The 72,089-nt window shown below is 41.2% G+C and overlaps 2 protein-coding genes and 1 long non-coding RNA gene across 5 annotated transcripts; 1 reads left to right on the top strand and 2 right to left on the bottom strand.

The window, feature by feature from the left end:
• The first annotated feature begins 15,065 nt into the window (after positions 1 to 15,065).
• klf17 (Kruppel-like factor 17) lies at positions 15,066 to 17,344 on the top strand. The gene is made up of 3 exons (XM_042108571.1): positions 15,066 to 15,249; positions 15,434 to 16,421; positions 16,532 to 17,344. Exons 1-3 carry the CDS (start codon positions 15,166 to 15,168, stop codon positions 16,705 to 16,707), a joined length of 1,248 nt encoding a protein of 415 aa, XP_041964505.1. The 5' UTR covers positions 15,066 to 15,165; the 3' UTR covers positions 16,708 to 17,344.
• A 5,716-nt stretch (positions 17,345 to 23,060) lies between these two features.
• On the bottom strand, positions 23,061 to 34,178 carry LOC121721624. The gene is made up of 3 exons (XR_006034879.1): positions 34,169 to 34,178; positions 27,785 to 27,790; positions 23,061 to 23,133 (listed from the first exon to the last, which is right to left on the bottom strand). It is a non-coding gene; the product is annotated as an uncharacterized LOC121721624 (long non-coding RNA).
• A 21,768-nt stretch (positions 34,179 to 55,946) lies between these two features.
• On the bottom strand, positions 55,947 to 63,152 carry LOC121678003. Of its 3 annotated transcripts, XM_042057177.1 has the most exons (8): positions 62,443 to 63,017; positions 61,951 to 62,018; positions 59,107 to 59,309; positions 58,041 to 58,733; positions 57,721 to 57,932; positions 57,557 to 57,623; positions 57,134 to 57,299; positions 55,947 to 56,084 (listed from the first exon to the last, which is right to left on the bottom strand). In XM_042057177.1, the coding sequence occupies exons 3-8, from the start codon at positions 59,303 to 59,305 to the stop codon at positions 55,955 to 55,957; spliced, it is 1,467 nt and encodes a 488-aa protein (XP_041913111.1). In that variant the 5' UTR covers positions 59,306 to 59,309; positions 61,951 to 62,018; positions 62,443 to 63,017; the 3' UTR covers positions 55,947 to 55,954. The 3 variants fall into 3 exon arrangements, with proteins under 3 accessions (XP_041913111.1, XP_041913103.1, XP_041913120.1); XM_042057169.1 differs by having other exon boundaries at positions 57,721 to 58,733; positions 62,443 to 63,021; XM_042057186.1 differs by lacking the exon at positions 57,134 to 57,299 and having other exon boundaries at positions 56,001 to 56,084; positions 57,721 to 58,733; positions 62,443 to 63,152.
• Between the last annotated feature and the right edge of the window lie 8,937 nt (positions 63,153 to 72,089).

Here is a 72,089-nt window from a genome sequence, read left to right as displayed (position 1 = left end):
GAGGGGGGAGAAAGGGGGGTGGGGGTGGGGTGGCAGAGTCAGAAGAGGCTTTGATTACAGTGGACACAATATGTCAAAATGTCTGAGGTTTTTCGGAGAAAGAGACCGCCACATTTGTAAGGCTGGGTCACGTGAGAAAGTGACAGGTGAGAGGGACGGAGAGGAAGAGGGGAGGCTTGTTCTCGGAAAGCCGACACTGACTAAGCCGTGGTCAGACAAATGAGCTGCTTTTCTCTCTGGGTCAGTCTTTTTGTGCCAAAGGTTAAAGATCAAGGCTGTTTGTCACTGTTTCCTTGTAGGAAGCTATCAGACTCGGATGCGGGATCCAACTATTTGTATGCTAGATAAAAGCCATCAAATTTACTTATCTCTATCATTCTACCATTCTACCAATACACCTAATCAGTTACAATTATAATTGTCAAACTATTGTTTTCATAATGATTTAAAGTTTCTTCCCTCATATCATAAAAAAATTGGGAATGAGCTAACGGAAGCAGTCAAAATTGTGTGTGATTTGATGACCAACATAGATTCTGATGGGCTCCACAGTTCCTCCTTTGCTCATTAGTGAGTTACAGAGTTCATTTTGAGGTGAGTGAGGTCGTGTTTACAGTGGCAGCAGAACTGAATCTGAAATAATGGAACCATTGCTAGGAGTCTACAACACACGCTTTTTGTTGTGCCACTAATGCCACTTATGTCTGATAACTATGTCATTAAAGCAGGCTTTTGGAGTGAGGGAGGTGAGAGCAACAGAAGCCAAGGATATTTTTAGTCTGTGGCCTCTGGTGAGGACCTACTGCCATTCATGAAGCCTCACTAGCTATTGAAAGACAGGAATACAGAGTTAACCGTCACATTGTCTTGACCCCACCCCCACCCCACACTGCCAAAAAAAGTTACATTAATGGTAAACCAATCCACTGAGCTACGAAATCCCTCGAGCCCCGTAAAATGTCCCCGGGCCATGAGAGCAGGTGAGGAAAATGGATGGAGTGAAAATGGATGGAGATTTTCTCACAGGCAAATGAATCGGCCATACCTGGTTATGCTGGTCCAGGCCCTGGAGCACTCCTCTTCTCCTCACCCGTCTGCCGCAGATCCATTTACCTGCCCCGACAGCACTCACAAAGCACGCCAGAGAATGGGCCCAACTTGCGTTACAGTTTCCCTACTTCGGCTACACGCTGTTTAATTACTTTTGTTTTGAATGCTATATGGTTTCACACACCTGGGAGAACAATTTGCTTGGTTATGTCAGTGTTGGGATTTTGCAATGTATGTAATAAATAAGCGTAAGGCTATTTGCACCCCTGGTACAATTAGCAGTGTATGCTATACGTACCCTGGTGCAATAAGAAGTGAATTCTATTCGTACCCCGGTGCACACAGCAATGTGTCCTATTAGTACCCCGTCTGGTACAAATATCAATGTATGCTATTCGTACCCCGGTGCACACAGCAATGTGTCCTATTAGTACCTCGTCTGGTACAAATATCAATGTATGCTATTCGTACCCCGGTGCACACAGCAATGTGTTCTATTAGTACCTCGTCTGGTACAAATATCAGTGTATGCTATTTGCACCCCTGTGCATTTAATCTGGCATATTGATCACACAATGTAATAATATATATATTTTTTTAAAAACAAGCAACATGTTTTTTTGTTGTTGTTACATAACAGAGTGTGAATAGCTCAGCTGTGTAATAGACACTCTGAATAAGGTATGCTGTTTGCATCAATGTACAGTTAGAAGTGGATGCTATTCGAACCCAGGTGTTTATAGTACTGCATGCTATTTACACCCTGGTGCATGAACTAGCTAATTGTTGCAATCAAAACTTCCGTTTGAGAACCGATTTCTTGTTCAAATTGCGCGCCTTCTCTCCAGAGACGTTGGTACACATGCACACTCACTCCGCCAAAACGGGAATCGAACCCCGGCCTCCCGCGTGCCAGCCCTTGCCTAGGACCACTGCACTATCTGCTTCGACAAAAAGTTGACGTTTGCAGGTAGACTTATAGTTTATAGGCCTGAACGTCATATTCACGAAATTTCTGTTAGCTAACAAACTGACGGTTGTATGTGTTCACTGAACAAAGATTATGAAAATAAAACACAACTTTTCCATCTCAACTTTAATTTAAACAGATATTAGTGCTGAAACCGTTCAGAATTCTTCACTTTCTGCTGACGAAAAAACGAATGTCGGCCATGTTTTTTGGGCACGCGAGCAACACGTTTTTGTTGTTATGTAACAGGGTGTGAATAGCCCAGTTGTGTGGCCAAGGCTATTCGTACCAGGGGTAGGAATAGACACGAATAAATAATCCATATTATAATCTTCTTTTTTTTCATGATTCAAAAAGCCTTCTGTTGCTGCTGATTTAAAACTCTTGCAGGTTCTGATTATGCTTCAAAATGTGGTAAATGTAAAGATGCTTGCGTCGAAAAGATTCATAGTTTGCTTCGTGTTGGTTGCTAAAGTGTTTTGCAGTGCATTTTGCAAGCTCAGTTTGCTGTACGCAAGTGGAGAACCTGTTAAGCATGGGATGAGCTGGAGTCACTGAATGACTGTCTCACTCAGTTTCATAAACAATCTGTGCCAAAACACGAGAGCATAAACATATATGTAAACATTACTCATTTGTGTGCATTTCCTGTTTCACCAACACTACAGAAATATGTGTCAAACATGAGCAAATGAAATGGAGAGCGAAGAGCGGCAGGCGGATGTGGTAGGTGTGGTAGGCATGGAAATGAACTGAAATTCAGGGTAGTAGGTAGTAGGTAACTCACTAACCTTATTTCCTCTTTATGTTTTGTCAGAAAAAAGAACATTCTGAGAAAGGGAGCAAAAGCTTTAAATGGCAATCATCTCATGTGTCGCGGAAACGGGTCATGTTTAGTTGCAGTAGGCTACAGGGAAAATAGACAACAGAAAGAAAACAGAGAGCGAAGACAACAAAGAAAGAAAAACAGAAAGAAAATATTTCTTTGCCTGTGGCTGTGAACATTGCCATTTGGGTTCTTTATCAGGCCCCCCCTCTACCCCCAACAATAATTGTGTAATTGCATGTTGGTTTTTGCGTTTGATGTGGTTTGGGCTGATCACTATCACAGGCGCCGTTTCGAGTGGACCTGTGCAAAAGTGACGACTTGCTTTCCGCTGAGCGTCCAGTGGACAGCGGACAGACCTTGTGTGGTCTGCTCTGGCACCGCTGCTGCTGCCTGCGTGTTTGTTTAGGGGCTGGTTCCCTTGTTCCGGCTGGACCATGAGTTTGTCACATCTCATTTGCAGCTGGCGCTGGGACACGCAGGGGCCCTGAGACCAGCACGCCAGGACGGACCCAGGAACAGGCCTCTGGCTGGCCTTTTGGCCCCGTAGCGTAGTTGGCACTCCCCTTCCGCTGTGCATAGCTCTGACCACAAATAAATGTCTACTTTGTGTAGAATAAAGGTGTACAGTGTCCATGCCCTGCACCTTTGGAACAGTCTACCAGATGACCTCAAATCAGTGTCTTCTGTGACTGTTTTTAAATCATTGCTAAAGACTAATCTTTTCCAACTTGCGTTCAACAGCCATTGAGTCTGTGGAAACTGTGTGGATGGAGATTCTATTTGTATTATGTCTGTACTGTATGTCTGTCTCTGTCTGGAGGTACCTTTTTTTGTTTTGTTTTTTTGTTTGGAGGTATCAGCTGTATAATTGGTGTTGGAACCACCTTTTAAACTCTAACTGTCCTTTATTGTGAAGCACTTTGGATGTAAATGTGCTATATAAATTATTTTGACTTACTTATTTACATGAAGTGCACATACTTACTAAATTAGCTCTTACCCACAAAGAAATGTTTACTTTGTGTAGAAAAAGGTGCAGTGAGAGCCATATATTTTTCAATTGCATCATATAGACAAGTTATGATACTGTATTACATGGGTGAAAGCCTATTAGCTGATTTATATATTTAACCTTATATCATAGAACGGAAGCCAATGTTTATTGTCAGATCAATCTCAAACCAAATGGGCAAACAAGATGGCAAATGTTGCAGCGTTATTTCCTAGTTTGATATTATTACAGATTCCCCTTATCCATTACTTTCTTAGAGTGGTGTGTCCTGTTTAGCAGATGATGACTCACCCCTCCTGTAGACAAGGCCCAGGAACATGCCCAGAGCAGCTCATGCTGCCTGGCTCATCAGGGTGGAATCAGTTAATCCAGGATTTCAGAGCACTGGCGGGGCCCACAGCTATCTGATTGCACTCTCATTCTCCTCATTGCTATCCTTTCACCTCCAAACTTGGCTCTAGGTTAAATTGCCATCCAGTGATGACTTAGAGATGTCTGGTATTGAGAAGTTATCCTAAAAACATCAGCTCTTATGTCAAGCACCCAAGTGGATAAGACAGTCTGTCTCTGATGAAAGAGACATGTTTTCTTTTTGGTGTTGTTTGTTTCTTAAACGAACCTTCTTTAGGAATGCTGATGAGTTGGAATTAGTTGTTCTGTCTCTTTCGTGGTTGAGTTCATTTTGTACAAGTCTGAGTATAAGATTTATGTCTACCAACCCTCCATACCAAGAACTAATTCCATTCCTAATCCAATTTAGCTGCTAATCACTTATGCATTAGACCTGTTCATGATTCTTACATATCTATGGATTCTCTTATGTGATTTGCTTCTATTATGGCTGATTGCTGCCTCTCCTTAAGTCTACTCATTTCACTGTTTGAGAGAAAATTTCCCAGCCGAAGATCCCCCTGGCGTCTGACGAGCATCGTCCAAACGCTGGTCAGGAGCCCAGTGCGTCTGTCTGCGCGGCCTTCGTGGTGAGTAATTGCCAGTGTGCAGCGCACGCTGACCAGTGGTGTGCCGAGATAGCGCCGCAGCGCTAACGGAAATGCGAGACTGGGCCGCATGATAAGGAGCCTGGAGAGACCCTTACCCCTGCTGCAGCTGAGACTGATAGCGTCGCAAGCGTCGCTCTGCAGAATGACTGATGGTGCAGTGGCAAGCCCTTCAGGCCTTTGCACATCCTCAGGTTTCTGCCTTTCTCACAGAGAGGAGGGGAGCATCAAGCTGACCTATTGTGATTGGGGGGGGAGGGGCATATACAAGGGGCTTGGTAGCTACAGGGAGTTTGGTATCTTTCAAAGGTTTCCCAAACACATTGTAATATCCATCAAACAGCTCACCCAGATGCAGTGAATATAAATTGATACAACTCTTTAGCAATGTAGGTGAAAATTCCATCTGCCAATTCATTCAGCTGTGGCAATATTTTGTTTTGTCTCCAGCAAAGAGGAAAAAACAAACATGTCAGTGCAATTTATCTATCTCATAGAATACACAAGAGACCTCATCCACTAACAACCCACAGCACAAGATGCCATCTCTGAGTGTGTGTGTGTGTGTGTGTGTGTGTGTGTGTCCTTGGGATTAGGCTCTTCAGGAATGTGAATATGGCATACTGATACAGGACAGGCGGTGCCGTTGCCAGTGTCTAGCTAATGATTGACTGAGCCCCAGGTCTGTGCTTCCTCCCTCTGCCTCTGAATGAGCTCTCTTCAGCCTCTCAAACACCACAATGATGTTTGCTCACTGTTACAAATGGCCAGGCAATGGACTGAGCTCAAACACTCTTATCTGAAGTGCACCCATTACCCCTGGTTGTGAGGCTTAGAGGTGTCTTCGGGAGCCTACCACAAATACCACGTTGGAACCATCTCAACCACGTTCCAATTATAGGTTGTCTAAGCATGGTTGGGCAACGTCACTTCTGTTGATGTTTCAAACATGCTCGCCCCTCCCTCCCTCTCCCTCCCCTGCAACTGAAACTGTCATGGACGCGCATCTCGTTGGTGATTGGCTGGAACAGTTTGTTATGTTTCATGGTCCAGGCTGGACCAGGCTGTTTTTGTTGCAGTTTTTGGAGCCTGGGCTATCCACAGGGACCACATTTTTTTTACAGTGTATTCAGGGGACGGGCAACTAGTGGATTGTTAGGAGATGTTTTCTGTATGAGACAAAATAAATTTTAGATCTTAGAAACCAGTAACAAGACTTAGAGAGCCTTTAAATAGGCTTTTAAAAAACACTGATGTGCAAATATGCTGATGCAGGTGAAACTAAGCAGTTCCCTCTGATGTGTCTTGAAAACATGTTTGTGGCCACAGTGTGGTATTGGATGTCTGAGACACAGACATGAGGAAGACAAACTTCATTGGCTCCTCCCAATGTCAACATGACAACAAGCGATGGATTGAATTTCTCTTTTACAGCAGACAAAATAAAAGCTTCTGTGCATCCTTGCACTTACTAGATTATTAAGAGTTAGAAAATGTACAGGCCATACGCCTAAACATTAGAAAAATCCTTACATTTTGGAACGTCTAAATTATACTAATCTTTTACTAATGTTCTAATATACAATCAGAATAAACTCTGGATGTTATTGTCTCTGATTTGACCCTTAAAATAGTAATTGCCCACTGACATTTGCAAATGTAGATGCACATTATTGTGCCTGTGTGCTCAAGTTTCAGATAAACATGGTGTTTTAATAAGTACTTCTCTATGAATGCTTGTCACATGTTGCAGGCACATGACAAGAGCTTCACACGCTATGCTATTACCTGCACTGTGCCAATGCTATTCAATGCTTTTCTTTTCCAAGCGCCAGTGCTGGGTGAGCTGGGCGCATGCCAAAAATGAAGCCAGCAACTTATCCTCATCTCTCCCTCCCTCTCTCTATCTATTTCTCACACATACTCACACACACACTCTCTTTCTCTCTCACACACACTCACTCACTCTCTTTTGTCTCTCTCTATCTCTCTCTTTCTCTCTCTCTCTTCAATGCCTTGTCTGGTCCTTCAAACTGAAAGTGTGATGTGGTTCCTTGCACAAGCTCTGGCCAGCTGGTGTATATCCACCTCAGGAATTCCTGGGATGTGCGTGTCAGGATGACCAATGCTGGCCTGTGGAGAAAGTGTTCAGTCCATTTCCAGGGAGTTCCCTCACTGGAGCTCTGGGTTATCCAGCTGCGCTTTTTACTGCAGGAAAGGAGGTGCAGTCCTTCTCATTTTGATGACACTGGCAGTTCATTGACATGAATACTTGCTTTTGAGGAATGGACTATCCATTTTGAGCAAGTGACATGCTTTTGCAGGTTATCCACTAGGTTTTGCAGTTTGCACTAATTATTTTGAGAAATGCACTAACTGCTGTGCAAAAAAAAATCTGTAATTCTCAGCTGCCACCGTTGTACCTTTGAGCAAGGTACTTAACCTTAAGTTATATATAACTGTAAGTTATATATGTAAGATGTAAGTCGCTTTGGATAAAAATGTCGAAAAAAAGTGAAATAGATACAATAGATAGATAGATAGATAGATAGATTATAGAGTGTCCTGGGTACAGAAAAAGCTGGAGTTGTCACAGACATACTCCATTCTACTGTTTTGGTTTCGGTGGGGGTTGGGGTGAGAAGTTTTCTTATCAAAAGTGTGCTATTATCATTACAATTGTCACACTACAGCTGCTCATTCTGAGGCAGTGTAAACCTGTTTTTACACGAGCACTCACCATGGATTGGAAGGCTAAATCAGGAATGGGGAGGCATGGCTTTATTATATGCCAGACCTGCTCCACATGTTTTGGTTTAATTGTTTTGTTTCTTTACGCATATGATATGCAGGCTGGCTGATGTGAACTACCTTTCCTGTTTTCCCTCCAAGACTATAGGCCAGGGCAACAGGGAATGTATGCTAGATGAAGACAGATGGAGGGCAAGTGGGACACAAGTCAATGTTTAGCTGAACATGGCCAACAGTTGCACATGCTAATTCAACATCCACACTTTCTTTATTGGATCATTGCTGCCTGATCCTCACCTTAGATGTCAGAAATGGAGGTGTCAAATGAAAAATGCTGTCTTTCCACCTGGATTCTCATGGTCTCTTTCTACTGAAGCTTCAGTCATTGCCCCAGTCGGCCATCAAATACAAGCCCTAATTTACATGGTGTTTAGGAGGATTTCAGTGACCCAAAAATCTCTGTAAGAGATTTGGAACATGTAATCAAGCAATGTGGTTGCTCAGGTTTCTGCTCTGTAAAGTGTTGATGTTTCAAATGTTGTTCACCGATTACAATGTTGGAGACGCTGTGTATTTTCTGCCGTGGTGACCCCCACACAGTCATGAGGCAGGTGTAAGGCCAGGTGGATTACACGGACCCATCTCTGCGTGCTTGTTTGTTTGTATGTATTTGCTCATTTGTTCATTCTACAATTAAACAGCCCTCACCTCCAAAGCTGTTTGCAGAGTAAATATGTTAATTGATGAGTTCTTATCATCACCATAGAGCCGACATAATTGACTTTCAGCAAATAGCTGGTAAATAGTCACTTGTTGATACCCGTCTAATCTCATTAGATTCTGTCTCCCTGACTCACGAGATGATAATGAAGTGTCTGCAGTTAGCCTGGTTTTGACACACACTCAGTACTTCATTTCCAGTGCTAATATATATTTACTTTTGACTAAATGGAAAGTTCAACAATCAATTGCCTTTAAACAAAAGAAATACAGAAATGTTATTTGTGTTTAAAACCACTTGCATATTTATGGATAAATGAAAGTTTCCTAATTTTCACAATATAATGATACTGCATTGCCTCATTCTGTTAAAGACTGAGGACTGTGGACTGACATCTAGAAATAAATAAAAAAAAAAACATTTCTCAGCATCATACACTTATGAGAGTTGATCTTTTCAAATGCATTCTCTTACTTTATACACCCTGGAGGTCCACAACTGATAACCATCAGGACAACTGCCCCAGTTGGGTCATCTTATTGGAACCGTGACAAACTCTGTCGGTGAAACTCAAGCTTTGTGTTGCAAAATAACAAGTCCTTTCACCACGACACCCTTGTAGTCCTGAATGGATCTAACACCATGTGTGCTGCAGTTCACAACGCACGTGGGTGTTGCGTTCAGTTTTCCACTACGTGGTATAACCCAAGGATAACCCAATGATGTAATCAAGAGAGCTTCATGGGTGTTTGATTATGACATACTGTACTCTGGAACTGCTTTGCGTTTATTTATTTTATATCATGGACAATAAATGACCTCAGCTGAGTCTTCTGGACCCTCACGTTTAAATGAAACACCAACATGATTTACTGCCAGGTTCTTTCTATTGATTCTAATTTCATCACATATTGCACGTCACGCCGCATGAATAGACTGAGTAATGACAATGGCCGTGAATGGAGGATGGAGTATGTGTGCGTATGTGTGTGTGTGTGTGTGCGTATGTGTGTGTGTGTGTGTGTGCGTATGTGTGTGTGTGTGTGTGTGTGTGTGTGTGTGTGTGTGTGTGTGTGTGTGTGTGTGTGTGTGTGTGTGTGTGGAGGGGGGTGGGGGGTCAGGGTTGACTGGTTGTTTGGAGGTGAAAAGCACAATCTCGCCCCATGAGATAATGGCCTCCACTCACGCTCCTTCGGCTCCTTTGCATTCTTCAGCACCCAAGTCAGTGTTGAAGAGGCTGGGGCAAGACGTAGAGTCTGCAGGTGGACAAAGGCCGACTGTTCAGCTGCAGGTGTTATCTTTTCCCTGCCTCAAGTGCCCTCCCGTCGCACAAACGTCTCCAATGGACAATTTTCAGTGACTGAAGAAGAAGAAAAAAGACTCGGTGATCTTTTCAAAGAACTCCCACGAGTAAAGAGAGAAAGAGAGGTAAACAGTTGACACACTCAAAGAGGCCATACTGCCATGGCTTGTTATAGTCCAGAGGTTGTTTATTTTCGTGGTGAAATTTGTGATCCATGCAAACAAAGGTAGTCTGTGCTGAGAGGGTCAGGTATTACAAAGAAGCTTAATATTTTTGGCTCTTACCCACAGTCATATTTCACCTGTTGTTGAATTATCCGTTGATGAGAACATGTAGGAAAATATCTGCACTTACACAATTGCAAGTGACAAGAAGCAATCAGTGTATGGCTCATTTAATTTATTCTGCAAATGATTGCAGCAGCTATAGTATTAGTCTGTAGAAAGTCAGTGTTGAGAATGTATCTCCTCCTCTGGGGCAAATTGGATGATGTTCTATTTAGCGTGTGCAAAAAATTGCGTAAGACCTAGTATTGTGTTTATGAGTCTTATGTGGATATTCCAGGGAAGCTCCTTCAGACAAGCAAAGGGTCCCATACAGAATAGGAAAAGCTGGAAAACAGAGTGTAGAGTAAATAATTGCTTTTCTCAGGTAAGCTCCCATTGTGGCGAACATCGGCGTGGTCTGACAAGCTCAAACCGTATCCTTTTGACCCCGGGGGGCCAGACGTACAGAGAGGCGGCTTTGTGTGCTAAGACAAAGTTTTCTCCTGAGCAGCAAGGCCAATTCCACCGGGGGGGACAAAGGGATCCAGAGGAGGGATGAGTGAGAGGGAACAGTACACAAGCTCCCCAGGAGAAAGCAACCTGCACATGTGGAAAACTATGGAAAACAAATAGCCCAGTGGACAGGGCAGGAATGTAGAACGGCTACTCTGTAGCTTAGCAGTGCCACACTATTATTCTGTCAGATCAGGATACCTTCATTACACACCTTTGTACTCCAATGTATGTCTATTAGGCCCATATATATTTATGTGCACTTATACAAGTACTATTGCCACCTAAGCTAATAATTGTGATTATATGGGAATTAAAGGCTATACAAACGGTCAACTCACCATTATATTTATTGCACATTCTTTCAGTTCACCTTTAAATATGATGGTCTGTAAATGAATTGGTGATCTGCTGTTGTTTTGCTTTTCTTTTTCCATGATTACGGTGAGAAATCTGTTCTGACTTCCTGCACGTTTGACCACGGGGCCCTTTTCCTTTGATAAAATGGGAGAGGTGGTCTTGTTCGGTCATACATTCTGGGTTATTTACTTTATGTTGCTGTGGATTTCCCCTTGTGTGTGTGTGTGTGTGTGTGTGTGTGTGTGTGTGTGTGTGTGTGTGTGTGTGTGTGTGTGTGTGTGATTGAGGATAATTGTTATTCTGAACTCTTTAGATTAGATTTTAATTGATTATTTTGCTGTGGCTGAATAAGAACACTATGGTATAAGAAGCAAGCTTGGGGACAAGATAAGGAAATAATGACAAGCAACCAAGTCCCAGTCCTTAGTCATTTCCAAATCCTCTGTAAGATTGGTAATAAAGCTAGGAATACAATTAAAAGACAATACACTATAAAAAAAAGTCATATACATGTTGGGAGTATGCTGTTTTTTGTGAAATGCTTCTGATCTAACACCATATTTGCTATGTTAAGAAATGAGTTGGAAACAGAACTCCACAGAGTTCTGGCCAAAGGATTGGAGTGTGCATATATATATATATATTGGAGTGTGCATATATATATATATATATTGGAGTGTGCATATATATATATATATATTGGAGTGTGCATATATATATATATATTGGAGTGTGCATATATATATATATATTGGAGTGTGCATATATATATATATATTGGAGTGTGCATATATATATATATATTGCACACTGTACTCCGTCTCTCACCCCTGGGGCTCCATGGTCCACCTCCACTAAAAAGAGAACCCGCAGTCTGCACACAGTGCAGTGCTGGCTCAGCTATGGCGTGATTTGCATAGATCTGTCTGGGAAACATGGGCAAACTATATGGATGAATTCACATTGACATGACATGATGATGGGTGTTGGTGGCGCAGTGGTTAAGGAGCTGGGTTAGTAGAAAGTAGCCACAAAGTTGTGGGTCCAATTCCAGGCTTCCACCGTTGTGCCCTTGAGCAAGGCATTAAACCCTGACTTGCTCTGAGGACAATGGCCCTTGTAATGTAGTTGACACACATATGTTGCTTTGGATAGAAGGGTCTGCTAAAATGAATCATTTTAAATTTAATGATTACCAGAGCCTGTTCTAACTTGCCATTAATTCCCTTTTGAGTCATCACCAAACTCCTTGGATGAGCTAACATGAGAGTCTGCCAGTTTCGCTGTGAGTCATAGTGGCATATTATCAAATAAATGCAGACCTCCAAACATATGCTCTCTTGCATGTATCTGTGCAAAAGGTGGACAAATATAATACTTCAAGCACTTAAGTGTAAAATCAACACCATTATTGCATTGCATGTAGAGTATATCTAGTGAATGTTGACTGTTCAAACACTGCATGCTTTTCAAACTGCACTGCTGCACAGTAAGGATCGCTGCTACCAAAGTGTGTTTTATAAGGCGAGAGAACAAAAAAATGATAAGTTGCCACATGTGGCGACATCTACATTAGTGCAGTAGACTGCTGTAGAGGCTTGGCTGATAACAGGTGTAAACATTATGAGTAACTCACTATTAGTCATAATGAGCAACATGTGTCTGTAGTCTTAGTGAAAGCCACCCAACCAAACATGACTGTTGTTCGACTGAGTTGACCTGGATGGACAAGAAAGGGTTGCCCTTTTGAGTGGTCCTGGACTGTCTGATGTAACTACAAGAACAACAGGATATGTGGACAATGAACAAATACACATGTCTTTGGATAAAAACATGGCTGTGAAAACATCATCACACATACACAATACATGCACAATACATGCACACTTCAGTAAGTGCCTTTCAGCAGCAAGAAATGGGTGGAGACCTGAACTTGTGCTGGAATTCAGCACACACACACACACACACACACCTTTTTTCCATTGACCTTCATGGTAATTGTCATGCAATCACCCAATCCAAACAATATTCTATTTGAGATAAATTACACATGCCGCAGAAATACATTTATTTGTATATTGCATGCTTTTTACCGAATTTTAGAAATTCTGGATTATTTGTACTTCTGTTTTTGTTATCACTGATCAGCAACAGCAATAGTGATACACCAAATAACTCAAAAGATGACAATCCAATCCTATGTGATGTTTTAAACACATAGTTAATTACAAAAAAAACATTTATTATTACGTTTAAGAGACCAGTGAATTACCACTTTAGATTATCACTTATCTCTTAAATAAAAGGCTGCATTAGAGGTGCGTGTGGAATTCATCAAAACAATTAGACTGAATCTTATAAATAAAAGCAGCAGGTCTCCAGGAAGACGTTTGAGCGCCTGCCAATATGTAATCGTCTTAATTATGTTTATAAAACAAGAAAGACCTCCCATTTTTTGAACACTGCAAAATATGCAAACGTGACCAGTGATTGCCCTGTAACGGATCATTGCCCTGACACGTTTACCCCTTCTATTCATACTTGAAGATATACGCCAATTCATTTTTCTTCAATGAAAAGTAGGATAATTATGATATAACTAAGTGTAATTGTGTCTTATAATTAGATACTGTATCATCTACATTAATTAGGTATATTCACATTTCGTTAATTATTTCGTTAGGCTACTATATTCTGGGGAGTGGGCATAATGTGTGTGCGTAAAAGTGCGGTGCGGTGTATGGCCTTTGTTGGTTTTCGGAACGTATGTGGAACGATCGTATTTTTTGTCACTGGTTAATTCATTCATGGGTTGCTAGAAAAATGGTGAAAGTAGTCTTAAGTAGGCTGGCCTATCCATTTGTTCTGCATGTCACATTCCATTCTGTGCAGTCTCGTTTCTGTTTACCTTTGGAAAAAAATAAAGAATGTTTAGGCTTTAATCTCAATTTACTGGGAAAGAGAAAGAGTCTATTCAGACTTTGAACCTATAAAGAATTAACCTAACATTTTGCGTTCTCTCTTCACGGGAATTTACTTGCCCAAACATATATTGTTGCACGAAATGACAATTTATGACCTGATTTCTTGACAAAATGAAACTGTCATTTTTGGTGCTGTACACAAACTCACCAAAAACTCAAACTCACCAAGCATCATTTATTTGCACAACAATCAACGCGTCAATTGCTCTCTTGATACTTTAAAATAATTAGCAAATATGCAAAATCATTGTTTAACTTTCCGATTATGGCGTCGTTTCGATTGCCCCGGGACTTCTCTTATGAACTAATTACCATTGTAAACAGCCTGATATATTAACTTTCCTCCAAACTAATATGATGCCGTGTATGCAAATCATTCAGAGTTTAGTTCGGAATCCTTCTGTAGGATGGGGGTGAAACTTGCGATGCACTTGTTGAACAACCAGTTTAATGGCATGTTTAGGCCTATCCATTCCGCCATTTACAGTTAAAATGTTACCGCCGTGCATGTAGGCTACTGCTGTTCTTATAGAACTTGTATCTAATCGATAATAACTAACTACTCAAAACTTGTCTGCTTATTCATTGCATGGTGAAAGGCAAGGCTCAAGTGAACAGGGAGTTTGGAGACCCCTGTCGTACGATAGCCTATTAGGTATGATAATAAACCCACGTCTAAACATAGATGAATGATGCGCACACTCAACGGTAGATTCATTGAATAGAACATGGACTATAAGCATATTTTAATAGGCAGAAAATGGTCAATGGCTAGGCCTGGTAAAGTAGACTAATCGTAGTTTCTAAAGCCACTTGTGTTTAAGGCTATTTGTTTACAAATACATTTTCTCTTCTTTAGCTCTGAATAAATATTGATGTTTAATCTTGGTTCTTGTTGCATTTTACAAATCCTAAATCAAATATAATGAAATAATTAAATAAAGCCCATTTTTAAATCACACAGAATGTCACACACTGCCACTTGAAAATAGGAACTGCATGATGTTGAAAGCAAGTGTCCCATTCAAATTAAAAAAAAAAAAATCATAGCCTGCCAAATAGCCTAATTTTATTTGATAATTGGCCTAATGTCGCATAGCCTATCAGAACTCCCAAACTAGTTTTAACTTTGTTTGAAAGTAATTCAGCTTAATAGTAAGCCTACTATTATTACATTACAGATAATTCCATACCCGGCTATTTTTGACTCCCCAGGTAGCCGGATTGTAACCCCTCCTACCACCTCGTATCAGTCCGCCTCCAACTCCCCAAATCGTTTATAATGAAGAGACAAGCCTCCAGCCCGCCAGTGACAGGTCTAGTGTCAAGAGAGTGCTTATATGTTGGGTACTTTCTATTAGATAAGTAAAGAGTATCGTTTTGTTTAAAAATAATTTCTTCACGATATATGGCAATGGCCCTCGCTAACGCGATGCTGCCGTCAATATCTGCTTTTGCAAATCAGACACAAGAGGTGAAACAGCCTGCTCAGGTAAGTTTCTTTTTGTTTCTCCACTCATTTTACCAACTGGGAAATATTATAAATAGCCTCCGCATTTAAAGTAACCTCCAAGGGGTTATAGTTAAGGTGCAATGTGAGGTGGCTTCCTGACAAAACCAGTGATACAATACAAGTTTGCCTGTTGCACCGGTTTTAACTGAATGTTTATTTGCAGCACTGGATAGTGGAGACGAGCATCGGTGACGACATGAAACCGCTCATCGAGGTGGAGTTCAGCATCGTGGAGGCTCCTGCGCTGAGAAAGGAGGAGGATGACCTGTCGAAGTTTTTGGATTTAGAGTTTATCTTGTCCAACACAATCGGGAATAATTCCGGCGGTCAGTCTACGTATCCACTGCCAGAATCGCCGGACAGCTGTAGTACAGTGTATGACAGCGACAGCTCCCACCAAACGTCCAACACTTACGGCAACGGCAGTTATGGCTCAAGTCCGGGTCAGAGTTTAGTGGCGGAGTTGCTGACCCCTGACATGGGTTATCAGGGCGACGCGCAGCAAGATTACAGACTCACTGAGCAGAGAGAGTATACTGAGCTTGGAGTCCCAAGCTCAGAGAACCATGTGCACTTAGCTGCAAGCACCGTAAATCATAGGGGATACAAAATCAAAACGGAGAGTCAGGAACAGTCGTGCATGATGCCAACAGACTTCATGGGACTTGGCTACGAACAAAAATCCCCGCGGCTCATGCACAACGGACTTATGCAACAGCAGGGGTGTGCGCAGGGGTTTGCACCTCAGATCCTTCACAGTTTGTCCCGGGACGGAATGCCGCGGAAAGACTGTCACCTGGCGGAGATGAGCGCGCACCACCACTCCCATTTGGTACACTCCCAACAGTACTTGCCAGGTGCGCCTTACCCGCCACAGTACCCCCAGCACCCTGGAGCGCAGCAATACCATGGACAATACGGCATGTTCAGGGAGCCTATGCATGCCCATCATCCGGGCATGCCTGGCGCGGTGTTGACCCCACCATCATCGCCATTGCTGGAATTCTTCGCCGCCGAAGATACTAAGCCAAAGCGAGGCCGTCGATCTTGGGCAAGGAAGCGAACAGCAACGCATAGCTGTGAATTCCCTGGCTGCGGGAAAACGTACACCAAGAGCTCACACCTGAAAGCGCATTTAAGGACACACACAGGTATGTTTCTTTTGTCCCCTCTGAAATGTCGGTTATGATTTCTACACTAATTTCCTAAACCCGAAGATGATCAGATCAGATGCTAATGTCTTGTTTGTTCTCTCCCACAGGTGAAAAGCCTTACCACTGCACCTGGGAGGGCTGTGGCTGGAAATTCGCCCGGTCAGACGAGCTGACCCGTCATTACAGGAAACACACTGGACACCGGCCATTTCAGTGTCACCTTTGCGAGAGGGCCTTTTCGAGATCCGACCATTTGGCTCTGCACATGAAGAGGCATATGTAATTTTTTATTCTGTAATCATTTTTCATCTCGCTGTTTAGCGGGTGTTAGTGTTTTACTTGTAAATATGCGACTTGGATAAATTAGGTTAAATTATAGTTGTATTTAAGAAAGATGAGATGCTGGATGTGCATCCCTTGTAAATTATTTTCTGTTGACATGAATAAATGGATATGGGACAAATCGGGGCAGGACCCACTTCATATTTTTCTATAGGCCTATGCATTGGGTTAGTTTTGCTTCATGCTTTTTATTGTAATTGTACATTTTGTATCCACCGCATCTGTCAGCGGTGTGTGTTTGTATTATAGCAGTTAAGACTGACTGACAGTTTCATTTATCATTTTCCCCCCAAAAGATGTTTTGTTTGCATGTAAATGACAATCACTTGGTCTTGATGGTTATGGGAAAAAGGTACAATCGAAACTGTCTTGCAGTGAAGTGTTTAGAAATTGCCATCAAATTAATGACATGATGAAGTTATGGAATTTAAGCGCTAACAAGATTATCTGTATACTTGAATTTTCTTTTAAATCCCTGTTTGAAAATGGCAGTTCTCTTTCACAGACTATTGTTGGTTTTAAAGAATGTCCTTAAAAGCAGTCAAAACAAATAAAAACATTCTAAAGAGTATTCACAATGAATGTGTAAATGTGCTTTATTGTACAAAACCTCCTCTCAAATCAATCTAACAGTTATTTTGAGCCTGCTTGGCTATGTAAATTTACTTACAATATTTTTAAGCAAAACAAGTTTTGTACTGGGTCTTATTTTATACTTTTGGTCATCTGATAATGCTCCAGCTCTCCTCTATAATCACTCTATAGGGGCAGCCATGGCCTACTGGTTAGCGCTTCGGACTTGTAACCGGAGGGTTACCGGTTCAAGCCCCGACCAGTAGGAACGGCGCTTGAGCAAGTCACCCAACCTCTCACTGCTCCCTGAGCGCCGCTGTTATAGCAGGCAGCTCACTGCTCCGGGATTAGTGTGTGCTTCATCTCACTATGTGATCACTGTGTGCTGAGTGTGTTTCACTAATTCAGGGATTGGGATAAATGCAGAGACCATATTTCCCACACGGGATCAAAAGAGTATATATACTTATAAATACTTATACTATACTCTAATCGCCCACTGCAGTCTTGTGCTGATCAGCATCCCTGCAATAGTTTTGGGTCTTTCAAGAAGGGTCATCCAAAGACTTATCTTTTCAGCTTACACTTCACTGATTAATTCTCTTAGATTTATGGTTTGGATGTTTTTGTTTATTGTCATTATTGATATTTTATATTGTTATTGATATTATTATTTTATTAGTATTTTGCTTAGGTTTACCAACTTAAAACAAAACAAAAACTGTTCATTTAACTGTTGTCAAAGTCATATTCTGTAAATCGCTTTGGACAAAAGAGTCGGCTAAATACGATGACCAGAACCAGTTTGCAACCATCAATAGTAAGTGTAGTGGGAAAGGCAGGGGGGCTCATCATTATCTCTTTCATGCTCATAGTTCAAACACCTAGTCACCTCTTGTTCACTAGGCTAAATCAGACAACAATGTTTATTAGTCATAACTACAATAAAATGACCTGTGTATCAACAAGAACCAGGAGGTGGTGGACTATATCTGCCCACTGGCAATAGTCATTTTTCATCACGTATAAAGACCCTTAGTGGAGGTCAACTGAGCACTCACTGCCTCTCTGAGCTCTACCATTTTGGGTAAAGTCAAAAGTTTGTTTTTTACCAAGGGGATCATACACCAGGGTAATATGCCACAGTCATATTGCATATTGAGAGAGAGATTTGGCAAGTGGTACAGTAATAGGGCCAAACAGGCTGACAGACTCAAAGCCAGGACATGTACTGCAATAATTGCCAGCAGGGATGCAGTAGTGTGCTGCCATCTAGTGGCACAGCAGTGAACATGGCATGTGTGTAAAATACTTTGTGTATAGGCCTACTGTATGTTTTTATAATTTATTTCCCTGGAGATCGATCTGAGTTGAATGGCAATAATGCACAAGTCAAGAATCTCCATATAGAGTGCTGCTGTTCACTGGGTGTTTGGATCACTATCACTAATTTAAATTGTTGGCTTATTAGGACACCATAAATCATGCAGGTGAATTTGTTTCAGATTAGATTAGATTAGATTCAACTTTATTTTCATAGTGCTGAGTACAGGTACAGAGACAACAACACGGGAGGGAGTAGCGAGCTATAGCTCTCTGTTTGAACGTCAACAGAAGTGACGTTACCCCGCCATCGCTGATACAACCTTTACATATAAATATAAATGTGCAATGTATTAGCAGTAGCAGAATAGATATGGATATGCAGTACAAACAGTGTACGAACAACATGTACAGATGTGTAGTGTAGTAGCAGTAATATTATAAGAGTAAAAATAATGTAGATATGCCGTTGTAACGACTTCAATTACATCATCGCCCCACTCGTCAAGCCCAATGACATTTCGACGTTCAGCATCGCCCACCTACTGATCACTTATGGACTCCACCTGTGTTCACTTGTTTGCCTGCACCTGTATAGTTTACCTGCACCTGTATTCACTAGATTGTCAGCACCTGCACCTGTATCCACTTATTTTCTGTTGTATTTGAACCCTTAGTTTGGCTTGCCCCTTGCAAAGTCTACTGGTTGCTATACTGAGTTAGACTGCTCTGGTGGTGTTTGTGGTTCTTTTCAACTGTCTTTGTGAAGCCAGTTACAAGATTAAAACTTCTAAAATGCCTCGCACTTCCATCTTGCCATCCTTGAATCGTGACAGAAGACTTTGCCTTACCATGGACGCAGCGAGTGTACCTCTACCTATGGATGCGTTTGAATTCAACTCTCCAAATCCAGCGACGCAGACCATTACCCACGCTGTGATGGAACAGCAACGTGAGCTCTCCTGTGTCAGTTCTGCTCTCAATAAACTCATCATCCAGTTCCAGCAGCTTCAGCAAATCAATCAGTTCACCACCTCATCGAGCCCATGGCAACCGTCCCAGGCAACCGTCCCAAGATCATCTGACTCCCCGGTAAAGCTGCCTGAGCGATTTGAGGGTGCTCCTGTGGAATGTAAGGGCTTCTATATACCTGACGCACCCGACCGATAGTGCGACAACGTGACGTAAGGGTTTCCTCCTTCAGTGTCACTTGTACTTTGTCCCATCATCCTTCCGATGAGTAGGGTTGGGTATCGTTTCAATTTGAACATTCCGATTCCAATTCAGATTTCTTATTTCGATTCCTAACGATTCTCGATTCCGATTTTTTTTTTTTTTTTTTTTTTTTTTTTTTTTTTTTTTTTTTTCAAAAAAAGTTTAGGATATTTTAAATGAGCTAGCTAGCTAACCAACTGTCTTTCTCGGGGTATTTTTTAAGTGCAAATTTAAAGACTTTTTAAGACATCTAAATGGAAATTAAGACTATAGCACGACAAAAAGATATATATGACTGTTTATGCCATTTTAACCCCCACCCCATTTTGGATGTCTACAGAAGTTACCAAATATATTTTGGCGAAAGAAATAATTCTGTGTGAATTACCTTCACCGTTATAAATGCCCAATTTTAGGGTCTAGGCTGCTTGCTTTTGAAACTGGCTGTACATATTTGGTTTTGCTTACTGCTGAGGCTGACTGTTCTTCACCTGTGTCTGTAGTAGCCTAGGGCTACTTGCCAAAGACATGTGCACTGGACTGGATTCCCTTCAATATTTTTTTTCAAAGTTAGACTAAGCTATTTACATATTTTAATAAGCCTACTTTATATAATTTACTATGTGCATCTATTGTCCAATATGCAGCACAGCAAATTAAATTTAATCCACTACTTTACATTTTGCATACAGTTGTATCTAAACCAACCAAAGCTTGACTGAAACATTGTAAAACCATTGACTTGTTTTAAATTAATTAAGAGACGGGTCCTCCTCGCATGATCCTGCTGAAAACAGCTGGTTTCATCTCAAGCACGCGCGTTTTTTTTTTTTTTTTTTTTTAAATATAGCAGTCGCCGACATTCAAAAAATATGCGGTTATATTTCACAACTTTTGCGAAGTAGGCCTAGCCTACTGGGAAACGCTGGCAAGCAAGCTGCTGGCAGATATTACAGGTAGGCTATTATAACTTAGATATTTTCTTCCCTAGGCTAGGCCAGCAATACACGCTGGAAAGATGCAAACAGATCAACTTAACATATACAGTATTTCCTCCTGATTGCGAAGCACTGCACATAATTTGACCAGCAGTCTTCGCGTCCATAGTTTGTGAAACGATGCTGCGTCCGAGCAAAGACTTTAGATGCCAAGCTCAACTCCAAAAAGGAGAACAAATGAGCGTCTGGCTTGAGGCTGCGCCGGACAGGGCTTTTAAAATCCATATGTCCGGCCTAAATTCGAACATATGGCCAACCTATCGCTAACTGGCTTACCAACTCTTTCTCCCGCTCATTCTACCATAGGCTCCCTCATTCCATGTAGGCTACCTGTCTATCTCAGGCAGTCCCAGCGGCATGGGGGGGCTTTGGGGGGCCAGGCCCGTCCTGGAAGTCATCTGTGCCCGCCCTGGACGAGCTTGGCTGCTCCAACCAACCCCAATCCCATAGATTGATTTTGAACACTTATTAAATGTAGGCCTATATTATACGTTTGTCAATCTAGCAAGTAGCAAATAAAACTTGTAAAATCTGTTATTCCGTAGCTAATCAATCAGGAACATTAGGTAAGCCCATCACCTAAATGGAGAGGAGGTTACGTGGCGCAGTCTACTTCACTTCTGCACTAACCCCTGTCATCCGATGACAAATAGCTTATCGGCTCGCAGGTAGGCTATATCTCATATCGTCGTTAGTTAGTAGGCCTAGTAGTTTCTGGGTTTGTTTGATGGCGTTAACCTTTACTGTTTCTTTCTTCTGACCTAGTTGGAGAACAGGGCCGAAGTTATCCGTAACTTCAGGGCTAACTTCCTAACACTCTATCTGAAAGTGGTTAGCAAATGAACGAGGATTTTGGTTTTATCTGCGGATTTATTTTTGCATTATTTTGAATATGACTAGCCCCAGTCTCAACAGCACGTCTACTTTTTCCACACGCATCTCAGTTCTAACACACATATCCCCTCTCGCTTTCTCTCTCTCCATCCCTGCACACGGGGCTCTCTTAAAGGAGCTGCACCATTTTACAACAATTGCATCTACATTTTCATATTAGAATGTTTTGTCAAGTGTAAGCTTAAACTACCGTGATCAATTTAAGTTCTGTGCCCCCCCCTGGAAAGGTGTAATGCCCGTCCGTGATTTTGTGTCTGCCGCCGGGTCTGCTCTCAGGCCTCAGCTAGACCACAAAAACGTCAGGCATGTTATTTTGTACATAGGCCTACTGTATTATTACCGTTTTCACACCTTTAACCAAACCCGTGAAAAACATCTTCACTTTGCAACCACTACACTTCCTCCCGTAGCCTAATGGCCTAGTCACTTATACAATTGCGTTTTACACGAAACTGGATGGAGACATCACTCGCTCTCTTGCACTCGCTGGCGGTCCCATACGCACATTTAATACCTCTCTTTCGAAAATTCAGTTGTATTCAATACTTTTTAAGGATCCGCGGGAACCCTGCTTTCTGAATTAAATAGTCTGACATTCTCCATGAGCTTCTTCGTTGATGTTCAGCCGTTTCTTCTTCCGGTCGGCGGACTGGGAATCGAAACTAGGAATCGAAATTTAAACTTTTGAACGATTCCGGGAAAATCGCAAAGATAGTATTGGTTGGAACCGGGACTCGATATTCGATACCCAAGTCTACCGATGAGAGCAAAGTCACCACCGTGATCTCTCGCCTAGCAGGGAGAGCATTAGAATGGGCGACTGCAGTATGGGAAAAAGACTTAGATGATGACCTGTCAAGTTTAGCATCTTGGACTAGATTCAAGTCTCCACCAATAACAATGTGGTGGTTACAGTGGCGTAACTATAGTAGGTGCAGCAAGTGCAGTCGCACCAGGGCCAGTGACCTCCCGGGGCCCGTCGCTACCCCCGCCCTGCCTCTTTTTTTTTTTTTTTTTTAGAACTTCACCATTAAGAATCAAACTATCAAATAAAAACGGCTAAATCAAATTACCATCTTGTCGTCATACTGTTTCGCCAGAGTATCTTTCTTTCTACGGAGATGCAGCAAGGAGTTCTGGGTAGGCTAAGTGATTTGTTGTGATTTTTTGAATGGATGGTGGCTGCACATTTCAGTCATCGTTCCGACCACAATGCCCTTCAAACACAAGAGCGGCTGCAAGAAGCGGCAGGGGCGTAAAGAGCAAGGGGAAAGGGTGGCAAAACTCGGGAAGTGTGTACTGCTCTCATGTTGTTTCTAACATTGCCTTTGACTGTTGCAACAGCTGAGCGATGTTTTCCCAAACTCAAACTTATTAAGACCTACCTAAGGAGCAGCATGGGGCAGGAGAGGCTCAGTGGGTTAGCTATCCTGTCCATTGAAAATACTAGAGCCAGAGCATTAAATATTGGGAACATCGTTGACTATTTTGCACAACGATAGGCTCGTAAGATGGCCTTCTTCTAATGGCCTAATTCACGCATATTGGGGATTGTATGCATATGAATGATTTTATTTGGTTTCTGCACGGTTAAATAAGTTAGGCTACATTAAGTTTTGTTTCTGCGCAGTGCAAGTTTATAAGCAAGCAATCTACGCTTGCAGTTTCAGCAGAGGGTTGAAGAGGCGCATTGAGTGTTCCCATAATTCCATGCGAGTTGATGTTAATGCAGTAATATTAGATTACCCTGGCCTGCAGGCTGTTAATAAAAAATTATTTTTTAATGTTTTCACATGTAATGGATCCTATGTAGTCGTGTGTTTTTTATTTATTTATTTTTTTTATTTGAAATTGTAATCTGTAACTACTAAACTACTTCGGTGCCTCAGGCCCTTTGCATAAACAATTGAAGTCACCCTTAATGTGTATTGCATGTATCAGAGCTAATTCATCCTGGGCCAAAGAATGTCAGTATGGGGCCCGCGGAGCGCTCTTGCACCTGGGCCCACCATTGGTTTGTTACGTCACTGGGTGGTTATCAACTTGGGTGAGCGTGGAGAAGAAATTGGAAATAAGTGTATCGTCATCCCAAGTTGGAGCATAAATACAAGCCAAGATTAGAGGAATGCCTTGTAACCTGCCTGAGACAATTACATAGCGACCGTTGGGATCTGAGTATGTTAGCTGGCTCAAATGGGATATCTTTATGAATTAGAATAGCAGCCCCTCTCGCCCTCTCAGAATACCTTGAGTGGAATAGATGACCCACCCATGTCCTCTTTATACGACGGATTTCAGACGCACGAAGATGTGTTTCTTGTAGAAATATGATATCTCCTTTAAGGTGTTGAAGGTGTGAAAGTACCTTATGAGATTTGGCCATGTTGTTCACTCCCTTGACATTCCAGGAAACCAGTCGTAGATTCCTAGCATTTAATGTTGTCATTCTGCTCGCCTATTAGACAATGTTGGTTGACACAGAATGTTGCTGTAGCCAAGCAGAGCATGCCCATAGAATAGGAAGGGATAAGGGAGAGGGGGAAAGAGAGGAAAAGGGAGAAAGGAGAAAACAGAAAAAAAAAAAAAAAACACAAACACACACACATACAAAAAAACCCTGTCCCAACCCCAACCCACATATACATATGTGTATGCACATACATACACAGACATATATATATATATATATATATATACACACACACACACACACACACAGCTTCAAAGCATCATTCCTATATCTCTCCATCTTCCTTTTCACAGTTCATTTCATTACCTAAAAACCCCTTATTGCTATTTCAAACCCCATCAATAAAAAGATATTCCAGTGTGGTCAATCACTAACTACAAATCCATCCAACAAGTAATAAACAATGAAGAAGTTCCCAGAATGAGTACAGCTTGCAGAAAAATTCTACCCCCATCCACAAGGGGCGTAGTAAGCGTAACAGAACTGGGAAGCATGCCGGCCCAGGGTGAATGCTATAAAAGTGTAGAGCTGAGCGGCAGATCAGTTAATGTGGCGGCGTGCTTGGAGCAGATCGAAATGAACAGTTGTCCGTATGCTACCCGTCAGTGGGAGACTATCCTCATAACATTGAATTGGATAATAGTAAACATTTAAAGTACAGAAAAACAGAACGAACTGACATGCCATTTAACACTGAGTGATACTAAGCACACGACGGAAAAGAAAAAAAAAGAAAACGTCAAATCCGTCGATCAAAATTTCCAGCTTCAACAAAGTTAGCGTTAGCGGCTAAGTTCACTAGCGTACTAGCTTTAGCTTAGCAAGCTACTCAAGGTCAGAACCATGGCCAGGGCCGGAAGAGTGGATCTGGTGATTGACTGCCCTGTTTGCCTCCGTCGCAGCTAGATACGCCATGGCCTCATTCACGCTCGGCGAATGAAGTTTACTGCCATCCCTTGCTGTGATCCTCAGTCTGGCTGGGTATAAAAGGCTAGGCTTGAGCCCTTGTTTATATAGCTCAGCCATCACCACCTTGTAAAGACTGCGCTGTTCCAGGACCTCAGGACTGTAGTCTTCGTAGATCCCAATGGGTCTACCATTGTACCGCAGCTCCCCCCTCCTCCTACGGGCTTCAAGGACCACCTTCTTCACCTTGTAGTTGTGAAAGCGGATGATGACAGGTCTGGGTTTCTCACTCGACTTTGGTTTGGGTGCAAGAGACCTATGGGCATGGTCCAGCTCAGGTGGAGTAGGCAGGATGTCATTGCCTATGACTGTACGCAGGAGCTCAGAGAAAAACGTTGTAGGACGTCCACCCTCAATAGATTCAGGTAGGCCGATTATTCTAACGTTATTCCTGCGGCTACGTGATTCAAGGTCAGCCATTTTAGCAGTCAACTTGGCGTTGCTGTCTGTAAGCGCAGCACAGGTTGATTCGAGCCCCCGTATGCGTTCATCAAAGTCATCCATGGCAGAGTCAATACATGTCACCGACACACGACACAAATCGTTGGTCATGATCAGTAACCTTAGCCTGTACCCGATCTAGTTTTACCTCTAATGTTGAGATGGCAGACTTGAACTCCATTGACAGGGCAGCCCGGTGTTGCTCAAGCAGGCTAGTTAGAGCTGTCATGTTGAGGTCACTGGATGTCGCCACTGTCCCGTCCTTTTTGTTTTGTTTAGCGGATCTAGCAGCCATATCTATGCAACAGGTTCTCGTAGGATGAGGAAATCGTACAATGTCACACTGGGTTGTTTTAAAACAATAAAAGGGTTTTTTTAACAAAGTTTTAGATGAAAAGTAGCGGGATCGTTCAGTTTTTGCGTCTACTCCATACACGGCCGGAACCGCTCTGGTGATTTTTCTTCTCTTCTGGCCCTGCTAGTTTCAGAGGCAGGAGGAAAAAGTATATATACTCTTTTGATCCCGTGAGGGAAATTTGGTCTCTGCATTTATCCCAATCCTTGAATTGGTGAAACACACTCAGCACACAGTGAACACAGTGAGGTGAAGCACACACTAATCCCAGCGCAGTGAGCTGCCTGCAACAACAGCGGCGCTCGGGGAGCAGAGAGGGGTTGGGTGCCTTGCTCAAGAGCACTTCAGCCGTGCCAATTGGTCGGGGTTTGAACCGGCAACCCTCCGGTTACAAGTCCGAAGCGCAAACTGTGCAACTCACCGGGGTTAGTGGTGTTTGTTGATGTTCCAAAACAGGTAGCATAGCGAAATACAGTTTCTGTTTTATTTGGCATTTTGTAAAATCTCATTCATTTCTGTTGGAAGACTTATTGCACGTTGATATTACTGCGCCACCGTCTATGCTTCAGGCTCATATTGAGCGGAAGTTTATATGCGGTTGTGAGGTCTGAAAAAATAGTTCCACAATAGCAAATAAGACGGCTGGAAATCATACATTGCGCCGATATATTTAATTTTTATAATCAACGAACACCACTAACCACTCGGTGAGCTGGACAGTTTTGAAAACTAACGTTAAGGGTTGTTTTAAGGACATGTTTGTGCATGCCTGTAGGCAGCTACTCTGAAGCAGTAAAGGCGATTCAAAACGAGTTAAAAGTCGAGACGGGACCAATCGTCAAAATTTCGATGTCCACCACTCTAGTTCATCCAAAACAAACCAGAAAAGGGACTCAAAGTGCTAAATACCAGAATTTTCCTTCAACTCACCTTCTGTCTTCCAGGCTATGGTCAATTATGTGTTGAGGGACATGCTTCAATTTGTCATGGTCTCATTTGGCCGTGGACTTAATCACAGATCTCCCTCTGTCAGATGGATACACCACTATTCTAGTGGTAGTAGACCGTTTCTCCAAGTCCTGCCGTCTCATTCCATTTGCCTCTCTCCCTTCTGCATTCCAGGTTGCAGAAGCACTGTTCCACCAGGTGTTTTGTTATGGCCTACCAGAAGATGTCCTCTCCTATCGAGGTCCCCAATTTACCTCATGAATTTGGAAAGCCTTCATGGAGAGGTTGGGTGTCGGTGAGTTTAACTTCTGGTTACCACCCAGAGGCCAATGGACAAGCAGAGGGGACCATCCAGGATCTGGGAAGGTTCCTGCGCAGCTACTGCCATAACTGTCAGCACGACTGGTCCCATTTCCTGCCATGGGCTGAGTATGCTCGTAATTCTGTCATTCCTCCACAGGGCTTACCCCTTTCCAGTGTGTGCTTGGTTTCCAACCATCCCTGTGTCCGTGGAACTATAGCCAGAATGAGGCCCCAGCAATGGATAATTGGTTTCGGCGGGCAGAGAGCGTCTGGCAGAGGGCCCATGTCCACCTCCACAGAGCTATCCGCAGACAAAGGATCCATGCTGATCGCCACCACAGGATCCCGCAGAATTCCAACCTGGGGACCGGGTTTGGCTCTCGACTCGAGACATCAAGACTTGTCAGACTTACCTTGCAGGAAGCTCAGTCCCCGTTTTGTGTGTGTGTAGCCCCACTCGTCAAGCCCAATGACATTTCGATGTTCAGCATCGCCCACCTACTGATCACTTATGGACTGCACCTGTGTTCACTATTCACTAGATTGTCAGCACCTGTATTGTTTACCTGCACCTGTATCCACTTATTTTCAGTTGTACTGTAGTTGAAATTGAACCCCTTAGTTTGGCTTGCACCTTGCAAAGTCTACTGGTTGCTATACTGAGTTAGACTGCTCTGGTGTTTGTGACTCTTTTCAAGTGTCTTTGTGAAGCCAGTTATAAAGATTAAAACTTCTAAGTTGCCACGCACTTGCGTCTTGCCATCCTTGAATCGTGACAGCAGTTTAAATTTTAAAACTTTGATCAATGCATTAAATCTGTTCAGTTATTTTAGAGAAATAGCATAAAGGTGGCCACACAGCCTTGGTAACATTTTAAGACTAAGCCATAAACATGTCAAAAACACATAGGCTAAATAAGAATCAATAACAACTTAAATGTGAAAATTTTGATTAATACGGCAAGATAAGACACAATAACACACTTGTAACTCAATAAGCAATCAACTATTTCAGTAAAATACTTGGCCGGCTGGTGAGACTACAGCATGAAAAGGATGACTGATACATGTTAGGTTTTCAATAGAATTTTTATTAAGTTTTCAATGTGTGTTTAAAACAAGAACAGGAACAAATGCAGACTGGGAGGATGGTATAGTGACACTGCAACATAAAAAGGAGGTCTGACACTCATTTAGGTTTCCAAAAAATAAAAAGATTTCAGTTTCCAAAGTTTGAACAACAATTGTGTGTGAACTACACAAGACACAATGTGGAAGGGATGGCTAGCCCTCTGTGTACTCTGTACATGTATAAGAGGGACATGGTAAGGAGGATGCAACACTTTTGGCTGGAGTCGGGAGTGTTATGGAAGGTGTGGAAGATGCTGGATCAACACAACTCCATTTGTGTAAGGGCCCCATCGTGTGGACCTCAAACATAAAAAATTATCTTATCTGACCATTCCAGTCATATATCGCACACCCTTCTTGTCCTCTGCATCCTTGGTCCTGGATAAGCAGAACAGGCACAGTGGAGAATGGAGGGAGAGAACAGAGCAGGTAACACAGAAACCTAAGCAAGAGGCCATCTCCAGCAAGTTTTACATACCCATACACAGCTGACCATTTGCAAGGCTGGTTGGGGGTGCCACAAGTCCACACAAAAACTATAACAATAACAACATGAAGAATTTTGTTGGGGATTACTTTAAGAGTGATCTATGCCCTATTGACCTGACTACACTTTTCAGTTATCCAAAAAAAGAAATTTGTCCTACTTACAAAGATCACTTACCTAATGAAAGCCAATGCCCTCTTGTCACGTCAGTCTCTTCCATGCAAACTTCGCTATGTATTTGACAAATTACTTGGCAGACAAAGCAATCAAAATTATTACACCAAGAACACCAACACGAAATTTAAAATTACTGAAAACTAAATGAACTGAAACAGATCATCAGTTGGAGCAAAAACTCCTACTGTAGGCTACTATGCAGACGCTATACTGTCCCACGACCACGCTCGTGCCACACTCGCCTACTGCTTGTGCCACTGTCCTGTTTGGAACAGTGATAGTGGCACAGGACTGGGCTGGCAAGGGACACAACAGCTACGCACCAGTAACAACAACAATAACATAATAGTCTAGGTTTTGCTCCTACTGCTTCCCCTGAAATACATAACTGAAATCCCCTCTTTCATAAGTCATGGACACTAGCCTACTTCATATCATGTTCAGCCCACGGTTCAGTTCATAACGCCATAAAACTCGCCATCTAGCAAGCTAATCTATATCAGGTTTAAAGACAATAATCACATTAATTTCCTCGATTTTTCACCTGAAGAGCGTTAATCACAAACCCATTGATAACCAGCACATCTGAATATAGAGTTACCATGCTGTATGAAATGTATTTTATCAAGATAAAGTTTGTGTTCCCCCTCATAGCATGTCTAACGTTAACACTATGTGAATGAGCTGACTAGCTAACATAAGCTAGTAAGCTAACGCAATCAGGTTTGAAAAATATAGCATTATAAACATAATAAAAACCTGTTGACAACCAACCTATCATCTAAAGTTCCCCTACTACAATAGGCTAACCAAATGTGTTTTGTCTGAAATTCATTATTGACGTAGGAACATTATCTTTAAGCTAGCCTCTCTCCACATCAAGGTTTGCAGGCTAACTTTTTGCTTTAAAATTTCGGTCAACATTTAAGCAATAAATATCAGTTAAACAAGCAGCACAAAAACCTCAAAGAACAATACCAGTATCTACTAGTGCAGTTGGTATAGGAAATGCATATGTCAATTGAAAAAACGTTGTACCTTCGTCTACTTACCACTGACAATATCAGGCAGAAAGCAATGGAAGTGAATGGGGCTAAAGCCGTGAATGTCAAAGTTAGGAACTTTTGAGCTCTGCATAACGCCAGAGAATGTCTAATAAGGGGAGAACTGCCACTCTCGGAAAACTTCCGGTTTCTGAACTGGTTGCAGTTCCTTCTGTGGTTCCACATGAGGGCGCTCGTATGGAGCTGTACCCCTCAAAATCCACTTTTCTTGGGATATAATTTTTTTTCAAGTAATTTGAATATTGTATTCGAAAGGGGAGGCAAAGAAAATACACTTGGTGGAGTATTATATTTTTTAAAGTCACTTAATTGTTCTAAAAAGCCTTTCAAACGTGTCAATGATGTCACTCATTAGCACAATGCTAGCGTGTTATGGGCAACAACGACCCAAACTGTAAGAAATCAAAAGGACATAAGTACTCGTTCATTCAACTTTTGACCTATAACTAGGGGCAGGGCTTGAAAACGAAATTATTTTTCAAACGTTCCGTTCCGAACGGTTCAGGTAGGCCTATGTTTAACGTTTTCGTTCTTGCATGCGTTCCGCCACCAACATATCGGTCCTGAACCGGTTCGGAACGCAAAATATCGTTCGTTCTTAAAGTTCCGGCAGTGTTTGGCGGGCCTATCAAGTCTATTTTTGTGAACTTTACCTTAGAATAGACGTACTCATTATTTCCCCTTGATTTAGCCTATACCGTAGCTATGCCCAAAAATAATAAGTCACAGGCGGCATCCAAAAACATTCAGATGGGCTATCCATCCCATAGCCTACAGACTTACTGTAAGCCTAACCTATGCCTATAAATAATTTCTTATCAAAAATATTTCTGGATACGTGCTAAACTCCTTACCTGGTTTTATCCATATGGATTTCTTCAAAGTCTTGCGCTATAATTTCCAACCTGTCTGTTGCTGACAAGGCCTATCTCAAATTTTCCGTTTAACTCTTCTACATAGAATAGGCTATAATTGCGCAAACATTTCAAATCCCGACTTTAAAACGACAAGGCGTGGACAGGCAAAATAGGCTATTATGCATAGGCTACAAACAATTTCCAAATAAGTTTCAGTAGCCTACGCTACGAGCTGGCCTAAGATCCGAAGTGGCAGACGGATAGGTAGGCCTAGTTGGCTACATAGCGGCTTAGCTCACATTAACAGTGTAGATGCGGGCTTGTTTTTCGCACAACCGGAAATAGTCTCCCTGACATAGGATATGCTTTTGTGAAATTTTATAAAATATATAGAGAACGAAAAAAAAACGTTATTAACCGGTTTTGTGGATTTCAGAATAACGTTTCTGTTCCGGAACAGTTGAAGACCATTTTGTTTTCGTTTCCGTTTCTGCTCCTCGTAAAATTCCGAAAAATTCCGTTCGTTTTCGGTTTTCGTTTTCGTTCCTTGAACCGGTTCGGAGCCCTGACTAGGGGTGGGCGATATGGACAAAAAATAATATCTCGATATTTTTTGTGATTTTGACGATAAAGATAATTAGTCGATATCCTTTAAAAAAAATGTTTTGTTAAAGTCTGAGTTACTTTACCGCTAATTATTTATGAATAGCATCATTACAATAATAACCAATAATCTAACCTGTGACTTTCTAACCAAATCAACCAATGCATTGTCACTCTATGACACATTTCCAATTCTGCCCCCACTTGGGTGTGTGGCAATGACATGGTCTAGCCAACTACAGTACATTAGAGAAGATGAATAGACAGTTTCCCAAGAGAAAGTCTGAGGCTGAAGTTCCTTTCAAACCTTTACATAGGATTCACTGTAAAACTAAGCAGACCAACAGAGTACATATCAGTTATTTCCTTCTATGTTTTGTTTAAGAGCACTAGCATTCCAAGTTACAGAATAGAAACTAATGAGTTAGCTTATGGCTAATGTATATGAGAAATCCCATAGAGATGCTAACGGTTAGCATAATCGGGTAAACATAGATATTTACAGCGAACCAGTCCATTTACAAGAGAGTTACTTGAGAATAGTTATTTGTTTACAACTGACTATTAAAATACTCAAAGGCTAATGTTTTCTCTCCATATACAGTAATACCGTGTAGGAAAAAACATGACTGTCTCATCAATGCTACTTGAACAGATACTTGACAAAAGTAGCCGCATAAAATCCCAAGTAGGCTACTCTCGCTGCACAAAATAAACATTAGGCGTGCGTAGGACAAAGTTGTGACCCACTAGTGATCACGTGACACTTGCTCTGCTGCAGCCAGGGGCTTCTCCCGCATACACCTCCTGGGAATATATGAGTCTTCAATGCGTGATTTCGAGTGTTTTTTCCCCATAAGTAATTTAAATACTCGATAATGTCAAATTGCAACAATCACGATATTATCGCAGACGATATATATCGCCCACCCCTACCTATAACCCATGTTGAAGTTATACAAACTATAATCAAATCTGAGATTTGTCAACGACAATCAGGTGAAAGAGACAAATTTAGCCGTCTAGCTCCATTGACTCCCATTCATTCTGCACTCATGGCGATTGCCCCCAGTGGAAATCTGGTGGAACTGCAACCAAAATTCGGTACAATGGGACTTAATACAGAGTGGCCAGGCTCTCCGTAGACGGGCTCTGATAACGCCGAAGTAGCCTGGAAAAAGCTCCGCCATTGTTTCCTATGGAAGTCTATGGGAGTGTCGCCACTCTGTTTTTATATTTCAATTAAATTCAATTTATTGTGCTTATATAGCGCCAAAACATTACACATGTATCATGGCGCTTTACAGAATGTAGGCAATCAGAGAAAAAGAAAAGAGGGAGAAAAGAAAAGAAGAAAGAAAGAAGGAAGGAAGGAAGGCCCATGGGTAACAGGGGCAAGGAAAAACTCCCTAGAATTGGAGATACATATAGGAAGAAACCTCGAGCAGATCCACGACTCAAGGGCCTGACCCATCTGCCTAGGGTCAATACGGATAGTAAGGTCTATAACAATGACAAATGCATATGACAGTCAGATGTGGAGAGAAGGACATGGTGTTTAAAGCACCTGAGGTGAAGGTGAAGGTTCTACCGCTCTGATCTGGGCTAAAGAGGAGAGAAGTATCCAACCTTTCCAACTTGTTTTAGTGCTCAGTTTGAAACCCAATAACTACAGTGTGGAGGAACATTCATGCCTACAGCATGGGCATCTTGCAAAGCACAATCAATTCTGAATGATGTATACAGGTATTGAGCAACATATACTGCCATCTAGGCAATGTCTTTTCCAAAGACCTTGAATATTTCAGGAAAACAATTCCAAAATGAATTCTGTCCATTTAAACAGTATTCCTCCATAGAGTTAAAATGGCCTGTCTGTAGTCCATTTTTTGTCAAATTAGGTGCATGATGGCCCCAGCTGTGGCGCAACTGGCTGGGCACCTGCACCATACGCCGGCGACCCGATTCGATTCCCGCCCCGTGGTCCTTTCCGGATCCCACCCCAACTCTCTCTCCCATTCGCTTTCTGTCACTCTCCACTGTCCTATTACTAAAGGCATAAAAAGCCCCCAAAAAATATACCGGACTTTTTCGGATTATTTTCCGGACTATAAGTCGCACTTTTTTTCATAGTTTGGCTGGTCCTGCGACTTATAGTCAGGTGCGACTTATATATGAAAAAATATATAATTGAACATGTTTTTAAATGTTAATTTATATTAACTGACATGAACCCTACGTGAAACATTAGGTCTACAGCCGCGAGAGAGCGCTCTTAAATGCATAAGTCCTGTGCACTTTCAGTCAGAGATTAGTGCTTGCACTAACACACGTGCATACCTAAATCGTCAAATTATGGCAGGGATTCTATTTATAGCCGGGCCTCAGATTTGGACAAATAAAAGCCAGTATAATTTTGTTTCAATTTAACTCATAAAAGAGCTCTTCTTCATATTTTATATTGTTGGTTGGTATTGTTGCCAATGAAAAGTCATTGTCCTACACCATGAGTCTCCAACACGTTGCTCTCATTGCTCTTAAGCTAGTCGCATGCAGCCCCTCTGAGCTAGAGGCTGAAGCAGTAACCTACATTTAAACACAATTGTTGCTGCCAGGCATCAGCCTATGAATTTTATAAAAAAGTAAATCATGCATAATTTAAAAAATAACTACATTTAGGCTATCTTAGACCTCTTTGGCTAGGTTTCCCTTGCAGCACAGCACACGAATGAATGAAAGCGTGGATACCTTATCTCGCAATAAGTGGATGGCAATCGAAATCCCGACACTATGAAACTTAATAGTAAGCCATTAAATACCCCACAGATTTCAGTGGTCATCAGTCCCGATATTTAGCAATATAATCAACAGTACAAACGTAGCCTAAATGAAATCTCAAATTGAACATCTGCTTTTGACAGCCATGCTCCAAACGAAAAGTAGGCCTATGTCTCACAATAAAACGCAAGAAATAAAGGACTATATAGCTGACTCAATACAAGCCATGGCCAAATAAAGGTGCTGTGCTTTGTGCAGCCTAAATTTGAGTATTTACGAGTCTCCTAAACATTCTTCACCCGTTATCTAGACATGCATGAAAACATTTGAAAACAAAACGCACTGCCATGTAATATTTGATCGCTGTTTTGCTACTAATTATCTTTCACGTAATGAATACGCACAGAAAGTGAAGTAGGCCTAATGTGCGCTCCTTGTGTGTAGCTGTCTGTTCACGTCCGCAATCGAATGTCAAATAGAGAAGTCATCCATGTTCTCTCGCGTTATAGCCTAGGCGGTCATGCTTCTGTGTTTGCAAAATTCCTGACGGTTTCTGATCGCTAAATGTTTGTTTTCCTTCCCTGTCGATAGCGGTTGATGTTGAAGCACCTATAATTTGACTTCAGCAGTGACAAATCCTGCTGAGAGAGAGAGAGCAACTACAGAGAGGCACCCCCAAAGTGGTCATGCACGCGCATGTGTGTGTGTGTCTCTGCATGGGGTTCAATTGAAGTCAGAGTTGGTCCGTCAATAGTCCCGCATTCAGGCCGCTCCATTATTATATTAATGTCACAGGGTACAGGGTAAAATGTGTGGGAATCTCTCGCATTATGATGGCTAGATTTGCGGGACTTTTATTATTATGGTCAATACTAAGTAATAATTTATTCGCAATACCCGCAATTCCGCGCTGGAATTTAGACCCTTTTAAATGTGCATCTTTTTTTCTCTCACTCTCTCGGAGGTGGCCAGCCAAGCAATTGTTCTGCTGCATGCCAGCCTGTGCCAATATATCGTAGGGGAGAGCGGGGTTAGATGTCACATGGGTAAGTTGTCACACATGTCATATCTCAGCCACTAGATGGCGCTGGTCAAAACCATTAGTACAGAAATGTTCGGAATTAGTGTGAGAATAAATCTAAGTTGGAATTTCAGATCAGAGCAGCATAACTTTGAGGTGAGATAACTTTAACTGTTTTTCATTTGTAAAAGTAAATTTTAAGACATGCATGGTTTTTCTTCTGACTCATTACACAATGGGGTATCAAGAACATAATTAGTACCATTTAAAAGTATAAAGACAGGGCTACAATTTAGTAAGCTTTGCTCTTAGCTAGGCTAAAATATTTGGTTGCTAGCAGTGAAAAGAACTAGCAATGTCATTTGGGGTTAGTTGTCACATTCCTGTACCCCATTCTTGGCACATGCATGCATGCGATGATATAGCTGGTCCTTTTGTTCTTTTTAGATAAGAAAATGGGAAGAACTTATGTCAGGAAGACAACTAGTGGACAAACAGCACCAGATGTTATGCTCAGGGCAGTCAGGGAGGTCAGGAACAACAACAAATCCATCAGGAGCACAGGAGAGAAGTTTGGCATTAATTACCGCACACTGGCAAGATATTGCCAAAAGATAAGTCCAGTGGAGATAGAGGGAGAATGTGTTTGCCCGTCCCTGCCAGTAGGGTACCTCAAACCCAGAAATGTTTTCAGTGAAGAGCAGGAGAGGCAGCTGGAAAAATATATTCTGACGGCAGCAGATATTTATTTTGGCCTCTCTCCGGTTGAAGTGAGGAAATTGGCATTCACATATGCAGTGGCCAACAATGTGCCTTTTCGGCAGAGTTGGGTTGAGAAGGAGATGGCTGGCGCCGACTGGTTCTCTGGATTTCTAAAGCGGCATCCGTCTCTCTCAATCAGAACGCCAGAGCCCACCAGCTTGGCCCGTGGCAGTGCGTTTAATAGGCACAATGTTGGCACGTTTTTTGATAATCTGGAGGAAGTGATGAGAAGGCACAAATTTCAGCCACAGTCCATATGGAATATGGATGAGACGGGCATCACAACGGTACATAGGCCAAATAGGGTGGTAGCCAGGAGAGGATATAAACAAGTGGGGTCATTGACCTCTGCCGAGAGGGGAACCCTTGTGCCCCTTACCTGTGCGGTCTCCGCAACAGGCACCACTATACCTCCCTATTTCATATTCCCCCGAGTCCATTTCCATGACCATTTCCTGATAGGTGCCCCCACAGGAAGCATAGGAGGGGCAAATCCATCTGGCTGGATGAAAGAAGACCACTTTGTCCACTTTCTGAGCCATTTCATCAATCATACCAGGTGCAGCAAGGAAAGGCCATGCCTCCTGCTCCTGGACAACCACAGTTCGCATATATCAGTGGATGGGCTGAATGTAGCCAAGGACAATGGAATCGTGATGTTGTCTTTCCCCCCCCCCATTGCTCCCACCGCCTGCATCCGCTTGATGTCTCTGTTTATGGCCCCATGAAGACGTATGTCAACAAAGCCTCATCTGCCTGGATGATGAATAACCCGGGAAAGACTATGACTATTTATGATGTCCCGAAAATAGTGTCTGTGGCCTTCCCTCAAGCTGCTGACATAATGAATATCCAGTCAGGTTTCAGTGCAAGTGGGATCTATCCTTTCAACAGGGATAAATTCCCACCCACCGCATTTGCTCCTGCCTCTGTGACTGACAGACCTCTTGACCCCCTTCCTGCCTCTGTGACTGACAGACCTCTTGACCCCCTTCCTGCCTCTGTGACTGTCAGACCTCTTGACCCCCTTCCTGCCTCTGTGACTGACAGACCTCTTGACCCCCTTCCTGCCTCTGTGACTGACCCAAGTCTAAATGCCCCACCGGCTGCTTATGAGGTAGAGATAACGATGGAGAACATGGAAGTCAGCACAATCCTGTCAGACCCTGTGGTACCAAGCACAAGTAGCACTCGTGTGTCTCCAGAACAGCTGAGGCCTTTCCCAAAGGCCCCACCCAGAAAGACCATCAGAAAAAGCAGGGCCTTGGAAAGTTGCATACTGACCGACACTCCAGTTAAGGAGAGAATAGAGGCAGAAAAGAGAGCAACAAAGCAGAAAATGAAAAAGTCCTTGTTTTCTGTGGTCAAAAAGAAGAAATCATCTAAAAAGAGAAGAAATGATTCCTCCTCGGACGAAGAGGATTGTTTTTGTCTGGTTTGTGTAGAGCCGTTTTCAAATAGTCGGCCAAAAGAAACATGGCTACAATGCGTGATATGTAAGGGGTGGGCCCACAAGGACTGTACACCTGATTTGGCAGTTTACGTGTGTCAGAACTGTGATTCTGATCTGGACAGTGATGGAATTTAATCGTCTTTAAGCTGTCTATAGTTGATAAAAACTGTTAACTTCTGTTATGGCCATATATAGGTCATATAGGTTCAAGTTCATTGCAAACAGACAGACACATACCACTTTATTCTTCGTGTTCTGCTTCAGTATTTTAACTATTAGACTATGTACGTTCATGCACACACACGCACACACACACACAAACAGTCAGACACACACACAGACTTTTGTTCATTCATATTATTGATTTTGGAAGTTTTTTCATCCTATCACCCTGGTGTTTTTATCAAAATTGTAAAATTAATGTAAATTAATGAATTTTTTGTATATATTTATATAAATGAATGACAATGAATGAAGATAACATGTTTCCTTTTCATATCAAGTTCAAATTAAACTTTTTACATAATTTTTAAGAATATCTCAATTTGTGATTTTATTCCATTGGAATAACATAGGGACAACTAACCCCATAGCGTGTGACAACTTACCCCGTGATGGGGATAGTTGTCACATTTGCGCAAGGTGCATTTGACAGCCCACATTCTTCTAACTGACTGGATTCAAGCAGATCAAGGCCTCTATTTGTACCTGACACATGAGGCTTCCTTTGTGTCCTGAAAGGGAATTTGTGCAGGACACGGTTTTTGTGGAAACTAATTTTAAGTAAAAAGTGTGACATCTAACCCCGCTCTCCCCTACAAAATCATTGATTGCATTGCATTCTCCACATTTTTAGCTAAATTTTCATGTACCACATCAGCATTTGAGTTCAGTGTTTTTTCTGTAAATCGCTTTACAATTAGCGTCGGGCCTTGTCAGCAGCCTTCGGCTTGCCTCTTGCCACTATTCACTCCTTCGTCTTCATTAACATTCCCTGTAGAATTCTCAATATTTTTGGCCTCAATGTGTACAGTTATAGTCTGTCTATTCTTAGTCTTGGATTTTGTGAAATACATTTCTAAATATCACCTGCTTGCTGCAGCTTCGGTCTGCACGTCCATTTAAACCCGCATCTTTTTCTCTCTCGAGCATTTAATCTGCTGCCAGCTTGTATCTCCACATTGTCCAAAATGCTTGATTGCATTGTATTCTCCACATTTTTAGCTACATTTTCATGTACCACATCAGCATTTTTGTTCTGTGAATCTTTTGTAAAATGCTTTACAAATACCGTCGGGCCTATTTATTGGCCTATTGCCATGGCTTGCCTCAGCTTCGGTCACGTCCTTTTAAAACCGTCTTTTTCTCTAATCTGCTGCCAGCTTGTGACTCCACATCGCCCAAAATGCTTGATTGCATTGTATTCTCCACATTTTTAGCTAAATTTTCATGTATCATATCAGCATTTCTGTTCAGTGAATCTTTTGTAAATTGCTTTACAATTACTGTCGGGCCTATAGGCCTATCGTTTCGGTCACATCTTTTTCTCGCTCATGAGCATTTAATCTGCTGCCAGCTTGTGACTCCACATCGCCCAAAATGCTTGATTGCATTGTATTCTCCACATTTTAGATTTTGGTGCACCTCATGGCATTTTCTTTCAGTGAATCTTTTGCTTTGCAATTACCTTCCTGCCCTCCTCTTGGCTGCCTTCACTCCTTCATCTTCATTAATCTTTTTGGCCTCAATAATCCAGTTACATAGTCTCTGCTTTTGGTTTTGGATTTTGTGAAATACATTTCTAAATAAATGCGACTTATATATGTTTTTTTCCTGCTCATGACGCATTTTTTGACTGATGCGACTTATACTCAGGAGCGACTTATAGTCCGGAAAATACGGTACTTTAAAAAAATTAGGTGCATGATGGAATGAAAACCATGACTAAGAATACCCCATACGGTTGAGAAACTGAAGTCCTTTCGGAGTAATGGGACAACATGTCATTCTCAAAACTCTAGCAACTGGTCTCCTCAGTTACTAACCATTTACAGAATTTTGTTAAATGAAAGGGTGAAGCAGCACAGTGGTAAACATTCCCTGTCCCAACTTTTTTTGAAACATGTTGCTGGCATCAAATTCAAAATGAACATATATTTTCCATGACATTTTTCATTTTCATTTGGTATGTTGTCTATGTCCTTTTTGCTGCTAAATACGGGTTTATGAGACTTGAAAGTATATTATCACATTCTGTTTTTATTTGCATTTTACACAATGCACTAGTTTTTTTTATTATTATTTAAATTACACACAAAGTACACAGTGACAACAATTAACATACACATAGACATAGACATGACAAAGTTCACCTGTTCACAGAGCTACCTAAGCTTAACTAGCTGTATTGAGCAGCAACACGCTCACAATCATTACAAGGAGCAGACATAGTTTTAACAACATTCATCGGCTGAGGAATCAGCGTTGCAAATACTGCAAAAAGGGGGACCATGAGTCTTCATAAGATGTCATGTTGTTTTTCAAAGATGCAGTAAGTTTTTCTAGATTTTAATGATTAGTTAAGATTGAGCCATTGATTTATAGAGATTTTTATTCTATTTTTCCAATTTAATAAAATATTTTTTTTTTTGCCATAGTAAAAGCAATCAAGATAAAAGGCTTAACTGTCTTATTGACATCTAAGTTAGACAAGTCACCAAGGAGTACAATAATGGGGCATAAGGGGATGTCATAGTTCAGTATTTCAGATAGTATCTTGATCACTTCTGTCCAAAAGGAGTTGATGCATATACAGTCCCAGAGAGCATGGAAATAATCATCAATCGAATCTGGACAGTGTAGACATTTATTATTTTGACTAAAGCCCATCTGGTAGAGTTGCTTCGTAGTTATATGGGCTCTATGTAGGACTTTATATTGGATCAGCTGAACTTTAGAATTACAAGACATAGAGAATGTGTTGGTACATATTTTTTGCCAGTTCAGGTCTCTAGGTAGATTCTTTATGTCCTTGGACCATTTATGTATGGGGATTGACACAGCTTCTTCGTTAGATGTTAACAAGTTGTAAATTTGTGAAAGTTTTTTCTTTGGCTTTATCTAGCACAGTTTGTCGTATAAAAGAGAATTGAGGTTGTTGAAGCTCTTGATGTTTACATATTTCTTAACCACTTCCCGTAACTGTATGTATTCGAAAAAGCACTGATTTGGGATATTGAATTTCTCTTGAATCTGCTTAAAGGACATAAAGAACCCATTATTATTCACAAGAGTTTATTGTTCACAAGAAACATGTGGTTGTTCCACAGTGGGGTGTGTGTGGAAACTGAGAAGTTAGACTTGAGGATTTCATTTGTCTGCATAGTCTGTCTGCCTCTTCACCCCCTCCATGTTTGGACACTGTCTGTCCACTAGCCACTTTTACCACTGTCTTTATGCCTCACTGTTTGCGTGCTATATTAGCACATTAGCACATATGCATAACCCCCCCCCCCCCCCCCCCCCCCCACCTCCATGCCACAGCCGAACTGTGCCCACACTTATACATTTTCTTTTAATAGTTAAATATATAGATATATAGACTTTACTTTACTTTATTTCTGCACTGTTGCACTGTTGGACTTACTCATTTGCACTATCACCATTGCACTACCACCATGACACTCATTCACACAGAGCACCTTAGAGCACCTTACCATACCTTACTATGCACAGAGAATCACAGGCTCAGTCCCTGCCTCAGTCATTGCAAGCGCCTTTGATTGATCAATCACCACTATGTGGATACTGTTTTTAGAATTGATTTAGATTAAGTGTTAGTTAGTATAATTTGTATTTTAGTATATTTAGCATATTCTTTATCTTCTACTGTCCTTATTGCTTAGTTGTGTTTTTATATTATATACTTTAATTACTCTTTCTGCTGTTAAAGAATGTGTTTGTGTTGTCTGTATGCTGCTGAGACCTTGAATTTCCCCTGGGGATCAATAAAGTATCTATCTATCTATCTATCTATCTATCTATTTATCTTGTCTTCCACCATGCTTGTAATGATGTATTGATTGTACAACTACCGTAACCTATATATTTTTTAATGGTTTTATCCATAAATAGAAGGTTCTGCAGTCTTGGCCCTTGAGTTAACATATTTTCTATATCTAACTAGGGAGGATTGTCAAACTTAATCCAATGGCAAACATGTAGGATCTGATGTGATAAAAAATAATAATGAAAGTTTGGGGCTGTGTTTTGGCCTCTGAAGCGAGCTTGGACTGATTCGTGCTTTACCCCCTTTCCAGTAAAATCTGGTGATGGCACTATTAAGAGAGGAGAACCATACAGAGGGAGGAGTAACAGGGATCATGGAAAAAAGATAGTTTACTCTCGGAAGGATATTCATTTTGACGATAATGGCAACTTATTCCACCTTTCAAGGCTATCTTTGATGTCCTGCAGGAGGGGGTTATAATTAATCTTGAATAGATCATTCAGGTTAGAAGGTACTTGGATGCCGAGGTACTTAATTACTTTGGAAGGTTCTTTAAAAGGGAGATTCCACTCCTCAGCCTTCCAAACCATGTCTGCTGCGTCCGGTACCGACAATAGTTCAGATTTTGATCAATTGATAGAATATCCTGACACATTGCCATAGTCTTTTATCAGCTTGTGGATCAGTGGGAGTGATAACGAGAGGTTGGTAATATATAGTAATATATCGTCTGCATAAAGACTTATTTTGTGGTGATAGGACTCAGATCTTATTCCTGATATCTTTCCACATGGTCTAATGCCAGCTGCTAGGGGTTCCATAAATAAAGCAAAAAGCATTGGGGATAGGGGGCATCCTTGCCGGCTGCCCCTTTGTAACTGGAATGGTTTGGAGATTACTCCATTGGTTATTACTGAGGCCTGTGGCGAGTTATAGAGTGTTTCTATCCAATTGATAAAATAAAGGGGGAAACCAAATTCTTTTAATGTTGCAAAAAGGAAGGACCATTCTACTCTGTCGAACGCCTTTTCAGCGTCGAGGGTGGCTATGATGAATGACGAGTTGGATTTAGTGAGGCTACTCCTGTGGGCATTCATTAGAGTAAACATTCTTCGGGTGTTATCTGAAGATCGCCTTCCTTTAATGAAGCCTGTTTGGTCTAAATGTATTAAAGATGTGATACTGACTCCGTTCTAGTTGCTATCACTTTGCTTATGATTTTAATATCTACATTAATCAATGATATAGGGCGATAATTGGAGCATTGGCTATGGTCTATGCGGCTTTGGAATCGTTGTGATATATGCCGTGTTCATATGATGGGGTATAGTACCCTTTTGTTGTATTTCAGCTACCATTTTAATAAAGAGTGGGGAAATCAAAGGCCTACTCCTACAAATTAGGCCTACTCATTAAAATCAAAGAGCCCACTACCTTTATATTGTAACCCAAAACTTAAAGACAAGTCAAGATAGGCTACACAGTGCCGCTGCTGGCCATTTTGGTGCCCTAACTGGTGAAATACAGTATTAACCTAAGTATTTCATCATATGGCCAACAATAAAGATGCAATCTGCCTGTTCCCAGGGATGGGTAGTATTTCTGAAACATGTAATATGTATTTCAAATACAAAATAGTATTTTGTTGTTTGTATATTAATGGGTTGAAGGAATTGGCTCTGTATTTTGTATCAAAATACTTTGTTGGTGTGTATTTTTGTATTTTAAAAATACAGCAAAATACGATATGTGAAAAACACTAAAAAAAGTAGATACTACACACAGGTGTAATGAATAATTGGTAATTAGGCAACAATGGTTTATGTTTATCGCAATCAGCTAATGTGAGAACAGCTGTGTTCCACAACACTCACAGCTTTTCAGTGACGGTTATTGCTGAAGCATCAGCTCTGGTCTGAAGTATAAGTAAGTATAAGTATAAGTATACTCTTTTGTCCCATGAGGGAAATTTGATCTCTGCATTTATCCCAATCCGTGAATTAGTGAAACACACTCAGCACACAGTGAACACAAAGTGAGGTGAATCACACACTAATCCCGGCGCAGTGAGCTGCCTGTAACAGCAGCGCTCGGGGAGCAGTGAGGGGTTAGGTGCCTTGCTCAAGGACACTTCAGCCGTGCCTACTGGTCGGGGTTCGAACCGGCAACCCTCCGGTTACAAGTCTGAAGTGCTAACCAGTAGGCCACGGCTGCCCTGAAGCACTGGTGTGAAGTCGTATGCAAGTAAAGATGAGCAAGTTTACCTGTGCAAGTTCACATAAGGACACCGACAAAGGCAACAATGTCCTATTTTCAGAAAAGAAAAAATGTCAGATATCTCAATGAACCACAATGACATCAATTGATGTTAAGGTGTTGAGTGTGTTTGAATTCCCTTCCTTGTAGCATCCTTATCTGCATTCCACAGTGGGGAGAAGTTCACCTTGTTTAATTAAATAACAATTCTATTTCCTTATTAGCTACATACTTGAGGTTGGAGATATTAAGGCATGTCAAGTTTCTCACATAGCCTACTGGAACTTCAAGATACATACCTTATGATTTTCTTATTATGACCGCCGCGCAGCGAAGCGGCGGTCATATAGGTTTAGTCAGATTTTTTTTTTTTATTTCTTTTTCGCATGCCCAAATTTCCGTCAATGATTCCCGGGTCACTGAAAGACCGGGGTACACGAAACTTGGTGGGCATGTAACTCCCCATGGATAGCATGGAACCATCGTTTTTCGTTTTGATCTGTAGCCCCCCCGCTGGACTGGACCCCCCGAAAGGAGGGTAGGGCAGACACAGTTTTCTGTGAATATCTCGAAAACCGTAGGGTTTAGGAGGACCATTTTTTTTTTGTATGTTGATCTCAAGGGGCCATGTCAACCCATTCCATAACCACTCATTTCATGTATAGCGCCACCTAGTTAAACACAAAAAAATAAAAATGAGGTGTTGTAATTGAAGGTATCTGTGACCTAACATAGTCAAAACTGCACGAAATTGGAAGTGTAGGATCATTATGACACCCTCTGTATGCACGCCAAGTTTTGTGGAATTCCGTTCATGGGAGGCCACACAATAAATTAATTTATTGTGTATTCCCCCCCCCCCCCCTGGAGGGTAGGGCAGACACAGTTGGAGGGTAGGGCAGACACAGTTCTCTGTGAATATCTTGAGAACTGTAGGGCCTAGGATGACCAATTTTTTCCGTATGTTTGCCTCCAGGGGTCATGTTAACCCATTCCATGTGCACACATGTGCATAAACAGATACACACGCACACACATACATTTACAGTAATCATACGTATGACACATACTCACACAGTAGACATATGTACGCATGCATGCACATGCACAAACACACATACGCAGGCAAACACACAAGCACGCACATACACACACACACACACACCCACACACATAAACATAAATTTGTACACGCACACATGCACACAATTCAAGATTTTTTCCCGTCATCTACTCCCTGAATTTTTGGTCATTGATACCCGGGACACCGAACCACCGGGGTACATGAAATTTGGTGGGTATGTAGCCCCACTAGACTTTTACGGAAAAATTTCATTTCGTCCCCCACCACCAATTTTAAAAAAAATTAGGTTATGTGTACATTTAGTGACTGTACACTCATTGGCCTGTAAATGGCGGTGCACACATATACACATGCACACACACAGGCACCCACATACTATCGGTATTAGAACGGCCGATACATAATTACAAATTCAGTAGGATTAAAAGAAAGCCAAAATAAATATTCATCATCATCATGGCTGCATTTTCAGTATTGGCTAGAAGTAGTCGTTTGTCCACTAGATGGCGCATCGTTGCAGTGAGACGTAATTTTGTTGGAAGTTAAAAGTGGGTTGGAAAAAACAATGGACGCTTCATACAAGGACTGTAATTTACCGCAGAGAACATCTAATAAGGATAGGACGATGTTCACATGAAGTGTAATTCCCATTTCTTCTTGAAGCCGAAATAAATCTGAGGATGTTTATCGGACATGCTTGGTTTTTACTGCAGGTACGTTAATCTTGTAATATCAATAAGGACCTAGGTAATGTTACCGTTAGCGTTGGTTGAGTGATGGAGGCATTTGATTTATTGCATTTGTAGAAAACTATAAATGCGGTTATACCAAGCAAATGTATAGCAGCACTGTTTGTATCTTTCGACTGTCATTTATTGCACGTGCTACAAAATCATTCTGTGCAATGGAAGATTTACCAACGTTACACCGGTCTGATACAGTTTTGCCTATACATGCGTGAGACTGAGACGCCTGTTTATTTTGTTTTAAGTGCGTGCAGGGTGTGAGAGGGGAATCGATGTGCTTTGATTACAGCTTGGTAGTTGTAGTCTGTGAAATTAAAAAGCACGTGTGTGTGAAGTATCCAAACAATGACACCTTCATTTCATTATGGCTGCTTTAGCAAAACACCTTAAGCTACTGTGTAGTGGGTCCCATTTAGAAGTGGCTACTTCATTCGCGCTTTCCTTGATTCATGGAGCTGCGTGAATGTTATTACAACTTTTCGCCACGATATGACAGTTTAAGTCCGCTTGATACTGTAAGGCGTAAGCCATTGGTTTCCAAAGGAGATTTTATTTGTGTCGCCAGCATAGCCTATTGACAATTTATGTTGTAAATAGGCCTACCTTATAATCCTACCTGTAGCTTAGGGAAGCTAACAGCTTTCTATTAGGATCTAGTTTGTTAGTTACCGTTTTGTCATAACTCCCTGATGCATTTTTGCATTTAGAATAGCCAGAGCGTGTATATCTCAATCGGAAAATTAAACAATATCGGGTGCCTATGGACTAGGCTGGGTGAACCCAGCCTGATCTGCCCGCTATTTATTTTTTGATTTCTTAAAAGATTGAGCTTGGTCTGATGAAAGCCAGACTAGCCATGGACCTCAGTTAAACAATGCAAGGGAACATGAATCAGCCTATATTTGCACTAACAATAACGGACAAAAGCTCTTCAACTTTGGCCCGTTAAAATGTGTATGAACAGTCTAGCGACGCATTTCATCAAGGCCCATTTGGACATGTCAGTTATTTGCACCACTGGTTAGATGTAAAACAGCATTTCGTTTCAGACTAGGCTACTGTTACTTAATTTGTGCATTAACAATAACGTTTCAGACTACTGTTACTTAATTTGTGCATTGACAATAAAGTATTACATGAACTAAAGATGACTAAAATCTTATGTAGAAGAAGAAACATTCACAAAAAATCCATCCATCCAAAAATGACCTTTGTTTTTGATAGCTGTTGAAAACGGCATGGAACTGACAGAGATGTTTTTGTTTAAAAATACATAAAAAATAAATAAATAACATTATGCTGATACCTTTTGCTTTTCCCAAATACAATGTAGCCTACAGGTGTGACAAGTGACCTTTCATCAATCCAGTTGCAATGGATGAACTGTGATGAACTGCCCTACTTGTGATTGTTTAGAGATTTTAAAGGTTTTATAACAATGCTACATCTTCTTTGGCTATTCTACAATCTATTCACCTTTTCAGCACCAGAACTGGTCGGGGTTCGAACCGGCAATCCTCCGGTTACAAGTCCGAAGCGCTAACCAGTAGGACACGGCTGCCCAATTAAAAGCTCTGTCAGTCGTTTTGGATAAGCATCAGCTAGCTGACTAAATCTAAATTCTTGAATTATTTTTAATTCTAATCACACTACATGAACTTGCATACGGTATACTATTTGGTATGACAGGGGCCAAATTGTATTGGTTTTTACCATATAGTTTTAATAGGCTAAATGTTTGGGATAAAAAAAGTTTTTTTTTTTGCAATGCTTCCATACTTCCTTAAAAAAAGTATTTTGAATATTTTCTAAATACACAAATACAGTATTTTATTTTGATACATTAAAAATGAGGGTAGGCCTATTAGGTATTTTATTTTGAAATACATTCTGATGTATTTTTGTCCATCCCTGCCTGTTCCCAGCATTAGCACACAACACTTTGCGATGGTTAGCTTGTCACCTGTGACGATATAAGCTAGGCCTAAGTGACTGACCTATCTGGGTGCGTTTAGAGATGCCTGATGAAATCAGACGTTGTTGAATAGGCATAATTTATCCTGGTGCCACACACCTTGCATGTAGCTGTTCGCTTATTTCCTCTGTGCACGAAGTTATTGTAACCGAAAGTAATGATAAAAGGCACAACTCCGGGAGGACGATCTTGTCGCCATGGTCTTTTATATATATATCTGTGAGTGTGCACATTATGGCAAAGGGGCCATGCCGCTCGTTAAACGTTTTCCAAAGTATACTGTATGTAGCAATAAAATAAAATAGAAATACATGAATACATTTAGATTAAAAAAAAGCAATAATTGCATGAAATACAGCTTGTTCAGGAGTCTCGAAGCTCGAGTCCGAGTCAAGTGAGTCTTTTGAGTGGAGTCGCAAGTCAAATCTGAAGTCATTGTTTTTGCGACCTCATTGTTTTAGGCTAGTGAAAAATAGTTTTCGCAAGTGCAAGGATATGTGGATTCAATTCATCATGTTTGCTATGTCATTAGATAAAATAAATGTTCAAAAAACTAACAAGTCAAAGAAAAGCTTTATGGGATGAGATCATGGTAGAAATATCTGGTGTCTCGCAATGTTCATTTCTATGGAAATGCACCTAGTTTATCTTTTATTTCTTTGCATCGTGCAGACTACATTCACAAATACACTGCAAGATTGGCAGCCCAGTGACTTCTATTCTGTGCTTTAGCCTATGCGACTGTCCGTGCGGCACACCCATATTCAATATGACTCCTAACTTTGGTTGAAAGATTACAGAAGCTAGGTTTAGCTGTGACAATATCCTGGGTAATCCTAACAGCTAATGTTATTTTACACAGTAAAAACCGAATTTTGCCAGTTATTATGGCTAGTTTGCCTACTTAGACTCTGCATAATGAAAAAGCTTTTAAATGTCCCCTTTCTTCTTCTTGTGTGGCATAGCTGATCTACAAACCACAAAAAGGGGCAAACATGTACATGCTGAAGGGCAAAAGGAATATCAAAATGTTTTACTTTGGCCTTTTATGGGGTATGTATTGGCAGACAGCCCTGGTAACTTACCGTTGTCTTTGACGTGCTCGCTTGACTGCCAGTGCAAAGTAGCCTGTGCATAGACACTCTCCATGCGTGTAGCGTGCGTGTCAGATAACCGTCCCCCTCCCCCTCGGTTTTTCAGCCAATCAAATGACGTTTCTTGTACTGTCGTGCTGGCTGTCGGAATAGACCTCTCCAGAATAAGACACACTTCTGCCATCTAGTTTCCACTGGATTTTTTGATTGTCGGTGCCGTTTAAGTAGTATACTATAGACTATACTACTTAAACGGCACCGAAAATAAAAAAAATCCAGTGGAAACTAGATGGCAGAAGTGTGTAGGCCAATCTGCCCAGCAGCTTTTTCTACTTTGTCAACTACAGAGTTTGACAGGTACGATCTTTCAAAACGCCATGTTATTTCCCATAGACATTTGACGACCGAAGGTTGGATGGATACGGAAGTTAGGAGGCGGGACTTATTCTGGAGAGGTCTATGATCAGCAGCACAAATAAGGGTGGGGACAATTTTGTCATCTTAAAATTTTGATTAGGACTAGTCCTTAGCGTCCCACCCTAAATCTACGCCCATGCTCACAGGACCATGATCTGAGATGATAATACTATGAATAGTTGAGTCTATAATATTGCATGCGCAAGAGTTATTAACCAAAAAATAATCTAGTCGGGAGAAACTATTATGAACAGTTGAATAGTAAGTGTATTCTTTAGAGGCATGGTTTTTCAGTCTCCACACATCAATCAATCCATTATCTAGCATGTATTGCTTAAGTGTTGAAGAATAGTGATTCGTTTTCTGTCTGGGAGTTGATGAAGAGCGATCCATTTGTGGATCCAGTATGGTATTAAAGTCCCCCCCTAAAATAATAAAAGAATCTGAAAAGTTGGAGAGTGCAGCAAATAAGAAATGATAAAAGGCAGGGTCATCTGTGTTGGGACCATATATATTAGCTAATGTTATGTTGTTATTCCCAATGGTCCGTTCACAATTATATAACGCCCCTCTGAGTCAATCAATTAAGAACTAAATGAAAAAGAGATTTTTTTTGGCAATTAAGATAGAAACCCCTCGCTCTTTAGAGTTAAAGGTAGAATGGTATGTCCAGGCGCGTAGCAAGCGTGGGGGATGTGGGTGTTATAACGTACACACTTTTGCTGGAACACGATTCTATCCCCCACACTTTCTGTCAGATTAAAATGAAAGTAAAATATGGAAATAAACGCTCCCTTAAAGAGTTGGAACCGTATCTACCATAACGCACACACAGACTGACACAAATAGGTCTGTTGATTTGATTGAACGGTCATCCAGCCAATCACATCAAGTTAGCCAGTGAAAAACCAGCGCCGCTCTGATCAAATTCAAAGTGTGCGTCTTTCAAGGCTGTGCTGCTGCTTGGGTCTGCATTATAACGTCTGCACTCTGCATTGAGCAGATTTCAGGTAGAATTGAAATGATAATTGTTACCGCATTATGCTAATTTAGTAATCCAAAATTCACTGTCTGACTGACAGTTTTTGTCACAATGTAGAAATGCAGGGAGTTAAAGTGAAAGCGGTACTGTTCTCAGAGCATTATGCTTTCTCTGTCTATGATCTGCAGCTTTTCTTAAACTATGGGCCTCCTCAACAATTAACCTACTGGTCCACGTAGCCGCGAAATTAAGTTATGCCCGGTGCTTCACACGTCTGATCATTTGCAGCAAGATTGAATGGTATGGAACCGGACTGAAAAAAAAAACTAGGCTGAAAGTTTCCCCAATCAGAAATACTTATTAATTTGGTGTCATCAACTATATAGACATAGCCCAGTCAGCACATACACGTCTCCAAGACGCTTGGAAAAGATCTGAACACATCTAATCTAATTACATCGCGTTCCATTTAGAACATCTTATTTGATCTGATTAAACGTCTGCGGCATTTCACTGTCAATGTGTGTCGTAGTGCTACATCTACTCGAGATCTTACTGTAATGATCGCGTTCCATTTAGAACATCTTATTTTGATCTTACAAAAGGCGGCGTCAAGACACATTTGAGTTCTACATCTGAGAACTGAGGGGCCGTTTATACGAGAACGATTGCGAAGGAAGACGACAAAATATTTTTTATCATAAGTGCCTTTCGTTTACACGGCGACCCCGCCATCGGGGCTTGAAGACGCAAAAATCTGAAGACTCCTTCCAGAGTGTAGAGTTTTGAAGACGACCCGGGTTGCGTCTCCGTCTAAACGGCTAAACCAAAGATTGTTAAGGCGGAGCAAGATATTTCATCAGGAGCCACTTCCGGGAACCCGGATCGCACGAGGGGGGGTCAAAATCCCCCTTCATGCAGAGCAGAGGCAGCGACTGCTCCATTGAAGTCTATGGGCATAGCTCAGAATTTCACCACATATGCTAAGGTCTTGGTTCTATAGAGTTAGGAATGTGAATTTCGTGCACGTTTTCATGATCCTCAAACTCTTCTGAACATTTCAGGTACATTTTTAGCATTTTTGAACATTCCAGTCCGGAGAAAATCGACCTTATATCAGGTGTGCGCCGGTTATTTATGCCTTTGCTGTTGGCCGGTTGCAACGTACGCTCATCAATACGTCATCGACACGCCTCTTTATGCAGACAGGATTCGATCCCCATTTCGCGCCCATAGACATGAACTACGACGAAGTATCTTGCTCTGACTTACCAATCTTTGGCTAAACCAGAGAATGTCTAATAAGGGGAGAACCTTCACTCTCGGAACTCTTCCGGTGTGGTACTGCATCTAGGGGCGCTCGCGGGCGAGTCCAGAATGAATGGAGGTCTATGGAGCTGTACCCCTCGGAATCCACTGTTCTCGGGATATATTTTTTTTTCAAGTAATTTGAATATTGTATTCGAAAGGGGAGACAAAGACAATACACTTGGTTGAGTATTATATTTTTTAAAGTCACTTAATTGTTCTAAAAAGCCTTTCAAACGTGTCAATGACGTCATTCATTAGCATGATCATAGCATAGCATAGCATCAATGCTAGTGTGTTATGGGCAACAACGACCCAACCTGTAAGAAAACGAAAGGACATGACTCCCGGATTATTTCACTTTTGATTGATAATCCATATCCATTTTGCGAAAAATGAAATAAAATCTGAGGGTTTCAGTTGTTAAATAGGTGAAAACAATAAATGTAGCCATGTAGCTCCATAGGACCCCATGTATTTTGGACTCGCCCGTGATCGCCATCTAGGTGAACTCTGGTGAACTGCAGCCAAATTCGGTTTGTATGGGATTAATAGAGAGTGGGGAGGCTCTCCGTAGACGGGCTCTGGCTAAACCAAAGATCCTTGATTACCTCTCTGGCTAAACTGTCAAATTAGAATGTCTGCGCGTGACATACCGGGGTTCTATCACACCACCACCCAGCGGTCTGGAATGCATATCCAATCGAATATCACATACTCTTGCGTCTTCATATAAACAAAGATTTCCCCCTGAGAATGCTTGTCTAACCGCGAATAAAAAAATGAAGACGAGACGCCACTTCTGCGTCTTCTCTTTTCATCGTCACCGTATAAACGTAGCCTAAGATTTCCAGCATGTATAACTCAAATACGCTTATGAGCGCTCATGCAATGTGTGCGTCCCTGCAGCAAGTGAAACTGGAGGTGACGTGGACTAGAAACAACAATAGTTTAACAACGTAGCTTCCTGTAACTATCAATGGAAAAAGCATATATCTGCTAATCATAATCTTTAAATTGACATTAATTAAGCTGGCTATATGCAACACAATTTATTTATATTCCCTTTGCATATGTTTGGGTAGACTTCAAACGTTTTTGAATTTGAGCTTACAGTTCTGTCACTATTTTGTGTCCTTTACATTTAGTAGGTATTAGTGATACCTCGAAATTAGGCTGCTGTCTGTAAGACAATTTATTGTAGCCTGCTAACCCATATGCATAAAACATAATTTCTGAAATGATTTCTTGATTTATAACATGAGATATGTCTCCATGTAGGGTAGTGTCAAATAGTGAAGTGATAGCAGGTAGATCATGTAGGCCTACATGTCACATGAGCCACACATACAGTATGAGGGGCGCTGTTTCTTCTGTCCCTCTCAAACTGCATTAAAATGGTGTGGAGCAATCAGAATTTCAAAACTTTTTAGGGGGAGAAACTCCCGGACACCAATATAGCACCCCTCTCAGAAAATACGTCCCTGTAGGGAGTTATTTATAATTTGAACAAATTGTTTCATTTTCCTATCCCACAACCCCCACACTTTTAAAAAGCTTGATACGCCTCTGGGTATGTCTGTCCTATCCATGGTACTTTAGATGATTGAATTTTTTTGTTCTTTTTGCTGGGGAGCTGAATCCTCTTACGTTCCAAGGCGTCATCTTTACTGGGACTACCATTAGTCAGTTATGGGACCTGTAGGACCCTACATTGTATCTTCCCACAAGAGCGTACTGTGCTGCTACTTTAAAGCTTAAGTCTTCATGAGAAAGCAAGCAAACACTTTGACATACAGACAAATATACATTCTTACAGAACATACAACCTATACCCACAAAAAACAAAAAACACACCCTGAACAAAATGACATGTATAACAACATGCAGAGCACATGCTGCAGTGGCGATTCTAGACATTTTTAACTAAGGTGGCACTAGTGAGGCACTAGGCCTTTTCACACAGAGATCCCGCTAAATTTGCGGGAAGGAGACGTCTTTTTGTGTCTGAAAGCGAGGTGAAAATTTGCCGGCCTGCTGATCTGTTCACATGATGCGGCATTTTGGGGAGCCAGAAGGCAGGATCAGCTATAGTAAACTAGAAATGCAATTCCAAAGAATTACCAGTGCATGAAAATGCAAAAGTTGTGATGTAAAATATCATGTATTGTTAAAACAGATAATACAGAGATGGTTACTACGGTGATGCTAGGATAGACATGGTGGTCGCATAGCTTAATAAAAGTTACTAACTTAGCTAGCTAACTTAGCTAATGTTTTCTAGCAGTTTTGCTAAATATGCTAGCAATGCTAACATGCTAACTATCATGCTAACTATGCTAACCATGTGACTTAGCTAACCTAGCTAATCATTTTTAGTAGTTATGCCAAAGTCCTTTTAGGCAAGTCCCTCCACTCGGCGGCCATATAGCAACGCTTTTTGGGCACTCATCGGGCATCCTCTTCAGCAGAAATGCGCGTGCGCAAGGCTTCACGACACCAATCTTGTTCCAGCGGCGAGTTCACAACACATGATTGGCAAGATGTCTTCACAACACACCATATGATTGGCTCAATTTATTCACATCACACCACATGATTGGCTCAATGTATTTACATGTCAACGTTTTGCCGAGGAAGGGGTGGGATATGTGTAACGGGTTACAAACTAACCCCATGCATTTCTATGGAGGATTTTTTGAGTGCTGTGTCTCCTCATTAGAAAATCTCTGGTTATCCTAACTATGCTAACTATGCTAACCTAGCTAATCATTTTTAGTTGTTATGCTAACTATGCTAACCATGTGACTTAGCTAACCTATCTAATCATTTTTAGCAGTTTTGCTTAAAATGCTAAAAATGTTAGCAATGCTAACATGTTAACTATGCTAACCATGCTAACTAGCTACAGTGGGTAGGATAATAATAACTAGAAATGCAATTCCAAGGAATTACCAGTGCATGAAAATGCTTAAGTTGTGATGTAAAATATCATGTATAGTTAAAACAGATAATACAGAGATGGTTACTACGGTGATGCTAGGATAGACATGGCGGTTGCATAGCTTAATAAAAGTTGATAGTTTAAAAGTAGACTGTTTAAAAGCTGAATGTAGATAGTTTAAAAGTTGTTGATAGACAGTAGATAGTTTAAAAGTTGTTGATAGACAGCTAGTTTAATAGATAGTTTAATGATAGTTTTAAAGTAGACCGTTTAAAAGTTGAAGGTAAATAGTTTAAAAGTTGTTGACTGACTGGAAGTTTAATGAATGTTGATATTCAAATAGTTTAATGGCTGTGTATACTGTAGGTAGATATTTGACGATAACTGAAAGTTGGAATGGCTCTAATGTTTGCTAGCAGTTATGCTAAGATTTTTAACTATGCTAACCATGCTACTTAGCTAATGATTTATAGTAGTGCTAGCAATGCTAACCATGCTACTTAGCTAACTTAGATAAAGTTTTCTAGCAGTTTAATGAATGTTGATATTCAAAAAAGTTTCAAGAGTGGGGGATGGAGTAAAATATGGAGACAAATTGAAGTGTGATTTATTTTCGCGGAACGGATGTACAGGACTGAGCGGCGGTCATATTTTGTACCGCTATGCGGTACATCTAGTTATAATATCTATTAACCTGAGAAGTTTCAGAACATTCATTCAAAGCATAGAGCATTTCTGGCATATTTCCTGTTTGGCCAGATGGTGGCGCTATGCTAGGCATGTGAATTATATGTGTGAATATCATCACAATAATGATATCCAATATTTTATAAAGTTTCAGATCAATCACTTAAGGCATTGTCCATTTCTGGCACATTCCCTACTTGGCCAGGTGGTGGCGCTATGCCAGGCAGGCCCATTGGATGTCTAGATATCATCATAATCATAATATCTATTAACCTGAGAAGTTTCAGACCATTCATTCAATGCACTGTGACTATATGACACATTTCTTGTTTATATTGGGCTGGACATAGCCCAATTATTCGATCCATAGCCCTGCTGTTTAACGTCACTTAGTATAGTGCTATCTGTAGAAAAAACAATAACAACATTTGGGACAACATAGACCGAAATAATGGCCCGGTAGCTCAGGCTAACCTGATGGGGCACTTTGAGTGAAACTTAAGGAAAGTGTCCTAACTTTAGCTGGCGGGCCACTAATTCGGTCTATGTTGCACCAAATTTTCTCATTGTTTTTCCTGCCGCCAATAGGGCTTTTAACGCAGCCAATACACCACAAACCGGACAAACATTCTGGGGTTGGTAGCACGCACTTACAATGACAAAACATTATGTGGATTTTTAAAACAAGAATGCTGAATGTTAGCAAAAGCAATAAACATCTGAAAATTTAACATGAAAAACATTGTGAGTGCCTAAAAACCAAGCCAGTCAAAGTCCATGAGTGGATTTTTAAAAGAAGATTAATGTTACCAAAAGCAATAAACGCCTGGAAAAAACATTTAGAAAATGAGAGTGGCTTTGCGAGTGCCTAAAAACCAAGCCAGTCAAAGTCCATGAGCTTGCGTAAAAGAGTGCAGACATTTACATTGATTGTGTGACGTTTTTTCTTTCCACTTGAAGCCTTGGAGCCGGTGTCTGGGTTGATTCCCACAAAGCACCTTCAAAAAAAAGGGGGAGGGGGAGAGAGGGGGGAAGAGTGGTGTTGAGAGGATTGGACAAGTAGATAAGATATACTAAAAGATGAATGATGGAGTGGTGAGCAGTCTCCAGATCCAGATGGTATTTACTCACATACACAGCACATGTAGGCCGCAAGCTACGGGGCCTTACTATGCTGAACATGAATTTGAATGTTAAAGGAGAATTCTGGTGTGATACTGACCTAAAGTGTGTTGAAACATGATACCGACTGTGAACGTATGTCTCATAGCTCATCTCGGCTTGTCCCCTGCACTTGTCCCCTGATTTCGGAGTGCAGGGGACAAGCCGAGATGAGCTATGAGACATACGTTCACACTTGGTATCATGTTTCAACACACTTTAGGTCAATATCACACCGAAATTCTCCTTTATCATTGAACATTTTCGGTTGCAGTACCTGTTTCAGCCCCATGAATAGATTTACATTGGAAATGCATTATAGGAACATGACAGTCCATGACATTGACATAGGGGAAGGTGTGACATCTGTCTTTGCATGTTTCATCACATGTAGAGGGCATAAGCTTTCAGAAAATGTATAGTTCGAGTGGTTTAATTGGCTTTTCCCAAAACAATAGAGACCAAAATAGTCTTTCTACTTGATTTGCCTGGTGACTCTGGTGAGAAGCTTATACATTTTGGTCTCTATTATTTACATATCTTGTGACTAAACATGCAAAGACAGATGTCACTCCTTCCTCTATGCCATGGACAGTGATGTTCTTCTAATGTATTAACAATGTATTAAAATAGATTGATTTTCAATGTAAATCTATTCATGGGGCTGAAACAGGTAGTTCAATCCAAAATGTTCAATGTTAACATTCAAATTCATGTTCAGCATGGTCAGACCTTCAAAAAAAAAGTTGGTTCCCTTGGGAGGTGAGGGGGTGATTGTAAGGCCCCGTAGCTCATGGCCTAATTAAAATTCTAAGAAAAGACTTTAAAACAAACACTAGGCTATCACTCAAGAAGCTGTGTCATCATATTTTTCATATTATAATACCTTTGGATGAATTCAAGGACACATGAAGCCTCCTCTTGGTACTCCAAATTGAAGGTATAGAAGGTTGCAAACAAAGTGGCCAGGCCTGCAGTGAAGCTTGAATGTGGAGTCATCAACACTTGTTTTTCGATGGTTAGCATCCATTTGTTGGAAACAAATTTGTTCCCTGAAATGAAACCAAGAACATAAGAAATGTTCACACACACACACACACACACTACCAGTCAAAGGTTTGGGCACACCGATTCATTTATGGGTCTTTTTCGGACTGCAGACTACAAACAAAATTGACATCTGCCACATTAAACACCCAGCAAAGGACAAATATCATACATAATACATTTCCTCTTAAGTTTTATTATGGTCTTATGTTGCCCTTTTCAATTTTTTACCACTACCAAAAAGCTAAATTGGAACACTTACCTTGAATAACTAATCTTGGAGCATCTGGTAAAGGCAATCTCTCCACGTCTGCAGGAGTGGCTGTTTCCTGAAACAGAAGAATAGCAAAACAAAACATTACACAACTGATTATAGACAAACTAGACACATACATAGACAGATATAGTGAAATATTGTATACTTACATCAACTTGTAACAGTAGTCCATCTGGGTTCTCTTTGAAGTGTGCCATTAAGCACAGGATAACACAAGGTCCAACTACGGTAGACCCACTGGCCTCAAACATGGACAGCACCTGCTTCACCTCCGAGTTTGTTGGCTTTTGGCGATAAAACTGGAGGATCATCTTTCCCTTTTCTGCAATTGCTCCCTCCATTTTTTCCAGGATGGGTATGTCTGTAAGATGCTGAAAGTGACTGTAGAGGCCTTTCTGAGTGAAGAGATATGGCCAATCTTTTCTAAGCTCAGCAATTGTGTGAGGTGGACTTGCGTTGATAGACTTACGTTGCAGGTAGTATGTAACATGCATTAGCTGGTCGACACATCCTCTCTCTCCCCCCACTGGAACTTCTCTTGAAAACATCTCTTGCATTTGTTCTTTTTTTCCCTTAAGGCTGTCTTCAGTTTCCCCAGTAGGACACTCAGGCTGCCAACTGATACACCCATATTGATCTGATGGTCCTTTGGTGCTCTTGGTGGTGGATGAGCTTGGCAGTGTTTTTCCTCTCCGGCGTCTTGCTGTAACATTGTCCCTATTCAGGTGTTCAACCCTGGATTTAATCTGATTGACAAGGGAAGCATATCCACTTCCAATTTTAGTGCCATCTTTCAAGACATCGGCAAAGCTCTTGGGATACTGTCTAACTATTTTCTTAGCAACAGAAAAGCAATCAGATCTAGAAGGATTGGCTTCAATCACCCTCATTTCATCTACTATGATCCGGACCATTTCTCTTCGGTCTCTTGGAGCTGGGCGCTTTTGTGAATGCACAGCCATTGATATGGCATGAGGCATTTTGCCCCAAGGAACTTTAAAACAGTCTGGCCAAGAGTCTATGTCGACTGTGCTGGTGCTGCTATTTGTGCTGGTTGGGCTGGATGAGAAGGATGAGGAGGATGAATCCAGTCTGCATGGACTACGTGTGGAGTCTGATTGTGAATTGTCACTTTGTAAATTTTCAGCACACCTCAGCTGCCCTGGAAAGTCAGATATGCATTTTAAAAACAGACATAAATCAACTTTCACATTCATATGTACAATATGGAACCCATACAACCTCAACAAACAACTAAAAACTTCTGAGACTGCCCCTATGTCATCACTTTTCTCCCTATGCAGTGCTGTGGCAATTCCACAGAGCTCTGGGCAAAGCTGGAGTACAGTGCATTGTAACACAACAAGAGACCGTGGTGTCAAAATTAAATGAACAATTTTTTTTTTTTTGTTTTTTCTTGTCACACTCAGGGGATGTAACTATACATCTTATGGCCTAGCTGAAAATAAACTTTTTACAATATTAAACAAGATATGAGTGATTTCCTAATATAAGAACAAAGCAAAGTACAATACCATCAGTGCTCCATTTGTTTAGCAGTTTTCGCGATTCTATAGGTCGAAGATGTTCTGACAGATCCTCCTCCTTCACATATTGCAAATCCGACTTGCGGTCCACGCCAATGCTGTTAAGTCTGGTCAGCAGCAAAGACAGGGTATCCTCTGCTAATGTAGGTAATACCTGCAGGATTGCCTCCTTTATTTCTTGAGTCATGGCTCTATAAAGAAGGGAAAGAGTGGTGAAGGATGAGCACTGACATATCATTCACTTTATAGACTGGCAAGGGATAATAATCAAGCAGTTCTTCATATCTAAGACAAACAAAGTGGGAGCCCTGTTCTAAGTCATGCGCTGAATATACACCCAAATTAACTTCCAGATTTGCCTGATATTTCTTTACAACAAAGTAAACTTCAGACTGAGTGTGAATCAGAATTAGTTTGATTTCCCCAGCAAGCAATACATCCTCTTCCTTTCCAATGATCACATGGAGTCCCTTTCTGTACTTAGTGCCTTTGAAGGTGACATCATTCGTAGCACAAGTGTTATTGGGAGAAAAATTGAATTGAGATACTGCAGTTACAATTTCTGAGTTGTAATCATTCGAATGAAATTCATCTCCTTTGTCATTGCGAATCAAAGGAGGAAAGATGTTGCCTGCACTCAAGTAGGCTTGCAGAAGCTGATGCCTTTCTGCTAAGGTGGAACACAAATTCTTGAAATTATGCAATTTTCGAGCACACTGTTTAAAATAAGTGTGTTTACTCTCAAACCTCAAGGTCCAAAGACGTATTAGTGGCCCACACTTCAAGATCAGCTCTGGATAATGGCACAGGTAGTGGTGTTTTGGTCTCAAGGGCTTCTGAGGAAAGGATTCAGCTCTGTCAGAAATGTACTCTTCGATTAGAATTTGCAAATATGCCACCTGATCTGCAGTTATAGCAGGAGCACATATGTATGCAACAATTTTTCGAAGGAGCAGAACTAGATGCCATATCTTACTCTCGGCCAGGCTCTGTAATTTGTTCCCCACTAGCAAAGGTAGCACTCTTAAAAGGCACCAGTTCTGGACAGCATGTCCGGATAATTTTTCATTGCCTGAATTAATTTCTGGTGGCTTATCATTAGCGTCATTACCAAGAAACTGCAAGTGATCAATTGCCCTGTTTAACTCTAAATGGGTAAAATGTTTTTCCTGAACCACTAACTGATTAATCAACAATGCCATATCAAAGGAAACAACACCCTCAGAGAGATCATGACCCAAGCAAGGCGGCAATCCAGGCAGACACACATGAAAGTACTGAAGCTGATTAAAAATGGAATCATATTTGATACCCTTTTCATTGTTCTTGTCAGTTCTTTCTCTGTTTTGAAAGTTTTGCAGAGTTTCTTGATAATTCTCAACAGTTCTGGAGGTAGCAGTTGACAAAGGGTTTGATTCAAATTCATTTCTGCTAATATCACAGAACCGACAAAAATATTCACTTCAACTGAAATTTTCTACAAAGCCTCCAATGTTATGAGAGCCCAGATTGTCTCCAGCTATGGCACACAGACCACCTCTAAGAACACTGCCATCTTTCACAATGCCAAGTTGTTCAGATCCTTTATCAAAGGACTGAAGACTAACTCCTGTCCAAATGTCTTGAAGTCCTGTTCTCTACACAAAAGAACAAGCTGCATATGATCAATATTTGATCTGTACCATGGCGAAATATTACCCAGGGTTAGGTACACAGCTAGCACCTTGTGCTTTTTTTCCCCTGATCCCAGTGGATTCACCACCTCAAATGAATCTTGATAGAGTATCAAAGCTAAAGATGACCTGTCAGACTGGAATAAAAAGTGTTTGGACACAACCTCTCCATCCCAAATGTTCTGCATAACACCACCATTAGTCACACGACTACGCACTTCATCATACTGTTGCTTCGTAGACTCATTTTTAAAGAGAGCAAGAAGTGTTTCTTGTATTGGAACATATTGGGCATAGGCTACTCGTAATGGTTCAACATATTGGAAACTGTTTTTAAAGATGGTCTTACGCCGTTGATCTGTTTTGAAAAGGCAGTTAAAGCGTGTTAGCAGACTTTCTGTTTTAAGTTCTTCAATTACTGGTTTGATCGTGCTTTCTGACATGCCTAGCGAGGTCAACTTCTCAGTTAATATTCCAAACATATGGCATTGTTCAACATCATGAACATCCTGGAATTCTTCAAAAATTGTTTGAATTACAGAAGCTGGTAATAACAGCTTAGCCTGAAGCTTCAAATAAAACAGTGCCAGATTTTTAAGGTAGAGTGTTTCATCAACATCAAATATATCCTGCTGCCCACCTGACTCACTTTCTTCACCATCATTGTGAATGTCAAACGACTGACTACTAGTCTCACCTGTGTGGTCACTACCTAAGGCTGGCCCTAGTGTAACAAGTTGATAGGCTGAAGTGTTCTTATGTGTTCTAGATATATGAGAAGCAAATGTGGATTTCACATGGAATGTTTTGCTACATTCTCTAAAAGGACAACCAATTGTTCTACCCTCTTGTATATGCCCCTTCAGATGTGAAATGAGACCTTTTAGGTCTTGGAACTCTGACTGACAACCTTCAATGTGGCAAGTGATAGAGTCTGATAAATTAAATTGTAAACCTCTAACATTAGTAATCCTATGATAGTCCCTGTGGTCTCTGTATATATGAGACTTGCAAGCGCTAAATTTCCTGAAAGACCGTGTACAATCAGGAACTCCACAAGTAAATGATTGGTTTGGGGTATTTTTATGTTGCTTTGTATGTCTACAAAACCCCAATATGCTGTTAAACTCATGCTGACAAAACTTACAAAGAAACATACCTTGTTTCAGGACGAACGGAAGGTTGTCACGGCTTGTTTCAGGATGAACCGAACCATTTAACGTTAATCTGCAAAATAACAAACGGTTGTGTTAGAAAGGCACTAACGTTAACGTTAGATCATATGTAATGCTAGCCTAATATGTTAGAGGTGCTAGCTAGCCTATCATTTCACAAATCTTGGCTAACAACCGAATGCTTCAGTTCGAATCCCGCAATTAAAGATTTAAAACACTGAAATGCTGACAGTTTTACTAATATGTTAATATTTTTTTTTTTCAAATATACCATGAGTGCGTGGCTTTCCCATGCTAGCTAGCAGCAAAGACAACTAGAATTTAGCGCCATCGCTAGCCACCCTAGCCTAACGTTACTTATTGCCCTACAAGCTGGCACTTTATTTTAACAGATTTTGTGTTTCCGAGGATATAGCCCACTACTGCAAACGTTTGAAAAGTTTTTTTTATGGCTGTGGTCATGAAAATGTACTTACTAATACATCTCTTTGTGAACCGCTGTAGTGTCTTCCTCTTCTACCCACAACGTGTTCGTAGTGTCTTCTGTTTCTGTCTTACCGTGGGAAAGTGGTTGTGGTGCCTGCTCAATTTGCAACAATGTATGAGGTTGTCAAGACGACCTCGGCGCAGTGCATTTGATTGCAGAAAGCCCTAAGCACTCTTTCACTCATTATCAGCAGAAGTTTAAAATGCAAAAATGCATTACAAATCATTTGTATTACAATTCAAAACTAAAAAAGACAACATCACTATATCTTTTGGAGCTTCCTGTATGCAGTTTGCGTTAGGCTGATCTACCCATTTCTTCATCCAGCCTCCTCCTGATATGTCACAAGCTACACCTACACCAAACACCACTACAAAGAAAAAAACTGAAGCTAAATATGCATGGGGTAAATTAACAGGCAAAATAGTGGTTTTAATATGATTAAAATAAAGCAATACATAAATAGGCTACACATTCTGGTTAGGCCTACAATTCGTTTTCATATAGCCAACAAAGCCTGACAAATCAGGAAATTACGGGAAAATGTTGTGGAATCTCGTTGGTCTTATTGTAAATTTGCAATGCTGGACTGTAAACTGTATGATAACCCACAATGCACTGCACATTACATCATTTTACTGTAAAGTTAAATATACAGTAATTTCCAGTAAGATTTTACTGTAAAATTACAGCAATTTTTTACAGTGTAGGATTTGGGGGTGGCACCTGGGGTGGCCAATCGAATCTCAAGGGTGGCCTGTGCCACCCGGAGCTACCCCTCTGGCTCCGCCCCTGACATGCTGTAAGCTTACTTGACCACTTATTATGAAAAACAATGATAAGTTGATACATGAGTTGAAGTAAGAACATGGTATAACTCAAATATGAGGTTTTGGATTGGCCTTTTGATGTCATGGCAATTAAGTGATGTATACAGACAGAGCCATTAGATTTGTGAATTTACTGTATGTGACTAATATTAGTCTCTCACGGCCTCATGCATCCGCATAATGTCTCAACAACCTTATACCGGTAGTCTTGATACTGAAGTCTTCAATTCACTGGAGCCTGTTCTCAAATTTAAAGTGAAAATAGCCGCAGGGAAGTTCGCACTAATCGAGCTGGAATGACCATTACTCTAGTTTTGTCTTTGTTCTAGCCATGGAGTAATATCTGGATCCTTAAATAGTTGATTGTCAATATAAAGTTTGTCTGCAATCAAACTCACCCAGCGCCCGTCCTTTCGATTTTTGCGATAGGCCTATATAGGGAGAAGCACTCGGCGGCGCTCCAGTATGGTAGCCTAGTCGGGAACTGCTCGTTCATGCCGAACGGCTTGCCCTGGAGTCTTCTCCCAAGGCCTTTGATGTAGTCGCGTTGTTTGGGTTGGTCAAATCGTGCAACGATAGGCCTGGGTCCGGGCGTTATGGATAAGCTGGTGTCTGGAGGAGGTTGTGGAAGTTGACCCTCACTGTTGGCCGACGGATCCATTTCCCTCCTTGAAGTGCATTTGCGTAGGATCTTTTCTTCCCAATGTACTCTGGCAAACTGCTTTCGGTATGTTTAGCTCGCTCACTCTCCATGAATGATTTCAGGCAGGACTGGCCATCTGGCATACCGGGCATTTTCCCGGTGGGCCGACGCACCTTTGCGGCCGATAGAATAGGCCTAGGCTATATAATTTAATCATTTTGGCTAACGATCGGCCCAAAGGAAGGACAATCAGCGGCCCACTGGTCACATTTTCATATGTCGACTGATCCAATAACAGCTCACGTCAGACCCACCCCTCGCATTTTGGACCAGAGCCAGGATTTTGTGAGCCATCAGAAGTTAATCGCAGTTGCCTACACGAAATTGCGGCGGATGCCGGTCGTGACAATAGTGCAAAAGTAACACCAATGTAGAAGCTTCAAAAATACAATATTGCAAGTAGGCTAGCATATGTCAGCAACATGTTGAAGTTCGTTGAGTTTGAACGAGAATGTAAGCAAGCAATAGGCCTACGAGGGACAGTGAGCAGGTGGTGGAGCCTTGCGGCTACATGATAAGAACTCAGTGATGGAGCAGGTAGGCTATGTGTGACATGCCATGCTGACGATGATGATTATAATGACTTATCAATTGCGATAATGTAATGATGTGGTTATGATAACGTAAGGCCGTGCTGTGATTATAATAACAAACAACTTAAACAACTTAAACTTAACTTAAATGTTCTAAATGAATGATTTGCAACCCCGGACAGCAAAAGTGTCAAATCGATGTTAATTGTTGGTCAGATTGATCAGTTTCCGTCAGACGCCCAAAATTCAACATCGATGGCATGAGTGGTGGTTGGTCTCTCAGAGCGTCGAAAGGGTTCTATCTTGGAGGGGTAAAGATGGACTAAAAGACTGTAGACTGACGGAAATGTAGGCTACAAAACATCGTCATATTCATGCACAAGCCATATACAGTAACCTATACGATAGGCTACTGGAAGACATTAAAGATAATTAGTTAATGTAGCTATAATGTTCCAAAATGTACCAGCAATGTAGTATAGCCTACGGGAATAAAATATTTCCAGCAACAGCCCTATTTATTTTGTGTTGTTTCAGTTGTCCTACCGTGATTAATGTCTACTACAATCTAGGTAATTTAGCTCTTTACACATAGGCAAATTCAGTAACTGTTTGGTGCTGCTGTCAGTTGAAATGATAGGCCTACTTTGAATTCAAGCAGAAACTCTTCTTTAATAATTGCTTGTATACTTGAATATGGAGATCATGTACTCCATGGCTACCTCTGATCAGACAGAGTGATAGCCAATGAGGCCTATCATTTTCAGTGCTCCATGACAGTTGAAAATATATGCATATTTAAGGGTAATGCAAAGATTTTGTATTTAATTAGGTGTGCCCGACCGATTTGAAGGCCGCTTGGGCCAAGTATGCCAGGGCCGATTTTTGGTCCCAGTCCGCCCCTGATTTCAGGGTTTCTTCTACGTTCTCGTTGTTTACTTCTTGGATCCCACTGAATATCAGCTTTTCTCTCATTGATCTGGTTTGGAGATCTAGTATCATTTCTTTCAGCAGAAAGTTTTCCCTTTGAACGTCGATTATTTCGGATTTCATGTCTGATACGGCGCTTTGTAATTCGGCCGTTTTAGCTTGAAAAGTTGTCACCATATTTTTTAAAGCCGCTACCTCAACTAAGAGAGTGTCGATGATATCGAGCTTGTTAAGTTTCTCCATGTTCTTGAATTTTTCTTCTATCAGTAGAATAATACTGTGCTCGGTATCCGTGAGGTCTGCAGTTCTTGACTTGAGAGTCGCTTTTTCTTTCTAGAGGGTTGTGAAGCACTTTCTGTTCCTTTATTAACTTTGCTTTAGAGTATCCAATTTAGGCGTGCTGGTTGGCCTGCTCACCAGGCTTGTTCCACTGGGAGAACTCATGCTTGGGAGTTCGATGTAAGAGCCGATGAAGGATTCGAAAGAGTCTGCCTTTGTTAAATTGTACGGTACGTTTCGGTAGGCTATTGATTGGTTGGATTAATTGTGTTTATCCATTAATGCTTTGAGTGAGCCCGATTTGTTTAAATTCATATATATCTAGGCCAGCAATCCAAGACCTGTGTAGGCCATAGACAGTAAAAGAAACGGTGTAGGCGTGATCTAGCGTGCCGCCATCTTTGATGGAAAAAAATCTCCTCACACAACAATGCCACAATGCACTAGTTGGTTGGTTGTCACCAGGGTGCAGAGCTAGAGTTCAGTAGAGTGACAGCCGCAGGGAAGATGCTTCCTCTGAACTCGCTGGTTAGCGTAGAGATGTAGTGAGTCCTGTAACGGCTCCACGAGGGGAGTGGGGTGAACAGTCTGTGGTTGGGGTGAGAACAGTCTTGAACAGATGAAGCTGCACGCTTTACATAAGCATCGCTTGCCCTGGATGGCCTCGATGGAGGGGAGTGAGGAACCGACGATGCGTTGGGCAGTTTTCACCACCCTCTGCAGTGCTTTCTGGTCAGAGGCAGACACAGTTGGTGAAGATGCTCTCGATGGTAGGAGTCAGAGGTGGGACCAAGTCACTGTTTGGCAAGTCACAAGTAAGTCCCAAGTCTTAGCAGTCAAGTCCAAGTCAAGTCCCAAGTAAATACAGAGAAGGGCAAGTCGAGTCCAAGTCCAAGTCACATCAAAGCCAAGTCGAGTCCAAGTCCAAGTCCCAATCTTTTTCAAGTCCTGAACAAGTCATCAGGTACTCTTCACTTAATAATGCCATTATTAGACTATCGATCATAATTTTAGCACTTCCATCTAATCCACAGTATTTTTTGTTTATAAATACAGATTAAAATATGTTCAATGTTTCTGTCTTGTAATCTTTTACGACATATGCATGCGCATACCTGTGTAATCTGTAAACGGATAGCTACATAACACTCAGCACAGCTGCAAATATATATATTGTTTTTCCAAATTGCGGAGCCCACTGTAAGGATGAGTAATAATTTGACTGATGGCAGTTCACTGTGCTAGGCCACAGATTTGCCTGCAAACAATTTATTAGGCTGTCTGGCAGTGGCGACTCATAAGGGAAGCCAAGGTCAACACTTTTATATTATTTAAAAGATAATAATGACAGTAATTTTGTTTTAAAGTATTCATTTCTTAAGAAATACTACACATTTGATGCTGTTTATCTCATTTGTAAATGGTGCACTGTCACTTTAAGCCCATTGTGTCACACGTTCTCATAATGATCCTTTTTTTACCAGCTCCGTTCAAATATAGCCTATGGCTAGTCCACAAACTCAAACATTGTTTGTGCCACATGTATAGCACAATATTAACAATGATAAGCATGATATTAAGTTGGCACAAACAGCTTTCATTCCCTTGGAAAGAGAAGCATGTATGACATGATGCTTGCTTGACATTTTCTGTTTGCAATTAAAAGTGAATTATGAGCCTGGTAGCCAGTAGCCACCTAGCTACAGTAGCTGAGTGAAATGTATTTCAATCGGCATATTATGTGCTTCATGTAAATAAATTATTGAATACTTCAAGACTATTAAGACCAGTTCCATTACACAAGGCTAAGACAACTCTTCATAATATTCTTGTCCACTTTCCAAATCACAGTGAGTGCAGCTATGTCATAGTGACCTGGATCTCATAGTTTATAACAGTACAGTAGGCTAGTGAGAACCGGATAATTCACAATCTCCTCTAATCTCGTATTTGTTGCCTTCACGATTTCCTTTTATATGTTTCTTATATTTAAAAGAAGATATCAATCATCATCAACAATGACAAGCCAGCTGGAACCTACTCATTTTCTCTCCCTCTCGTGCGTGCTTGGATGCGTTCTCAGTTAAATGCAGTAGGCTAGCATAAGTTCAAATTGGATCTTAATGGAGAGGACTCGAAAAGTATCAACTTTATGTAACATGCTGTTGGTGCTTTTTGACATTAAACGTTCTCTAACAAGAGTGCAAATCAGTTTGCAGTAAAGCTACTAGTGATTGGCTAAATGTTGGTCCTTCCTCTGTCTCTTGGTGCCCTACACACAGTGCGTAACGCGTGTGGGGGTAGCGGCAGTACTGTACTGTGCTCTGGCCGCTTGTCTCCGCTATTTTTTTTTTAGTCGCGGGAAAGCGTCTGTGGGGTGACTGGTCCACGATCAGGAAATTTAGTTTTTGATTCGAGACATGTCAAGTCATCACAAGTCAAAGAGGCAAAGTCCGAGTCAAGTCTCAAGTGAATAGTATTCAAGTCCAAGTCGAGTCGCAAGTCATGCCGAATTTTATCAAGTCAAGTCTGAAGTCATTAAAATCATGACTCGAGTCTGACTCGAGTCCAAGTCATGTGACTCGAGTCCACATGTCTGGTAGGAGTGGTAGAAGTTCACCAAGATCTGAGGAGAAAAGAAAAGTCCCCTTAGCAGACCCAGCTGCAGACACAAAATCACGGATGGGCATTACACCTTTCCAGGGGGGGCACGGGAACTTAAATTGATCACGCTTACACTTGACAAAACATTCTAATATGAAAATGTAGATGCAATTGTTGTAAAATGGTGCAGCTCCTTTAAGAGAGCCCCGTGCGCAGAGATGGAGAGAGAAAGCGAGAGGGGATATATGTGTTAGAACTGAGATGCGTGTGGAAAAAGTAGACGTGCTGTTGAGACTGGGGCTAGTCATATTCAAAATAATGCAAAAATAAATCCGCAGATAAAACCAAAATCCTTGTTCATTTGCTAACCACTTTCAGATAGTGTTAGGGAGTTAGCCCCTAAGTTACGGATAACTTCGGCCCTGTTCTCCGACTAGGTCAGAAGAAAGAAACAGTAAAGGTTAACGCTATCAAACAAACCCAGAAACTACTAGGCCTACTTCTACTAACTAACTACGATATGATATAGCCTACCTGCGAGCCGATAAGCTATTTGTCATCGGATGACAGGGGTTAGTGCAGAAGTGAAGTAGACTGCGCCACGTAACCTCCTCTCCATTTAGGTGATGGGCTTACCTAATGTTCCTGATTGATTAGCTACGGAATAGGCTAATACAGATTTTACAAGTTTTATTTGCTACTTGCTAGATTGACAAACGTATAATATAGGCCTACATTTAATAAGTGTTCAAAATCAATCTATAGGATTGGGGTTGGTTGGAGCAGCCAAGCTCGTCCAGGGCGGGCACAGATGACTTCCAGGACGGGCCTGGCCCCCCAAAGCCCCGCCATGCCGCACAGACTGCCCCTTAGCAAAAAAAGATGCTGGTGAGCCTTCTTGATTAGGGTAGAGGTGTTGAGGGTCCAAGAGAAGGCCTCAGAGATGTGGACACACAGAAACGAAGCTGGTGACACACTCCACCTCAGTCCCGTTGATGAGGATGGGGGTGTGTTTATGTCTTTTAATTAATAATAATTAATATTAAAAATAATTAATAACATTTTAAACTATTGCCCTTTTATGCTTTTGGTAACACTTTAAATGAACACACCCATAATCATCATTAATTAGCTAGTAACTAACATAATTGTTAGTAAGATACTATCCCTTAAACAGCAGCTATCACTCATTAATTAATAATTTACAAGGCATGACCATATTCCACCCTTAACAGACCAATAACTAAGACTTAAGTAGATATTACTTCCTACTGATTATAACTGGTAAATTAGGAGGCAATAAGACACAAATTATGATCATAACAGGCAATGCATAGTTCTGGCCTTATGTAGCAGTTCCAAAAGAACAGCCGGGCTGTGTCTAACATTTCCTATAGTTAAAATTTGAATGCATGGTTTACAGGTGTAGTGTGATGTGAAGAAGCCAGATGTATATATGGCTTCTCAAGCTTTTCATGTAATGACCAGAAGAGGGCAGTGTAAGAACATGTTACAATTTAGTGATTTAGCTACCCCCCCACTGTTTCTTTGCCATAACCCTACTACTGGCTCCCAGGAGGGACATGCTAGCCCACATAAACTAACTGAAAAACAAATTGAAATAAGACCTACACGGCTAATCTTGACACACACACCTAAAGAGTTGTCTGACCCCCGTGCCTCACCGTGTAGAGGTTGTGAAAGTTCCCTCCACACCTGCACCTACTAATTCAAAGAGCCATCACACATGCCTCTGTAATGCACACCTTCATTTGTAATTGTACCCTGACAGACTACCAGTCTACCAGTGTGTGTGTGTGTTGCTTTGGGTTCTCATGCTTGTTAGAACATCCTGCCCAAAACCCATACACTGTCTCGATGTTTCATAGTCATCCGAGTGACCGGTGCTAGTATGCATGGTTGACCCAGAGAGAGAAAGGTCAGTTTGTCTGTGTTGCTATGACAACAATGTAATGCCAGCAGTGGAAGCCCAGTTAGTTGAATCCATGTTCCTCAGTGGTTGGTCTGTATCAGTGCACACAAGTCCTGCACTCATGGGTGAAGGAGTTGCACAGAGTGGAGAGGAAATACACACCACACCTCACTGCTCACTCCAAGCACGGGATCAGTTAAAGGGTCCTGTTGCTCACAATACTTCTGTATTGTTACCATCCACTTTTTTTACCTTTTAACCATTTAGACGCAAGGTTTTGACATATATATTTAAATAGCCTGATAATGTACACAATAGAAACAGTCAATACCCTCATGGTTGCTGCAGGAACATTATTTACATGTACATATTTACATTATTTACAGTTACATATTTACATTAATGTATTTGCATCATTTTATTCAAGAAAATTTCTTGAATTTCCCCTTGGGGATCAATAAAGTATCTATCTATCTATCTAACAACATTCAAAATCAGTCAGACCTATTTTCCCGCAGTGGGTAGCAAACACAACAAACTGAGATTTTTCTTTCTGGTCCAGGGCCATGCCTTCCTTTGCATTACATAAGTCCACTTGAGGCTGTGACCACTGAAGTCAAAGGCCATGAAAGATTACTCCCATCCATGTAGCAATGGGGTTTTCAGAGCTGAGGCGTGTAGTCATGAAATCACTGCTATGTGCGTAATTACATTTACTCAACAAAGACATCACACCACACACACACAGAGAGAGAGTACAGAAGCAGTACAACAAGGTTCTCTTGAGGTGTCAGACTGCCTTCGCTCTTCATGTTTTCCACGGCACATATTGCAGACAGACAGGATCTCAGTTGAATTTACCAGCTATACATTTCCTTGTTTTATTTATTCCTTTACATCATAGAGCAGTTAATGTAAGCAGAGTGACCAAGCTAGATGTACATGTTTGAACAAGGCACAGACCAAGTGACCTAGATTGTATACAGATTGCAGGAATATTGCCAGTGATGTGTCAGCTGTGGCTATAGTGCAGAGGGACAGGCCAGGCAGAGTGAGCTGGACGAAGGATAAGACAGTGATTGGGGAGCGGGCGATAGAGGGTGGTTATTGGATCTCCTCCATCTCTTCCCCTCTAGCCTCAGCATCTGACCTCCACCCTCAGTGCTGTATACCCTCAGCAAAAATAAAAGTGTGTGACGGAGTAATCAGTTACACATCGAGAGTGCAGGGAGTCAAGTAGGTCTCTTGAGTTTCTTCAGTGGACTTCTCCACAATGCCACAATAGTATCTATGCACGACTCCATTTTGGATTTGCTTGTACCGATATCAATTTTGTGTTTATATCTATATCTTCTTGTTCAAACATTGGCAAACAAGGTTTTTTTAGTCATTGTCTTCAGGACCTCATCTCATGACAATGTAGACTGACTTTGTGGAAATGTTGTGTGCCACTCCCTTCAGCAAACAGGAAAAGGTTTTAAAATGTTCTTAACCTTAATCAAGCAACTGATGTTCCTGGTTAGATAACTTTAGCTATGCTATTCAATTAGACATAGCCTTAAAACCAACAGGTTAGTGATATGCTATTCAATTAGACATAGCCTTAAAACCAACAGGTTAGTGATATGCTATTCAATTAGACATAGCCTTAAAACCAACAGGTTAGTGATATGCTATTCAATTAGACATAGCCTTAAAACCAACAGGTTAGTGATCCGTCATTTTCTCGCTTACTGTGTACAGTGTAAACAGGAAGTTGATTGGCCAATAAGTATGAAGGTATATTTGGTGCAAAAGTGGCGAGCACATTTAACTGCAGATTTT

Source organism: Alosa sapidissima, chromosome 1, assembly GCF_018492685.1.
Source record: "Alosa sapidissima isolate fAloSap1 chromosome 1, fAloSap1.pri, whole genome shotgun sequence".
In the NCBI taxonomy this organism is placed as follows: domain Eukaryota; kingdom Metazoa; phylum Chordata; class Actinopteri; order Clupeiformes; family Clupeidae; genus Alosa; species Alosa sapidissima.
This window is presented reverse-complemented; position numbering and strand designations above follow the sequence as displayed.

Excerpts from the sequence above, each read along its gene's own strand:
- klf17 (XM_042108571.1), top strand. The coding sequence starts at position 15,166 with ATGGCAATGGCCCTCGCTAACGCGATGCTGCCGTCAATATCTGCTTTT. Across the intron at positions 15,250-15,433 it reads AGGTGAAACAGCCTGCTCAG|CACTGGATAGTGGAGACGAG; the intron begins GTAAGTTTCTTT and ends GTTTATTTGCAG. Across the intron at positions 16,422-16,531 it reads GCATTTAAGGACACACACAG|GTGAAAAGCCTTACCACTGC; the intron begins GTATGTTTCTTT and ends TCTCTCCCACAG.
- LOC121678003 (XM_042057169.1), bottom strand. The coding sequence starts at position 59,305 with ATGACTCAAGAAATAAAGGAGGCAATCCTGCAGGTATTACCTACATTA. Across the intron at positions 58,734-59,106 it reads AAACAAATGGAGCACTGATG|GGCAGCTGAGGTGTGCTGAA; the intron begins GTATTGTACTTT and ends CTGACTTTCCAG. Across the intron at positions 56,085-57,133 it reads GTCCTTGAATTCATCCAAAG|GTGCTTTGTGGGAATCAACC; the intron begins GTATTATAATAT and ends TTTTTTTTGAAG.